General features: G+C 42.7%; 1 protein-coding gene and 1 non-coding gene across 8 annotated transcripts; both read right to left on the reverse strand.

Annotated features, from left to right (window-relative positions):
- Window positions 1-1,924: 1,924 nt before the first annotated feature.
- On the reverse strand, window positions 1,925-19,215 carry pfkpa (phosphofructokinase, platelet a). 6 transcript variants are annotated; one of them, XM_011488735.4, is made up of 22 exons: window positions 18,931-19,215; window positions 16,294-16,367; window positions 15,238-15,315; window positions 14,195-14,384; window positions 13,959-14,124; window positions 13,838-13,882; window positions 13,658-13,766; window positions 13,373-13,468; window positions 11,156-11,248; window positions 10,686-10,811; window positions 9,007-9,071; window positions 8,851-8,920; window positions 8,361-8,507; window positions 7,662-7,732; window positions 6,184-6,271; window positions 4,907-5,059; window positions 4,107-4,271; window positions 3,972-4,033; window positions 3,790-3,901; window positions 3,492-3,591; window positions 2,617-2,722; window positions 1,925-2,532 (listed from the first exon to the last, which is right to left on the reverse strand). In XM_011488735.4, the coding sequence occupies exons 1-22, from the start codon at window positions 19,022-19,024 to the stop codon at window positions 2,376-2,378; spliced, it is 2,367 nt and encodes a 788-aa protein (XP_011487037.2). In that variant the 5' UTR covers window positions 19,025-19,215; the 3' UTR covers window positions 1,925-2,375. The 6 variants fall into 6 exon arrangements, with proteins under 6 accessions (XP_011487037.2, XP_004080939.2, XP_004080941.2 ...); XM_004080891.4 differs by lacking the exon at window positions 13,373-13,468 and adding an exon at window positions 12,531-12,626 and having other exon boundaries at window positions 18,931-19,211; XM_004080893.5 differs by lacking the exons at window positions 4,907-5,059; window positions 13,373-13,468 and adding exons at window positions 5,501-5,653; window positions 12,531-12,626 and having other exon boundaries at window positions 18,931-19,211.
- Window positions 19,216-21,218: 2,003 nt separating this feature from the next.
- LOC110017327 (uncharacterized) lies at window positions 21,219-24,123 on the reverse strand. Of its 2 annotated transcripts, none has more exons than XR_013652267.1 (5): window positions 24,006-24,123; window positions 23,428-23,540; window positions 23,202-23,336; window positions 21,926-22,061; window positions 21,219-21,411 (listed from the first exon to the last, which is right to left on the reverse strand). It is a non-coding gene; the product is annotated as an uncharacterized LOC110017327 (transcript). The 2 variants fall into 2 exon arrangements; XR_013652266.1 differs by having other exon boundaries at window positions 23,935-24,104.
- Window positions 24,124-71,723: the final 47,600 nt, after the last annotated feature.

The following is a 71,723-nucleotide window of genomic DNA, read 5'->3' on the forward strand; positions in this document are numbered from 1 at the left end:
CTGGTGGCGACCCCCATGAAGGGATGTGCCGAAACCACATTTTGAGAAATCAAAGTTGATGATTCCTCCCATTTTTGGGGGCGTTACCACAGATCTATAACGCACTAGATGATGACTTCAGACTGATGATTTCTGTACAGAAAACATGAGGAGAAGTGGGAGGGGCACCAGTTTTTTTCGGAAACTGGACAAAGTTACGTTTTAATGGCGTTTACTTAGAGCTTTTCTGCTTTCACTCTGGCTCAAAGCGTTTTGAATGTCCGCTTACGTAAACTTTTCATTAGAAGTGGTAGCTTGACCGGCGTTGCCAAGGGCGACGTGCATGTAGCTTAATAGTTGACATTATGCGATCACCCAGAGAGGATCAGCTGTTGTTGCTCCTGATGTGCGATAGCGGTCTAGTTTAACAGGGCTGCCCCTCGCCAGTTATTACGGTTCCACAAATGGGCTTCATTAGGAGTGCAGGGGGTCCACGAGAGATACAGAATGTGCTTTTAATCTGGGAAAAAAGGTCAATGTGCAGCCCGTTTTAGAGATTCACGGCAATGCTATAATTGGAGCCTCGTCCAAAGACAGCGAGGAATTAAAGGAAGACAAAGTCGCAGGGCGGCCTTTGATGAGAATGGGTAAAGGGGGAGCCCTTCATTCGCAGCCTTTAATAAGTCCAGTGTTCGCATTCATGTGAAGGAAAAAAAGAAATGCAATGGTAATTAGTATTGATTACCTATGAGCGCATGACCCTATGCCCCCCTTTTGCATTCCTAAATCAGCCTAAATTATTGGGTTCTCTAATTTCATGCTCAAAGAGAAAGTACCCAACTCTGCAGAAATGCACCTACCATCAGTTGAGGCGAGCTTTTTGGTTGCTGTTTTTTTTGCAGCAGAGCTGTGGGTGTGAACCCGAATTAAGCAGACTTGTTTAAGTTAGGAATAATAATTACTCCTGGACAGTCTGGGGGGAGTAAAGGTGAATCAGGTAGCTTTTTCTTCAAATTACATTTCACGTCACTCCACTGTCGCTAAGCGATGGCCTCAGCCGGGCCATATATGCATGTAATTACTCATACTTACACAGGAGACAGAGGGGAAAAAAAGCCAATTTAGCCAGGAATCCCAATTACATGTACACACAATTAATACACCCATGGGAAATTGAAATTTTCTTTCAAATGATAAGATTAATTCCTAATTATGGCTACACACAGACACGGGCACAAGCTTCACAGCTAATCTACTCCGGTAATAAGACAGCAACCTCCTGCAGATGGAGTGGACACGCCACGCGACGGAGGGAATCCATGTCACAGTGGACCCGATGAACCAGCGAGGAGCGGATGGAGCTCGATGGAGCTCTGCCGCCCCCTGCTGGTCACGAGGGGAAACGCTCTGCAGAGAATCGATGCTGATTCAGCGGGATGGTTGAAACGGGTTTCAATTTGGGTTGTTTTTTTAAGCAATTCCACATTTAATAAAAATATAACTGAGGGTTGTGATATTGAAATGGTTTGTAAAGGAGGCAAAGATGATCAAATATGGTGAAATGAAGTCACCTCTGCCATCAGGCTGTAAAAACTTTAAAAGATGCTCAAGGATTTACAAAATTAAAAGCATTCAAAAAAAAATTATAAAGAAAAGTTTTTGAATTTGAAATTATTATATTTATTATTTATTCTGTTTGTCTTAATTTAATTTATTTATTTTTCCTTTCACATACAAGTCTCTAAAAACAAGGTTTCCTATTTACTGGTTTCTTTAAAAATGTGCTTTTTAAAAAAAAATAATTCATTTTCGCATGGTTTCCCTTATTTTATACCTTAAAGTCATTTTAGACCCAAATGTGAACACATAAAACTGTCTTTCTGTTTTCAGCCAGAGGACTTCAAACTGGTGGTGGCTCCACAAAGAGACACATTTTAGAAGGAGACACTTTTTCAAGTCGGACTTTATTCAATGGGAACAGTTTCAAACATCCGGTGCAAAGACAGACAGCTGCTTGGTAGCAGCAGCGCCAATGTATAATTATAATAGAACCATGTCTGTAAGCAAAATAAAGAAATCTAAAAAGATAAATATTAATTTTTTGAGTGCGAGCAGAGCTCGTCCGTCTCACGCGCTCTACGTTAGACTGCAGAGACAGTTTCTACTTCGTCCTTGTGCAGCTCCGTCTCCAGAGCTTCTCTACGCCACTCGAGACAGAGAAAGTGCAAAATGTTTATGTCAAACGACAACGACGACACTAAAACGACCCGGGACACACACACACACACACAGATGCATAGCGGGACAGCTGTGTGTGCGAGAAGCACTCTGGTAGGAGGAGATGACACACTGAAAGAAACGGGTTGCAGGAGAAGGAATGAGGCCTTTAGCCGCCTTCACATGGCCACGGAGGCGTCTGACTCCTTGGGCCGGGTGTGGATGACGTGCTCGATCTGTCCCGAGTCAGACACGTCGTAGCTGGTCTTGTATTTGGCCAAGATCTTCATGAGAGGACGCAGCTTCAGCCACCACTGCTCCTTGGGGATCCTGTGACTGTGGACGAGGAGGTGGACGGTCACGCCCTCGATGCCATGGCAACAACAACAACAAGTGCTGGCTGATCTGAGCGGCACTTACATAAAGTCGGTGTGGTCCTTGAGCGTGACGACGGGCTGGAAGACCAGCGTCCGGCCCAGCATCCCCAGCAGACAACAGGAGTCCTCAGAGTTAGCAAACACTCGACCTACGTTAAACAAAAAAAACCTGACGCAACTTCACTTCAATTTTGATACAATCTACGAACTTTTTACGTGCATAGATCAAGATCCCAACTAACAAGCGTCCTACACAGCAGACAGACAGCAGATGTTCGCTAATCCGTGCTGCTTCCAAGCCTTTAACATCGGAGACGTCGACTAAATGACACACGATCTTTAAACTACCATGACGGTTCTTCCGTTTATGCAATGGATTCTGACACAAAGACAGACAACGCTAAGGAAGAAAGTGTCCAGAGTAAATCCTAGTAGTAGGTTTAAAGGTTTTCATCTGGACTTGGTTTTTAAAGTTGAAGAGGTTTCACCTCATATCCAAAAGGTTCTGTCAATGATGGAATCTGCCTGGATAGATGAGAGTCCTCATAAAGCGAAGGCTTTTCTCCGAATCAGAATCCGTTGGAATTTCGTAACAGAGTTCCGATAATTCTGTCAAAGGGTTCGACTGGAAGCAGCACGCATGCAGACGCCCATAACGCCGCGTTTCTAGCGCCACACACAGGAGCTTCAGTGTCAACACTGAGACGGTCATGGAGCCAGCAGATAAGCAAAAGATTTACCTTCATCTTATGTTGTCCGTGTGTACAAAAGGACAAAAAGAACACACAAAGACATAGATTTGGACGATTATAATGAAGTCTTCCCACATTTCTTAAGGCTAAGTGACTCCATGCCGGGTTTCTGCAGGGAGGGAGGGGGGCGCTACTGCACCGCGGCCCTGCTGGGGCTCCAGCTCACCTCGTCGGTACGTCTCCAGCAGCTTCTTGGAGAGCCACTGCATGGCTTTGGCCGACATTTTCGTCCCGAAGTTGCGGTCAAACGGGGACGGGGCTCCTCCCTTTCGGAAAGGAAGAGAGACATTTTCAGTTTTTAGAGGTTTAGTTTTTTCCTGTATCATGAAAGCTTCCAGCAATCATTTCCAGACACCAAACCGAGGATTTTCTGTGTTTACGCAACAGTGCAGGGGATTTTTTTTTTCATGTTTCGGAATTCCAAAGCATAGAGATTTGTTTCCACTGATAAGCCGGCGTGAGACCTGCTGCATGTGTCCCAGCACGTTCTTCCTGCAGTCGAAAACCCCCTTCCCCTCCTCAGAATACAGCTGGTAGATGAAGTCTGTGGTGTAGTTGTCGTTGGAGTTCTCGTTCCTGGAAGCGGGAAAACACCGGGTCAGCGTGAGAGCAGAGCCGTGCTCCCTGCCGACAGACGTCTTCTCACCGGAGGACCAGTCCTCTTTGGATGCTCGTCTTCATCTTCTCCGTCAGATGCTCCACATTCGCCTGTCCCGAGGAGAAAAAGCAGCGTGAGAGCAGCCTCCAAAACAGCAGAGGGCGCTCTGCGCGTGCCAGTCACCTGCAGGTCCCTGATGTCAAACGGCTCCTCGTAGATGTAGGCGGCGTCGGCCCCGGCTGCCAGGCCCCCCACAGTGGCTAGGTATCCGCAGTAGCCCCCCATGGTTTCGATGATGAAGACCCGCCTCTTGGTGCCGCTGGCCGACTGCTTAATGCGGTCGCACGTCTGACGCGGCAATAAGAGCAAACGTTAATGTGGCAAAAAAAATGTGGCTTAGATCAAGCAAGTGAGGCGAGTGGCAGGTTGGACAGAAGGGGGGGGGGGGGGGGGGACTCCACACAGAGCATGCTGGTCTTTGAAGTCATTGATGGGGTCTGCCCTCACCAGACAGCAGGTCTGCAGAAAACAGTACTAAGAGAGGGTTACCTTCTATCATCAACATGTTTTCACCTTTGACTCCAAGACGCTGTAGTTGGAGTCTAGCCCAAACCATCACCACTCCACCCCCGTGCTTGAAAGTTTGTTTTGAGGATGTGACATGCAGGTTTTTTTTTTTGCCCGTGGAGCTTAAAAGTCATAAATTTTCTTCCGCCAGCAGGGGGCGCCCAATGGTCGTGAAAATACGGTACTTACTGTAAAGAGCTAATAAATATTTGTCACGATTGCCAACGCTGGCGTTATTGTCAACGTCTTAACAAATTTAAACCTAATAAAAAACTAAAAACAATGTACTACCTAACACCGTGTGGGTGTGCGTGTCACATGGTCTGTGTGAACGTAGCATCAGTGGTCATATCTGAGTGTGTGGCTGGAGGCTGTGTGTTTGTGGTCAGCGCTCGGAGCCCAGCTGGCTGCCTTACCTCCACGATAGCATTCAGGGCGGTGTCCGCCCCGATGCTCAGAGCCGTGCCCGGAACATTGTTACTTATGGTGGCGGGCAGCATACACATCGGGATGCAAAACTCCTCATAGGTAGTGCGGACCTCATACAGCTGCAGCAGACTTTCGAGCGCCTGAAGCGGCAGTCAATAGGAGAGCCGGGTTAGAGCCGTTGGGAACGGCGGCGGCCACTCAGAGAGAGACACGGAGGGGGAATCGGGAGCGTATCCTGCCTTTCCGGCTCTTTCCGTGTGATAGAAGCTGCGGCTTCCCTTTGGCAGACATAGAGTGGGAGGACGGTAGTGTAAAAAAAAAAAAAGAAATCGAGGAGAGGCGGTGTGACGACAAAGTGAGCGATGTAGCTGGACGGAGGTCTTAAAACAGGCACACAGGGGGGGGGGGAGATGTCAAATATGGGCGGGCAGAGCAAACACGGCGGCCGCAGTCGGGCCTCTCAGCATGACTCCTGCGTGCGTGGTCACCCGCTTACCTACCTGTCCGGAAGGAAGGGAGGGACTCAGAGACCGAGCAGCCCCTCCCTTCCTGCCGTGCGTGCGTGAGGATTCATCACTTACATCAGTGATGGCGTTCAGCGCCGTGTCGGCGCCGATGCTGAGGTCTGAGCCAGGCACATTGTTGGAGACCGTGGCTGGAACCACGACCATGGGCACGCAGAACTCCTCATACTTCTCGCGAGCCGCTAACAGTTCCAGCAGTGACAGGAAGGCCTGCGGGGAAGGGAGGGGGGGGCAGAACCCACGACTTTAGTGAGGGCTGCAACGCCGGCGGGCTTGGGGGAGGGAAGGAGGCGCTACTTGCCGCACAGAACAGAGGTGAGCGAGAGAAGGTGGAAGGATGCCAAGGGGAGGAGCCAGGTCTATCACAACGGGCAGCAGCGAAACAGACAGGTACCACTCCACATTCACCCCCTCCAAAAAAGATATATATATCTATATACTGTATACATGGGAGGAGACATTCATCGTACAGGAAAAATCAAAGCCGGTGAGCGTCTACATGGGAGAGCGTGAAATGGCTGCGGTGAAGCAAACAGTTGGGGATCTGAACTAGCATAGATATGGAGACGCGGTCCGTCTGCTGCCGTGAAGCCAAGCAGGACTGGTGGGAGCGTTACAGTCTGATGTCAGGAGGAAACGGGCTTCTCTATGCCTCATGATGTCATGGATGCTCACGAAGGAGAAGATTCTGTCATGAATTAAAAAAACAAGGTTTTGTATGGGGGGTGGCTGGTACGTACCTCGAATCCTCCAATCACCAGCAGAGCGTTTATATTGTATTTTCGCATCTGCTCGGCTATTTTGTCTGCGTGCTTCGCAGGAAGCGTTCTGAGGAGGGAGGAAGAGGAGTTAGAAGAGAAACGTCCGAAAACACAGAAACACAACAAGAGCAGAGGCAGATGTTGACTTCTGGACCGTTTTTTTTTTTCTTTAGGGGACCCATTTAATAATTATTCAAGTAATTAACCCTCCCATTAGTTTTTGAATAAATTCCAGGAAGTAGTTGGTGAATGTTGACTTAACTCATGCTTCTACCGTATTTTCCGGACTATAAGTCGCACCGGAGTATAAGTCGCACCAGCCCAAAAATGCATTATAAAGTAGAAAAAAACACAGATAAGTCGCACTGGACTATAAGTCGCATTTTAACTTTCACAACCTTATATGACACAATCATAGCAGACTGTTTATCTAATAATTTCACAGTAATTTTTTCTCAAACTTATTTATTTATTCCTTTCATGAAGCATCATTGGCCAACTAATACTCTGTTTTCATCCTGTATTTGTAGAAACAGTTTTCACTTTTATTGCATTTTTGAATCTATGAAATCATTGGAAAATAGAATATTATGTTGTTAGCCTTCAAGATCTTACTGTAAAAAAAAGTTTGCTGATTCTTTGAGTCACTTAACATACTCTTAACACTTAACATACCTCATACATCAAATTGACCCAGGAACATCATCTCTGTTCCTCACAAATGAACATAACAGGAGGGTTAACAATGTATTTATTTCAATTTATTTCTAATATAAGTCGCTGCGGAGTATAAGTCGCACCCCTTGCCAAACTATGAAAAAAAGGGCGACTTATAGTCCAGAAAATACGGTATTAAGAAATTGTTGCTTTATTTGGCCACTAGGGGTCACTGTTTTCTACACAGACTAAAGATTTTATCAAATATTTTTTTGATGAGACTCTGGAAGCTGATCACCCATAAACTTAGTTTTCTTTGACCGTTTGCTTTCTGGCCTTTTTCAAAATGCAATCAATTAGTCTTCTTCTACAGTGAAACTCTGCTAACGCTCCATCTAAACATCAGAATCATTGATCATTTTACATCTGCACTCTTATATTTAGTATATAACCGTAAATGTCCAAATAAGGGATTATGTTGGCCTAATCAGTCATTTCTTTCTTTAAAAATGTACTTAAACTTGGTGTTTGGAGGTTCTTTTCCCTCAGAGGTCTGATTAGTCACTGTGTAACAGTTTTAATAACAAAGGAGAGGATAAAGCATGTGTGTCGACACACACTGTCTACACTCGTTTGGGTTAAACCGGAAGGATTTGAACCAAACTGGTCAAAGAAATTCCACTTTAGATGTTTTTCATCGACTCAAACACCTAAAGACAGCCTTTGTTGTTACCTGCTGCTTCAAAACAAATGAATGGAATTAGAATTATAGAAATTCTGAGAAGATTTGTGCGTGTTACCTTTTAGTTCCCAACAGGGAGCCTCCCTGTCCCGTCCACCCTCCAACATCACTCCATTTCACCTCCTTAATCTGAGGGGAGATTTCAGAAAACAGATTAGTTCAATATTTGCTGCGTATCCAAAGGCAACTAAATCAGCTAAAGTTTCAACTTAAAATCTTTAAAAGACAGTTTTAACCCTGGAGAACCCAAGAAGAACAATTTTCTTCTGGGCTTTTCAGAGTTTCAAGTTCATTAGATCTTCTTTTTTTGTGTTCATTTGGGTGGCAGAAATTAACAGCAGCAAAAAATAAATAAAAGTGTTGAAACTTTTTTATTTATTATTTTTTTAATTAAATTGTGACCATGGTTTCACGGAGTTGGCTGTAAACCACCTCTCTGCTGCACCCAGTGGCTCCCTACGGAACTGCATCTGCTCAGCAGAGCAGACGGACAGCCAGTGTGGGAAATTGGTTTACATTAATCTGTTCAGATTATCCCCTGGGTTCCCATGATAATTCTTCAGTGAGGCAGCTAACAGCGGCTGCACGCCGCTCTCACTCTCACCGAGCTAAGCCTATTCTCTCCCACAGAGTGATAAGAAAAATTGGAATTCTTGCACAGAATCATTTTTTGAAGCTTCTCGGGTCAATTATGCATTTCAATCAAAACATGGGATCTCTTTGTGTGTTCCTCTTCAGATGGTGCTGTTCTGCTCACCTGTCCTTTGTAAAACCCCTCGAATCCGTCGTTGACGGCAAACATTTTGTGCCCCTCCGAGATCCCCACTCTGACGGCGGAGCGCACGGCGGCGTTCATGCCGGCGGCGGGGGCTCCTACATTCAGCACCGCCACGTTGAAGTTGCTCTGGGAGTTTCAAAACAAAATATTATTGAGGTGGGGGGTAACTGTGTTACATCTGCTGCTTTTCATAAGAATGGGTTTTTGATGGCTTTGGTCTGACTCCACATAGACTATCATTAGAAATGTGTGTGTGTGTGTGTGTGTGTGTGTGCGTGTGTTAGTCATCTCTCTGCAGGACAGCAGCATACAGACACCTGCAGGCCACTTAAGCAGGTGCAGTCCATCGTTTTTCATGGAGCGGATTCCAGTTTATTTCTATCCATGCACGCACACACATCAAGCCACGCCTTTACAGTGAGTCAGCGTTTGTAGGTGGACCTCAGGACGGTTCAGAGTGAGGACTCACGACTGGCAGCTCCGACTCCGGCTTACGATGAGCCAGCAGTTTGTACGTCCGCAGGTTGTTTTCGAAGCTCCTGCAAAAACCTCTTTGTCAGCTCAGATTTCGAACCACAACACTGCATTTAAGTGAGTTTTGGGCCGGTCGGCCGGTCAGCCATACCTGCCCCGCAGCTTGACGGCCTCCTCAAATCGTTTCTGGTCCATGGCCTTCTGCACCTCCTGGGTCTGAAGGAAATGGATTTATGTTTATTAAAAATGCTTCCAGAACAGCATCAGGAACTCTAGACGGCTGTTTTCTTACAAAATATTTAAGGTTTGCAGTTTTTTTCCTGTCATTTCTAACATAAAGGGAAGAAAAAGGTTTTGTCCTTCTTTGATTCTGACAACGGCCCCATTTAAAAAGACGAGTTTGCTCTGTAATGTTCATCAGTGACACTTTCAATCAAGGAAATCTTACTGCTTAATTTCTAAAGAATGTATTTGTATAATGTTGAAAAACATTTGTTTTTAGCTCCTATAAAGACGTAAAGCAATTTTTGTAGATCTTCACAAAGTTTCCGCAAACTGTTGCTGCGTTTTTGGTCCATTCTTCCATGCAGGTCTTCTCAAGAGCTGTTATGGTTTGAGCTGTTGCTAGGCAACACAACCCCCTTCACAGATTCCCTATTGGATTGTGGTCCAGAGACTAGCTAGACCACTACAGAACTTCCACTCCTTCGTTGCCGGGGCGATGTGTTTGGGATCACAGTCTTTCTCAATGCTCTCACTGATGGACTAAGGTTTTTTGCCCACAATCTCCATACATGGCCTCATTCCTCCTTTCCCTAATAAAGATCAGCTGTTTTGTCCCATTTGCAGAAAAGCAGCCCCAGAGCATGATGCTTCCACCTCCATGCTTCAAAGGGGGAAAGGTGATCTTGGGATGCAGCTCAGCATTCTTCCTCCTCCAAGCATGGTGAGTGGCGTTTCTACCAAAGAGATCCATTTAGGTTTTGTCTGACCTCGTGACATGGTCTCACTATCTAAGAAGAGTTCCTTTGTATTTTTTCTACAAGTTAGGAAGAATGAAATCGTTTGAACTATATCTGGACTTCTTTGACTCTTCATGCTCCTGGCTTTATCTCCCCAGGGAATCTGTAACAGATGGCTTACTTATTTAAATCATGATTTTTATATATATAGCAATTAGCTGTGTATAAGCTCTGTGATTTTTGAAGAGGCATTTTTTCTGGAGAAAACCAGTAAATACAAACCTAACCCTGTTTTTGTCTAATGGAGTCAATAAAGAAACAGATATCTTATTTATGAATAGAAAAAATAAAGGTGCCCACAAATGAGCCCTGTGGAACCCCAAATGTAATTTGGAAACTCTTTACCTCAGCATACTTTCATTTTCAGTAAAGAGACATTTTGTGTGTGTTACAGATTAAATACCGGTAGTTGTGTTTAAGTACTTTGGTCTTTAAAGAGCCCTATGTTTCTACGGCTTGTAAACAAAAACACAAGTTCGTTTGTGTTTACAGTCTGCAAGGATTCATCCATCAAAGCTCCTTCAGGATTCTTTTCACTCGTGACAAACCAGTTCAAGAATAAAGCATCTGTGTATGCTTCCATGGCAACCTGCCTATCATTACAAAATTGTGTACGAGTCATGACCAACTCTTCCAACTCCTCATCATCCCTACAGGCGCTCGCCACTCCAAACACGACAACGCTGCTCTCTCCTGAACATCAGAGACACTCTGATCACCCCTTAAGCTGCTCGGCCCCACAGGCTTTTCCTCCCCGCAGCTTCCGTAGACGTGCGCTTACAGTTTTTGGTCGGCGGCCAGCTCTTACCATCTGTACACACTCCATCAGGGGCAGACGCACCGACTGGTTCCCGCACAGAGACACCACGCAGGCCGGCGTGTCGGCCGTGGTCTCCAGCAGCGCCAGAACGGCTTCCACGCCCATGCGGCTGGCCTGCAGGAGCCGACACCAGGCGTTAACATGATTCTGCACCTTCGTCTCTTCCTGTGAGTCTGTAGTAGCCTGTGCATCTCTTCATGTGTTCAGCCACAAATCTGTTAATGTGCTTAAACTCACGCCTGAGGGCTTAGACAAGATGTTCTGGCTCACTACTATGCCTCAACAGAACAGTAAATAATGCATCCACCGCTGTTTAATGCATAATACATGTGAAACAGTCAGTAAACAGATCAGATTTAACATTTAAACTGTATTCAGCAGGGATTTGGATCCAAAAACTCCTTAAAATGAGAATTTCTGACAGTTTTCTACCAACTTCCGAGGCTAAATGAACCCACCAGGATGCGGTCGAAGGCGGACGGGGTTCCGCCCCTCTGGACGTGCCCTAAGATGGTCACGCGTGTGTCAAAGCCCAAGTGTTTCACGACGAGCTGCGAGGGCAGAAGACAGTTACCGCTGCAAAATAATTCAAATGTTCTTAAAAATACGGACAAAATGTGCAATTTTTGAAAACACACGAAGAACCACAAACACAGTATAGATGTATAAATATACATATATATACACATATATATATATAAAGGTGGAGAAGGGGAAACAGCAAAGCACAAGCAAGCCATTCTAAGTTTTCAGTCATGTTAGCCGGGAGCTCATAATGCAATCCCAGGCAGTAAGTGTTAGCTTAAAACCAATTTAAAACAAACAAATAAATAGTTCGATGAATGAACTACTAGTTAGTAGGAGGGGAATGAAAAATTAAAGATCCCTCAGTCCAAAAACTGTGTGTGAAGCTATGTACACACCGCCATCGGCAACGCCTATTCAAGCAGCCACTTCCAATGAAAAGTCTATGGAAACGCCCGTTTCGGGCCCCTGCGTTCACGTGTTTTTTATCCGTTTTAGGACTTCCGCGTTCAAATCTCTCGCATTCACAAGTAGCTACGCATGTTTTCATAACCTTTTTCAGGGTTTCTGTGTTGAAATTTCCCACGATAGAGCGTAGCAGCAACCATTTTTTTGGATCGTTTTAGGGCATTAGTGTTCAAAACTCTCACGATCACGTGTAGCTACGCAAGTTTTTAAGACTCTACGTCCAAAATGCGTTGCCAGTGAACGAACACGCGTTCCCAGCTAAACCTGGTGAAACTTTGACCAATCAGGGTCTTGGATATTGTAGTGACAAGGTACTGGTTTCTCTGGCACAGCGGCGAGGCTGACGACGTCTGCTTTTGTTTTTCAAATAACGATAAACCACGGCCACTATCCTGATGTGACGGTATTTTATATGTGCTATTGCTAGGACGCTAAACTGACTAGTTAGCATTTTGTGGTCAAATCATGAGATTTGAATCGCGTTAACATTTAGCATCAAGTCTCTTCAAACTGTAGGTGGCGGACAGTAGAAAAAGAAAAAGATAAAGAAGAAGAAGCCCCTGCCTGCTTGCCCAGTGTGAACATCTAAAAGCATGTGAGCGTGAGAAACGTGAGAATAGCATGTTCTAAAGGCCTGGTGTGTACACAGCTTCAGGGAGAGAAAATTTTTTTAATTCTTAGTGTTGTTGCGGTGCAGTCCCAAACCGTGAAAGCCATCTTACCAAACAAGCCAGTGTGCCTGATAGAGCATTCCAGAAACACAGCGACAGAGTGGAAGCCACACCGGGGTAGGAGGGCAGGAGTCGTATGGGAGGCTGGCCACCAAAGCTTTGTACTTACATTTTTTATGTATTCAGTGGTTATGGCTTTGTTGTTACGATCAATCGCCCCTTCGGCTACAATTATGATATTCAGCCGTTTCATTCCTGCACGGTTCTACAAGGGGGGGTGTGGTGGAGAGACATGACAGAAAAACTGAGAGGGCGGCTAATGACCTGGGCTTTCAGAAGCACGGCGGCCCTGCCGACAGTCTCGGCCAAGGTCAATTGCTGTCAAAGCGTCAGGATGCTTTTTTAAAGACCCACTCCAATGAAAAAAGTGTTTTTAATATGTTCTTTTAGCATTTTTCTAATGTTGGAAGACCTTTTTAAAGAAAATCAAGCTTCAAATGGCATTTCTGAGTATTTCTTTATTCAAATAATTGTGAATCAGGAGCAGATGAAAAAATGCTGCTTGAGAAAGGATCGTATTTGTGATGTGAAAACTACGCTGGGCCGGCCGCAAGCTTCATAAACTGTACAGCTGGATAGCTCCAACGTTTCTCGCCATTTTTGTTGCACCGGTAACGTTAAATTGAGGGTGTAAGGGGCTGTAAGCTAGAGGGAGGGCACATAAACACATGCATGATGGGAAATGGGGGCGGGTCAACAGGTCTGCTCTTAACTCAGAGGTGAATTTCCAATGGACTGCCGTTCTGCAGAAAGTATGTCCTAGAAAACCAATGTCTGCTTGATTTGGGCCAAAAAAGGCATCATGACAATGTTGTTTTTAAAACAGCTCAGATGATCGGAGTGGGTCTTTAAGACTGGAACTGTCGGGTCGCTTGTGTTTGGCCCCACATTAGGCGGGTTTCTCCGTGCTTCTGGCTTCCCCTTCGCCTCTTTTTGTCTTCGGGTACTCACATCCTTGACAAAACTAGAAGTTATAGGTTTCCCGTGCCTGTCAAGAGATCCCTCTGCAACTATGATAATGTTCAGCCTTGTGCCCCTGGAGCGGGTCTGAATCACATCGTTTCCCAAAGCAGAAAAAAAAAAAAACAGTCAAGTTAAGACACCAGGCCAGTAAATTCCCCTGACTGGACTGGACTTTCTGGACTGCGGAGAGATACAAATGTGTAAAAATCGAACGCTACACATTGAGGATGAGAAGATTTTGCCATCGTGTGGGAACAAACGACAGGCTGTTACCGCTGAGAGTTTCTGACACATTTTCTCCTCCCAGCCGTCCTCAGGAGGCATTTCAGGGATCAGGACCCAGTCCGCCCCGCAGGCCAGAGCGCTCACGAGCGCCAGGTATCTGAAACGCAACGCATGTGGGTGGAAACCGAGGAGATGAGAGTCTTTCTGTTGCGGTTGGTGCTTACTTACCCGCAGTGCCTGCCCATAACTTCCAGCACGAACGTCCTCTGGTGGCTGAAACAGGAGAAGAGATCGGGCTGAGAACTGGCCGGCTGGGTTCAGCAGCCCCCCTCTGGGGCGGCCCTCTTACCTCTGTGCAGTCGTCATGATGGCGTCCACCACCTCGATGATTCTGTGCAGAGCCGAATCGGTGCCGATGGTCATGTCCGTCCCGCAGAAGTCGTTGTCGATGGAGCCCACCATCCCGACGATGTGCAGGGCAGCGTACCTCTCCACGGCGTCGGCTTCGATCAGACCTGAGAAGGAGCGAGGCGTCAGACTTCTTTCTTTTGTCCTTTGCGTTGATGGTGGGGGCCTCTCCACCACCTTTCTCCACCAGCTCCTTTAGCAGTCCGCTCCACTCCTCCCTGAAGAGGTTGGCTCCCGTCAAGCTGCCGTCGCCGCCGATCACGCACAGGTTGGTGATGCCCCGCTGCACCAGGTTGTGAGCCGCCTGTAAGCGACCCTCGTGGGAGCGAAACTCTTTACAGCGGGCGCTGCCGATGACGGTCCCCCCCTGATGACAGAAACTGGTGTTTACAGCTGTTTGAACTAGAGATGCCCCATCCGGTTTCCTCGGCCCCGATCCAAATGGAGTCATTTGATTTCGAGGATCTTCTGATGTGACACTTTTGTTACATATTTATAATTTAACACTTAAACACAGCAGTTCTGTGAAGTAACTTCAACAATCGACTTAAAATCTTCAGGGCTGTTGAACACTTTGGATCATATTTGATTCATATTGCAATTACAAATCCCTAAAAATAAAAAAACAATAACTTTCTTCCCAAATTTTTGTAGCATAAATATGAGTATTCAATACTAGCTTAGATCATTTTTCCCCCTTAGAAATTGCACTTTGTTGACGGTCCCTTGGAAGCCGTCTCCATTTAATTCTCACGGAAAAGAAAGAGAAATATTTAATTTTTTGAATCTCCACCTCTATCATGGTAGGGATAACACGTCCATGTAAGGGTGGGGTCATCTGGACCCCATAAGATAGCACATAGGGTTTCGGCAATAGAATGTCGTGATTTGTTCATTATATGCAGACTTCAAATGGAGTTTTTATCTGTAACAATAAGCTTGAAATATATAGTGTTGATCATAACAAGAATAAAACAAAGACGGGATCCCTGATCGGGACGAAACATCCAATTCCCATCAGGGCCCAAACTACGTGATCAGGACCGATTTCCGATCAGCTGATCGGGTTGTGACATCCCTCGTTTTAACACTGAACTGAGAAAAAAAAATCCACTTCTGTGAGCTAACCTCTCCAGAGAATAATCCTCAATAAAAGTAGTAAAAAAAATAATAATCTGAAAACAGTAAAGAAAACCAGCAGGACTTGTATTGTGACTCACCACTTGCAGCATGCTGGAGACACTTTCCCATGAGGCCTCCTCTATGTTGTCCCCTCCATCCACCATACCCTGATATCCCTGATTTAAACAGACAAAAAAAGGGGGGTCAGAATCATTAGATGTACCACATTCCGTAAGGAAATGGAATTTAAAAAAGACATCTTCCGTGGTTTTTCATTATTGTGCTGACTGAGCACAAAGGGAGGTTCAGCGGAGACATCCGCTGAGGCCTCCAGTCAGTTACGTAACAGCCTGACAGAGGAGGACAGGCTGTGAAACAGACGACAAAGAGCACAGCTCTTGTTTATTGTGGAGCTTTCCCATGCTTGGTAAAAGGCGCACGCCGCCTTTCCTGTAAACCTATTACAACTGAGACTGTAGACTGCAGAGTTCACTCGTTTCCACCTCATGTTGGCAAATTTACGGTACATTTCAGAAATGGTGGAGTTTGTTGAAATTCTTCCAGTCGTCCAGATTGAACCACTGACTGTAAATGAGGACTGGATGCAGAAAAGGACTTCCTTAAGGCTCCAACAAATGAAGTCAACCCGGTCACCATTTTCTTTTGGCCAGGTGTTGTCAGTATGCAGTGATTGGTCCAAGGAGGTCCGAGTCAACGTTTCTATGGCAACCACTCTCACCAAATCAGGACAGAGCTTGTTGGAAGTCCATACCATTAGGAGGTGTCAAACATGTTAAATATTCGAGGAATCTGATTTGCCAGTTTATAACTCAACTTCCATTAAAGGAAAAATACCGTTAGAATTTGCAAGAACGTGTTAACAAAACAAAAAAAAAGGCATCAGAACAACAGGAATGATTCGGACAAACAGAAAGTTATAGTAATAGATGTTTATTTCTCTATAGAAGTCTACGAGATTTTGGCTTTTTAGAACCAGCAGGTACTTCCTGTTTGAAATGCGAGGTCACTTCCTGGTCACTAGTCCATCTCCCGGTTAACTGGCTGAACCCGTTGAAGCCTCAGCGGGCAGATAGTAGTTGGAGCTGATAGATGGATGTGTTTGTAGAGACACATTTTTAATCGTGTTGACTCACCTCATGAATAAAATAAACTTTGGCACCCACGTACAGCCCCATGCGCACCACCGCACGGACGGCAGCATTCATTCCTGCGAAACACACAATTGCCAGCGTTTTAGTTTCAAATTTCAAAAAGGAGCAGGCCGAAACGCTGCCATGTTGGGTCAAATGTTTCCCCATTTTACAGAGCAGAGCAGAGTTCATCACGTAAAACTGCCAAGACGAGTGAATGGCATTGGTGGAGGCTCGAACGCCAGCAGCACAGGTAATGGTTAATGCTTCAACCGCTGCCGGCCAAACGGGAACTTGGCTGGAGGAGCCCAAACCAACATTTTTCCCAGAAAGCCGTAGGCGTCTGCAGAGCTGTTACTAAGCAACTCGGAGGTTTAGACTGTGAGAGCGGCGGGAGAGAAAGACTTTGTATGAAAGCATCTGCTTTTGTTCTTTTACCAACAAGTGCGGCTAACAGCGCGGGCCAGCTCGTTACCAGCAGTCCTGTTATGTAATCATGCAAACATGTGCGTTTGTGTCCCTGAGCTAGAGTGAAGCTGTCGTTTTCTTCTTCTCCAGAGTTTGCAAGTCATCGCCAAAGCGGGCAGCCCCTCATTCTGCATGACTGAAACTCGCTCGGAGCACAGCGAGCCACAAAAGCAGCTGAATGAGAAGCTTTCTGACAAGTGCTGAATGACAGCTGCAGGAAAACAACATGACAATATGTGAAAATTGCCCCCTTACATGGTATTTTTGTGAAATGAAGATGTCCTTGTCATTCAGATTTTGAACATTTTATAGAGTAAACTGTCCTAATTCAATACATAAATTGTAATCCATGGATATTCTCAAAAGCCGGGCTGCACAATATGAGGAAAACTTGCAATGTTAAATTTTAGAGGTCAATGTTTTGATGATAAAATGACTTGCAATACACAAAAACCAAAACAAAAAACATCTAAAAACTTTATTTTCATTTTACTGCAACAGTTTTATTCAACACCAGAGCTGTCGCTAGCGACATCTAAATATAACACGCTTCTGACATACCGTAGATCCGTGACCGATCAATCATTCACCGCGAATCAGCCGTTAACTGCACCAGTGATTGAAGAGTTACAGTAGTTGAAAGAATCTAAACAATGGAGCTGAAGCTCCGCTGTAAAAGGGTTAAATAAAAGTAACTTAAATACTTTAAATGACCTATGTTCACACAGGAGGCAGGCATCTTTCATAAGAGGAGTCCATCCGATTGTCAAATGCATACATTTCATTCATTTTATGAACGAGTCAGATTGCTTTAGCATGTGTGTAAAGGTGTGTGTAGGCTGTTATTTATCGTACAGGTCTACCCAACAACTACTCAAGATTGTACAATAACAGCAAGCTAAACAATAGCAATGTCACATAATTTTCTCTGATAATTAGCTTACATGTATTTCATAGCTTTGTTGTGTGTTTTTTGTGTTCCATCTTTGTACATTTGTAATAAAGCGGTACAGTGATGACATATCGATCTGCTTTTGTTCACCGAGCTATAGAAAAACATGCAAAGAAACAAAGACAAAGGGTTTTTTATTAAATAGATTTGTGAGTATTTATATAAAGTTACAAATGGTCAATTATGAATTAAAAAAAACAACATTTCAAACTAAATATTTAAAGAAAAAACAGTTTGCAACCTATTAAACTACTTTTAAAATGCAGTAGGAACTGTAAGGTAAAAGAAAATGGGAAATTACTTCTATGTTATTGTTTTTTTTTTGGCATATTTTATTCAAACTAAAAGTAACAAAAATGTAAATAGGAAAAATACATTTAAAGAATCAAAAATAATGAGCAGTCCTTAATTTGTTATTATTATTAGTCAGGCATAGTGTTGGTCAAACCTGGGTTTTTGCTTTGGAAACACGCAACTCAGGAAGTCTTTTTATCTTTATTTCAAAATAATTATTTATTTAAACATTTGCAAGGGGAAACAATGTCAAACATATCGAGGAAAAACCTAAAAAGGTCATTTTACCTTATATGGGGACGAACAGAACGGTATCGCTATGAATTATGAGGGGAAACTGGATTGGTTCGTTGTATGGAATTCGTCGAGCTTCAGACACTATCAAAGAAGAGCCGGCTAACCACGTGACCAGGGTTTCCTCTGTGACGTAGAGGCCGGGTGCTGCTCATCACGTACACCGACAGAACGCATCAACCGCCGGCCCGCAGACTCTCATCCCCCTCGAAAACCCTTTTATTTTATGTTCTGCATTTTTCATAAGTCCAGCGGTCCAAAAAGACTCCTAAAAGCTCTAATGGTCACATTTTATCCGCGCTTTGTTTGAGACTGTCGCTACGCGAATAGTTTCCTGTGTGTGCAGGAAAGGCAGCCCGACCTTGAAAGATGCTGTCACGAAATGTCACGAGATCCGAATGTGACTGGTAAACTAGCGAAACGTGCTAGCTAATTGCATGCTTTTTGGTGGCGATCAAGTAAAATAATATCTAACCACTCCATGTTGCGTCATAGTTTAGATACATACTTTTAGACGTTAGGCCCCTCCACGTGACGTAGTAGCCTATTTTCTAGCATCTCACAGCTGGAATTGGGGGAATAACCTCCAACATCTTGTCCTTAAAATCCATCTTGTGGACGTGACACTTTACCTTGAGCATCACCTCCGCTGGTCAGGACCGCGATGGCTTTTCCCGCTCCGGACAGGTTCTCAAAAAAGATCTTCTTGCTGTCTGGCTGCGCCATTTCCACGGCTGTTCACGGTTTGTCCCGGTTCGGTTCGACAAAACTGACCAAATGGGCTTTCCGGCGGGAACAGTTTGTACTCAGTGTTGAAGGGCAGGAGTCCTCAGCTCCCTCTGTTGTGTGCCTGCTCTCCTACTTCTCCCTGTTCCGCATCTATACGGCTGTATCTCAGACTGAGCGCGATGGCGGTTATTGACAGGGCGGTGGACCAATCAGAGCCCTGCATGAGTCACCCTAGCTGCAGTCTCAACCAATGAAAAGAAAGATACCCCACATGAGCGGTTTAAACTGCAATGTTGCACGAAAGGCTGCAACCGTGAAAAGGAAAGTTTCTCAGAACCCAAACTACTATCAGACGTACTAGATATTTCTGTCAAAAAGAAATAAAAATTTCACAAAACTACAAAAAAAATTATACTTGATTACATATTTCCAACTTTCTATATACCAAACTGTATTTTGTTAATATTTATTTTTTTTTGCATTTTTTGCCTCTTTTCTCATCGTTTTTGTAAAAAAAAAAACATTAGAATTAAAAACAAGTTTCTATAAAAGATGATCAGGGCATAAGAGCTTCAATGTCGTACTCTGTTATATGACTCTCCTATCTCCAGTTTTTTTAATTTTACACACCTTCTTTTTTGTTCCTTACTTCTTATATGAGTTCCATTTTATTACTTTGGTTTTCCCTGGAAAAATCAATTAAATTGCCTCACCCTAAAATGTTTTTAAAGATTTATTCTTCTTTCATATTTGAAACAGGACCCAAATGCATTATATAAAAGTTTGCACATCATATCTGGGAATCTGAATGCAAATTTGTGCAAACAGAATCAGGATTTTTGAGTTTTTATTTTACCAAACAAGCTGGTGAATCAAGCCATGTCTTAGACTAATTTTCCCTTATCTACAGCCATTTTCCTTTATGTTGCATCGTAATAAAACATCCTTTTTATTCGGTTACTTTTGGGGAAATGGCTTCCTGAGAACCCATTAATTCCAGACTGTGGTTTCATTTTCTGTAAATGACGTCAGGCAGTGGCTGCAAGTGACCTCTGCCGCTCACAAGTCCTTTTAAGTTCTTGGTTTTCATTTTGAACATTTGCAGCTGCTTTAACGTAAAGTTACCCCAAATATGATGATGTGCAGTGAAGGAGGTAAACATATGGATGAACTCAATATCACCATCGTGTGGTTTTAACCCTAAAGTACAGTGTGTAGTATAGTGTTTGGTTTTTGCTACACATGAAAAAATGAAGTACAAATGAAAATGAAACCATGTCCTCAGTGATCATGCCAAGTAATCAGTAAACATTTCAAAGGCCTTATTTGAATAGAGCTTGCCTTTCTAATGCAACAATTTTTTGCAAGAAGTGATATTATCAGTCTAGTACTCAGACATATGATCACTGTCTCTCCAAAGCTCCGCCTTACCAGATTTCTAGAGTTTTCCTCTGCAGAACAGTGATTATTAAAGTGCATGTGCAGGACAGTGATCATGGAGTCTTAAGGGTGGGTGTGTCGCCTAAACTGACGCTATGACATCACTTCAGCCTTAATGTAAAAGAAAACCGGTAAGAATCAAGACCACTGTGTGTCCACCAAATGTGGCGCAATAAATCAAACCTGAACCAGCATTTTAATGCTTTGTGAATGGATTTTCTGTCCAATGTGGTGCATTTTCACCGTCTGGGCTGGAGGTTGCAGCCCGTGTCCTCACTCGCTCCGGCTCTGGTCGATAGGGCTCCAGTCTTGTTGTTCCTCTTGGGGCTCGACGACGGGATGTTGTATTCCCCATGGCGTGCGGAAGATTTGGGCGCCTTGCGAGTTTATCTTCGGTCTACTATTGACAGGCGTTGGAGTACATCTGTGTTTTCATACCTTCAGTTAGTAGTTCAGCAGTTTCCACTGTTAGCACTGCTCCATGGAGTTCAAGCCTCAGAATAATCATTTCTGGTTACGGAGCTGGTTTTGGTTTGCCAAACATAAATCGAAGCATATATTTGTCCTAGGAACCTGTAGCTAATGTGGAGGCATCCAACATGATGGAAATATTTTTTAAAACAAGTCTCCATCCAATTCGAAATACGATAGTCCCAGTTTTATCTGAGCTGAAGCTTTTTGAACCTCTTAAGCTTGGTCGAGTACTTTTAGTCAGTAGGTGTGTGTATGGAGAAACAAGCTCTTTAACATGTAGCAATAAAACAAACACATTTTTAATTTTTCATTGCATTCTGAAAAAACTCCCCATGTTGTTCTGGTGGAGGCTTTTTAGGACTCGGAGTTCCGCTGCCAGAGTCGTATTTTGCTGCTCCAGCTTGACCACGCGCTTTTCTAACGCTGCTATATATGCGTTCCTCCGTCGCCGATAGTCTCGTGCAGCCTCCCTGCGGGCAAAAACAACAGCAGATGCAGCTTGATATTAGGACATCCTCACAACTAATGCCAAAAAAAACCCATGTTGCAGTAAAAACAGTTTAGATTACAATAAGCAACACTTTTTTTGACTTAAACCTGTCAACTCAGCAAATAAACAGTATTTGAGGAGAAGAAGTATAAGATGACAAACTCTCAGTTATACTCACTAGCCACTTTATAAGACACACCTCTCCAACGGCTTGTTAATGCAAATTTCTAATTAGCCAATCACATGACAGCAGCTCAGAGCATTTAGACATGTAAACATGGTCAAGACGATCTGCTGAAGTTCAAAGGGAGCATCAGGATGGAGAAGAAAGGTGATTGCCAGAGGTCAGTTCTGAAGGCAAAAGGAGTCCAACCCGGTACTAAGGTGTGCCTGATAAAGTGGCCATGGTGAGCGTCGATCATGATGATGATGATGATGATGATGATGGTCAGATTCCCACGTTAACCGCAGCGAACAGAATCACTCCCTTTCACCTGTTCTTCCGCAAACGGAGCTGCCGTTTCTGAGTGTCTTCCAGTGGATCCTTCTGGTTGGCCTGAGCTCCATTCTCCACCTTTGGGAGGACGGCGGTTGGAATTTCTGGTTTCTGGTCACAAAGCCAGAAATTTGCTATTTAAAAATAAAAAAGGTCAAAGAAAAAGTTGATGCAAGTTCAAATGTTTAAGCAAAACAAAGAACCATGGTGCCACTCTTATCTGGGGAGGATTAAAGTCTTTTTGGATTTTTATTATTGTTATGCTGCTTCCTGACAGACGTATTTTCATATTGGAGATTTTGTCTTCAAATAATTTGATTTTTGGATGAAAATATTCCAAATTTATGAGGTTATTTTCTATGTTTTTTGCTGCCTTTAGTTGCATCACGAGATTTGTTTTCTGTTTTGTTTATTCAAGGTATTTAGAGGCATTTACTGTTGATACATTAATTTTCAACATGCATATTCATTAAACTAATATAACTTTCTAAAAGCAACATTTTAAGGGACATTGGCTTTTTTTAAGAGATTCTGAGCCAAATAAAACCAATTCCATCAAAAATATTTTAAGTTTAACATGTAACGAAAGAGCAATTGTAAGTGTTAGGGATTAAAATATTTTTTGTTTTTGATAAAAAAAAAGACATTATAAGGAATTACCTAAACATCAAAAGTAGAAAAATGTACTTCAAATTACCACTTATCTAAAATGCAAATTTTACCTATTGAATACAATGTAAAAGGCTATTTTTAGCAAATCGGCATGTTGTAAAATGTTGATTTAATGAATATTGCAAATGCACGCTACTGAAAATAAGCATATTGTAATGCTCATTTAAAAGAAATTAGCATATTAGTTTTAGCAGACTAGCATATTGTAAAATACTAGTGATGCTACCCAGCCTGTAACAGTTACCGGATCGGTCCCCGCATGCACAAACCTTCCTCTTTGTGACAAACATTGGAACAGTTAAGAATTTGAATGAGATCTGCTCCCCTAATTTTGGTACATTTGTTGTTCCTAGATTAAAAAACTTTTGGCCACCATGTTTAAACATTTGTTTAAACAAAAGAAATGAGAGATTTGTACAATGTTGCATGAAATAGTTTTGGATCCAGCAGTTCATATAACACATGGATTACAGAAAAATATTTTTAGATGTTTTTAGGACAGGTTGAGGAGAGATATATTGTAATTGCTGTTTCTGTCACAAAACCAAACAAAAAATCACATTTGACAACAAATACCTTCAAGAGTAAACAGCAGGGGTTACCTGTCTGAAGTGGACCAACTGGCGTGTTTGTGGCTCCTACAGTTAAAAATTGTGGGTTGTTTGTAAATGGCTGGTTATCTGTAACGCCCTGAAGATCCGAAGGGGAAAAGTCTGGATGGAAATCAAAACACAGCCCTGAAAGACCAAGGAGAACACAATATATGCCACAATATATACACAATATACATGTGGAGATGGTCATGTTAACCACTATCGACATGTTTACCAGCATAACTGTTGTTAGTTTGCAGGTAAGAAGGAATCAAACTGGGAGAAGCTGGAGCTTGTTGTGACTCATCACTCTTTTCTGTATTTAGCTGCATCATCCTTGAAGTCATTCTATGGAAAGCAAGACTGTATTTGTAAAAAAGAAATAATGCAGGTTTATATACAAGAGCATCTGACCCTCCTTTTTGGTAAAATGTCAAGCTCAAAAAAATTTGATTTGATTATTTTTGGTAAAAGCTACAAATAACTTGTCTTGGTCTAATATTTTCTTTTTTTCCCCAACAAAACAAAGCAAAAAAAATGCAAATTTATAGTTAAAAATGTTGTGATTAACAAAAATTTAGTCCAAAATGCATTAATTTTACCAGCAATGCTATATTTCTTCAAACAAGCGCTAAAACTTACTTTAGCTAAGTAAATAAACTGTTAGTTATAACTGTTATAAAAGTTATGTTAAGTTATGTGATGTTATAAAGTTATGTTAGTTATTTAAAATAATACTCACTGGAAATTAGCCTGAAATGGTATCCTCTTGTGTGTTTTCTTAAAATGTTATATTAATATATGTTACCATACCAAAAATACCGAGCTCAAGTCAAGAAGCGCAGGAATGTACCCTTAAATGATGTTCATAAAGTAACAGTCAACAAGTTCAACAGTTATTGGGGTGAATCTGATTTTTTTTGTTTTTTTTCCTCTAATGTTGCTAGGTGCCCAAAGGACCATAAGGACGTACCAATATTGAGGACGGGAGGGGCATATAAGAGTCATATTTTTGGGCTATTTGTAAAATTATTTTTTTCCAAAGCAGTCAATATCTGAAAAAGAAAAAAAAACTTTAAAAGCAAACCTTCAAATTCAACAACAGTGAAGCAAATGTGAAGTGTTTAGTTTTTTTTTTTTTTAAATAAAAAGATTCCCCCATTGACTGTTTTTTTCCAAAAGCCTCATTGTTACTGCAAAGGAGGTACAATGGGTACCAAACGAAAATATCAATGTACGCTGCTACAGATTTATAGGGAATGTATGACGATAAAAAAGTAAAATTCCAGGGATAAGAATAAATAAATAAAAGTACAAATTGGGTAAATAAAAATAGATCTGACAAAAACAAAAATTAGATTTCACCTTGTATTATATATAATTATATAATTAAATAATATTCAATATTTGGTTTCAAATTTCTTTCTTTCATTTTTTTTGTATATCTTTTGGAAATATTTCATATTTTCTTTTGCAGCTTAGAAAGTTTTGTGTGCAATGTGTTGGCATTAATATTATTCCATAAAAATTGAGCTCAATTGCATTTTATGTGTCCGTTTATTCAAATTGTTGTGAATCAGGGGCAGAGGAAAAAAGTTTTTAAAAAAAGAGCTTATTTGGGACGTAGAAAATATGCTGGGTGTGCCACACACTTCCTGCTCCGCTCCATTCTGATACATCCACTCGTAGACAAATAGATCCATGCACGTCTTTGTCTGAACTGGCATCTGGATCAGAACTGTACAGCTGGATAGCTCAGTTATTGCTTAACATTTTAGTTGTACCGCTAATGTAAAGGCCCGTACACACCGGGACGAATATCCGCCAGCCGTTATTCGCCAGCGTTTTTCGCCTCGTTTCTTGTGTTCACACCCAGGCGATTTTCGCTGACGATGAGCCGAGCGAACATGCAATTTCATTCCCTGACATTAGATGGCGCTTAATGTAAACAGAAATACTCCTGTACACAAGGTGGCGCTGCGCAACTTTACGCTTCTTAAAGTCTCTTTTCACTCAGAAGAAGAGAGCAAGTATTTACGCGCTTGTCAGAATAATACAAAGAAAACATGAATATTTCAAGCACCAGTTGCTCCAACTGGTGCTTGGTTCGGGGATGTTTTAGAATGTCCGTCATTATTTCTCCGCGGCAGTGTAGACGCTACTTGGCGTCTATCTTCTTCGCTGGTATGTATGCTCAGCAAGGCAGTTTTGTGTTTGAGCGCCCCCAAGTTGTGTTTTACTGTAACTTCAGAAGCTCCAGACACGTGTGCAAAAGCGCCATTCTCATTGGTCGAATAGATTTCGACGCGAGGCGTCAAAAAAAAAAAAAAAAAAACGAACCCGAGGCATTTTTTTTTTTGACGCGTGGCGTTTTTTCGCGTCGGTGTGCACACTCTCATTGGTGCCCTTTGTTTAGTCAAGAGGCGTTAAACGTCGGCGAAAATCGCCGGCGAATTTCGTCCCGGTGTGAACGGGCCTTTAGGTTGGAGGTGTGAGGGGCTGTAAGCCAGCAGGAGAGTGTAAATAGAGAGCTTTCAGGAGCTGGGAGGGAAAGGGGGGTGGGGTTGATCTGCACCGTCAGTCCCTCAGTCCCGCCCACAGCTCAATTTTTAGTGGGCCACTGCTGCTCTGCAGAAACTATGTCCTATAAAACCAGACAGTTTTTTGGATTTTGGCTAAAAATTGCAAAGCAAAAAAATTATAATCTGGGAACGCTTTAAAAATAGATGAAAAGATGATCAGAGGATATGAGGATACACGGTAAATATTTGGATGTTTCCACCTGTCATCCGCTTCGTCAATCCCCATTTGTGTCAAAAATAAGAACCTAAATAGAAACTGTGTACATTTATTTTGCACTAAAGATTAAGTTAAAATCTAACCTTATGATTTCAAAATGAACTCCTCCTAAAGCTAAAGTATTTTTGTCCATTTCTAAATATTTAACTGATTAGAGGTTTTTCTTTTCTGTTCACACATCATGAAATTGACTTTTTTTTAATGTTGCAATTTTGTAAAACTGCAGAAACATTTTCTTTTTAACATGTTTCTGCCATCCACTCATTGTACAGGTATCTCAACACACAGTTTATCAAGAAGAACAAACTGACAGAAGCAGACCTACAGTATGGTTACGGGGGCGTGGACATGAACGAGCCACTCATGGAGATTGGAGAGGAAGTCGTATGTCCTTGTATTGGTTTAAAAACAAAATGTTTCCTATCCTTTTAGCATCCTCCTTTTGGGGGAGGAGGACTTTTGTGTGTTCACTACAAGTCACAGAGAACGTTTGGAAGGAACTCTGCAAAGTGTTAAGGTTTCTGGAGGGAGTTCAGTCGCAGCATTGTCCATTTCTTTAGTTTACATTTAAGAAAAGGTTACAAAAGTCTTGATAAATACAAACAAAGTTGTGACTTTTGTCTCAAATGCTTCTCAAATTATTCTCAATTTAGTTTCTGTTTAAATGTAAAGAATCTGTAGTATGACGCTGTATCATTAGAGTTCTAAATCCAAACCAGACCTTCCAGAATCGTTTGTCACTTTTAGGTCATGTGATCTATTTGTTAGCATGGGCCATATTTTTAAGCCAGTTATTTTTTTCTTCTTCTTTTTTTTAACTTTTAGGTAGCATCGATCTTGCTTGAGTAAATTCATCCTTTCCTAAAACAAAGTGGGAAACATATTTATTTATCAGGTGTTGGAATAGACCATTTCAGCAACAACAGATGTAAATTTCAGACATAACTCTATCTGCCCTTTAAAATGTGTCACATCACACTCAAATTCTCATTCCTGCTTAATTTCTTAGGAGTCATCCTTTGGGAGAGGGTTTTTTTTTATTCCATGTTAACAGTCGTATCCCACTCAGGCATGTGTTGAATGCTTTCATTTCAGGCAGATGCTGAGAAGATTCTACAGAATCTGCAGGGAAACCAGCTGCCTGCGCTTCTTTTGCAGATTTAGCCTCCAGGTGGTTTTGCCTCATAACATGGAAGCTGTCAAGGGAAGCCATCTCCTGTTTAATGCAGTTTAGAACCAGTTTGAAAATAACCAGATGACACCAAAGGACTTGACAGAAAATGATAATAGCATGCAGACTGAATCCACTAAAAAGCCTTCTGTCGGCAGCCATTAACGTTTTAGGCAAACATTTTAAAAAGCTTTTAATTAAACTAAAGACTAAGCATGAAACACAGCAGTTTTGGAAGGTCCCCTTGTCGTACAATGTGGGTTCTTCAAAAGTGATAGAAGAGGTGGTGAATTGCATAAAAACAAAAGCAGATAAAAAAATATATCTAGTTTGAGACAATTGGGATCCCTGCTGGAAGACGAAGCAGAAAAAACAGTTCAGCTGTTTACCAAAAGCAGACCACAGAAGTGTTGAATCTTGACATTTCTTGGGAAGATATTTTAATACTTTGACTGTAATTTCTTTTGCTTAACAACACTTTTGAATCTTTTTTTAATTTTTTTTGCATCAAGATTTTATGCTGCTAGGTCAGATTATTATGAAAGCGTATTGCATTCAGTAAAAAAAAGGGGATCTTCGTTCTACTTTTTTTTTTTAAAAGGAAAAAAAAAACCACGGCTGATCTTCAAATAATTTCTCTGAATTTCTTTTCTACTAACTACAAAAGCAAAGAACTACAAACTGACCTGAACAATAAGATGATCCGCAATTAGAAGTTGAAAAGCCACAATGTGTCCGTGTCATCAGCTGTGTTTCTGTTCCCTATGAAGCTCTGCAAATTGGATTTGGGATGATCAATTTGCCTAATGGAAATACGACAATTTAAATTAAACTGTCACTTATCGGAAAAAAAAAAAGTTTTTGTGCTTCGGGGAGGTGGTTTTTGAGACGTATCGAAACCGACGTATTTCGCAAAACTGTGAAGGAAAGACTTTTTTAAACAAATGAGTCATGTGACCACGGGTAGCCAGTTGCTAAATAGTGACAGCAATGCACTTCTTGGTATAGGAACTGGCTGCCTTGGGCGCTGCACAGCGGGCGCCACAAGAGGTCCCACAGCATCACGCACCTCATCAAAAGTTGAGCGTGTCAGGCGGCAATGTTAGATCCACATTTCTTCTGTAAAATCCCCAACCATGATTTCCCAAAATCGCTTCATGTATTGCCATTCCCGCGTGTAATGAGCTCGCCGCTCCATGGCCGGAATAAGATGCAGACGTGTCCTTAGATATATGATGATGAGCGTTAGAGCCGTGGCAGAACCTTTGTATGTATCTGCTGGAAATCCAAGTATTGTTTACATCCGTGTTTTTGAATGACTCATCGCGTGAGTTGGTTTGTGTTCATTCACATAATTAGGATTTAATGGAAACGGTGTTAATGTAAAATAGTGTTTCTTTGAAATTTCTAGAATTTCGATAAAGTTTTGAGCATATATGTAATGGAAACGCAGCTATAGACATAACCCTTGTCCACTTTGTTTATGTACTCGTCACAATATCACCAGTCTGTTTTGTTTTTCCTACTTATTTCAGCCACAGACATTTCAGAGTAAAACAGAGTAGGTACTATGGGACATGGCTGATTGGATGATTACGGTTGTCCATTATTTTAAGTGAAAGTTATTTGGCTGGAAGCCGTACTAGATACTCCACCATACTAATCATAGAACTTTTATATAAGCATGCGAACATTTGAGATCATTGGAAAAAACGTAAAAGTCAAAAATCAAGCGCCATCATCCAATCAGCAATGTCCCATAGTACCTAGCTGGATTCTGCTGAGATTTTTAGCATTTTATTTTGATTTCTGAAAATTACTTTTGTTTTCTAAAACAATTCATTTTTATTAGGTATGGCCGGTTTGACCCGGACGCTCCAGAGCAGAGTAGTTCGGCACAATGTTTCGGGGCGTGTGTCAACTAGCGCAGATCATGTGGTTGATGACATATGAAGCCCCAAATGCAGCATTTGGTCGAATCACGGTTCAGATGTCCCTTTTCTTTTTACAGTTGGGCGCGCTAATATCTGTAAATAGTACAAATGAATCCCGAAAATTTCCCAACCAGTTCTATTATTTCCCTTGTTTTTGAATCAGTGTCAGTTCATTACACTTTACCATGGTTCCTGGTAAAAAACGTACTGCGGCTTGGGATGGTTTCAACTCGGTTTCTCGGAGCAGCTGGTTCATTCTAACAGCCACAGATCTTTTTACAAAGTGGGTTGTGGCAAAAATCTCTCTATAAACACTATAAAGAATAATGTTTGTCACAACCTACGAGGGAAAATAACTTTATATTATAAAAGGACACTTGAAATGAAAATATGTAGAGCCTGATCAGATCTGGGGGGTATTCCAGGAAGCAAGTTTAAACTAGCCTGACTTTAAGCCTGAACTCTGGCTGAAATCCGCCTGAACTTGCTTACTCGGGGTATGTCGGTTCCAAAAGACCGGATATGAGTTAGCGTAATTACGCTCGACTTGGTTACCCTGGGTTAATGCACGTGCACAGCAGGTACATAAAGACATTCTCAATGGATCGCCGATTTCCAGAGTCACCACTGAAATGCGTGGAGAAAAACAGAGAGCGCTATACTTCAGTGAGACGGAGTCTGAGATTAATGACGGCGTATGAAGATTATACGTCCATCAAAAAGTAACACGGCTGCATCATCAAAAGAAAGAGTTTCTGCTTGCAGTAGAAGAACAAAGTAATCGCACGAGTTTCTGATCTTATTTCCATTTTCATGTGACGCATGTATATATATGTATATATATCCAATTTTGCCAACTTAAATGAATTACTTCTATTGGTAACAAGTAATTGAGTTATATTTATTCAACCTAATTTCTTACGTCTATAAAACTCAATAATTGTTTATACAACTCAAATTTACATATTTAACTAAATGTCATATTACTCTAATTCAATTAATCTTTTTTCCATCGTAATGAATTATAATTCTTGAACTCTCATATGTCTAAGTGTGAGCCGGCAGATATACTCATTTTTATAACAATAAAAAGAACAAAACAGTATGTATTTGGTGCATACATTTAGGAATTTTCCAACATTGTCAATATATAATTGGACCATAGGGTTGCTATATAAACTCATCATCCTCTCCCTCCCTCTCCCTCATGGTGCAGAGACTTGAGCAAAGTAGGACAAATTAACTCGGCAAAACACGGTAAAACAGTAAAACAGCTAAACAACTAAACACATTTGGTCAAAAACTCACATTTAAACCCAAATCCGTCCAGACAGGCAAAGGGAATGGTATCCCACAATCCCTTGCGCTGCCAATCTAACAGCAGCACCAAAGTTACACCTACTTAATTGAATTAATTTGAATGAAAGGAAAATAACTGTCTGATAACTACGTGTTATTTTTAAACCGACTAAACAAAAAAATAATTTATCTTAACTAAAGCAAATAATTAAGTTAGATTGTAAAAATATTTATTTTTCCAACATCCATATGTGGTCTTATCAACCTCTCATGGTGGAAAAAGTATTATCTGAGCTTCTTCATCCACTAAATCATCTTCAAATGGACACGCCATGCTGCTTCACCTCTCTGTAAACAAAGTAACCTTCAACTAAACCTGCTCCGGACCAGGTTATGTTCAGAGCATGAGTTGCCATGGCAACTTGACATACCCTGAAACATACCTCCATTTCTGGAACTGAAAGCTGAGGTTATCAACTTCCTTAGCCTCAAACTTACCGTGGGAGCTAGCATAACCTGCTTTCTGGAACACCCCCTGGACGCTATGGTTTGTCTAAGTGGGGCTACCGTAGTGTGACGTTATCCTCAGTCAAAAGGACCCCGAACGGTTATTCCAGGCCGAATAGTTATTGTAGCTACAGTGGCCAAGGCCGTCACTTCCTGTTCAGGAGTTGGGTATGGGAAGTGGGAAGGATTTGGATTTCTTTGTATACCTTTTGGTTGTAACGATTTGAGTTGTTTATATATGTTTTCTTTGTTTACAGAACTTTAAGCTCTATCTTTTGTTGTATATTTTCTTTATTGTTTGGTTAAAGTGGCTTCCTTCCTGGGCGTGGCCAGCTAATTAACTCGAGCCCATAAGAGGGAAGGAGCTCAGTGTGAAGGCAGGATGAGTGTGAGCTGTGCAGCCAAGGTGTGCTAGCTATGAACAAAATAAATAAATAAACAAATAAGTAAATAAAATAAGATTAAAAAAAACAAAAATAAAAAAAACCCTGAACCTGTTCCTGAACTCTAAGGTCATCTGCCTCCTATGTTTACCCTTGTGCTATCTTAGATGACCCCACCCTTGCATTGATGTGTTCTCCCTACCATGACAAAGGTGGATAAAGGTGGAAAGTGTCATGGGGCCTGTTTCAGAAAGGAAGTTAAGTGTAAACTCTGAGTGGGTTAACCCTGAAATCAGGGAAACCCTGGGTTTTCCGTTTTAGAATGGGAGGTTTGTTAAACCAGAGTAAACAGAGTAAGTCAAACCTGTTTCTGAAAGAGAGGTAACTTATACTCAGAGTCAGTGTCCATGGTTACTTACGCTGTCAACCTAACCTGGTCGGGAGCAGGTTTTATTCTCTAAACTCAAGGTTTCTGCCGGTCCCCTCCCCTTTTTAAAGACGAAGCGGTATTTGTCGCTTTAACCTTCATTGCCCAAATTTCCGTCACACAGAGACAAGTGACAAGAATGGCTTATCCTTTTTTGGAGGACCCAATAGTCGAGGAGGCTGCATTAATTCGTAGAGAATTACATTTACGTCGTGCGAGAATTTTGAGACCTAGACTCGATTTTTGGTAATTTCCCCATATGTTTTTGTTTGAGCGTTACCGTTTTTCGTTGCAGTCAATTACATATATACAATGAAAACAACATTAGATCTGTATTGCTATGTAGATGTTTCATATGTCAAATATTGTCAACAAAGCCTACATCCATGACATACTCAAATTTGACCTGATTGATTATGTTTTTATACTTCATTTTTAGCTGCTGCCATGTTCTTTTATTTCCTGCATTGCATCTACATGAAAATGAAATCAGGGACATTGGATTAGATTAATGTAACAATTACTTTTAGGAAACACAATTTGCTAGTACTGCTTACTTTCTTAATCCCATATAAACCTATACCACTTGATCAATACAAGGGTAGACAAAAGTTCACTTTTAAAAACACAATTGAATGTATTAATATTAAACTGACCAACATTTGCAAGAGGGGAAGGTTAATAAAAAAAGTCCTCTAAACATTAGCGACGTTAAATGCATTTTTCCCCCAGATTGGTTCTGTACACTATGCAGCATTTCATGCATTAACACCAGGAATAACACCGCAAAAGTACACCTAAATATCGCCATTTTTTATTTCACACCTTACGCTATTTAAAAAGTTATTACAGTCAATATTTATAACAATGATTTAAATGCAAACTTGCGCATTAACTTGAGCAGCTATGTTTTCCCACGCTAACTGTCTCTGTTTTGCAGATGCAGCGGTGTTGCTTGTCTTCCGGAATATGTGCTCATATTCACTCTAACTCTGCAGCAGCACTTGACGTGCAGCTGGCGAAAAATATACAGACCTCTTTTTTTCCACGGTTGCCATGGTGACTCGTAATATCTGCGCTCCATTGATAATGGCTTCTTATAGTCGCGGTGCGCACGCTTAACTCTGAATCAGTCCACTCAGAATTGATTGACCTAACTCCGATCAGCTTCTCTGAAACAGAAAACTCAGAGTTGTTAATCTCTCGATTGACCAACTCAGAGTTCAAGTTTAACCTCAGAGTTGGTTGAACCTCCTTTCTGAAACAGGCCCATGGTGGCCTGTCAGACTCCTCCCCCTCCAGCTCTGCTGCTCATTCATCTCAGCTGTGACTACTCAACTCATCAAGACACCTGCTACTTAAGGAGACCCAGCTTCATCATTCTTCGCCAGTTTGTTAACCCTGATGGTGCCTAGTCTCCTGAAGCTCGCTACGGCTGGCCCCTTGTCTTGTCCTGTCCTGTCCTGTCCTGACCTAACTTTGTCTTGTCCTCTGCACTTCAGGTTTTACATCTCATGCCATGAGTGTCACCTGAGCCAATACCACTGCGAGCAGCAGAAGCCACAGCTCTCCATCGCTGACGCCACCTGCAATTGTGAGCCACAGTCTCTGTGCTCTTCAAGATTCCCAGCCATGCCACGCATCGAACAGAGCCACTGCTCTCCTCTAGATCTCCAGCCACGTCACGCACCACGAACACCAGCCACGGACTCTGTCTCGCCCCTCTCTCTCTCAGGGAGTTCGCCACGAACGGTACCGGAGCCTCCAGTCAAGAGCCGCAGCCACGTTACCCACAGCTCCGCCAGGAAACGACAAGAATTCAAATAAATATCTTACTACAAGGCACACCCTCAACTGACAATTTAAAAATAAAACTGCAAATATACAGTAATTCTTATTAAAGCTTCTTGAATGAGAATTAAAAAAGTATTTTATGTTCTTTCAAATTCTTGATAATGGTAACTGCTTTTTAGACTAATTAAATGAAACGACTGATTCTCTAACACTTCTGTGGTTGTAAAACACCGATCTGTGTGTTTCAAAAGTTTCCATTGCCCTTTGGTCTGGCATATTTCTACAGATTAACCTGACGGAAGCTGGAGTCTGTAAACACGTTTCAGATGCGTGTTTCACACTTTTACCTCTAGATGGTGCCCCTTGTACACTCAAAAAAAGGAAATTACCAGCCAATTAAGTTAACGAAAAAGTAACTTGTCATTTCAACCAGAAAATTTTATGTTTGTAAATCTTACGTGAATGAATCATGTCGATTGTACATAAAAATAATCCATTTAAAAGTTACTAATTTCAATCATGTTGATCCAACATGATACCATTAAATTGGATGCATTAGTAATCGCAAGGAATTGTGGGATACCATTTTCTTTGTCTATCTGGGCAGATTGGGGTCTAAGTGTGAGTTTTTGTCCATGGGTTTTATTGTCTAGCTGTTTTACTCTAGATCTGTTTTAACTAGTGATTTAAACTGTTATGTTTATTTTTTTTTTGCACCATGAGTTAAAGTTTGGTAGAGGATGAAGACCAACCCCCTTGTGTGGCAAACTGTTAATGTTCCAATACTTAACACAGAGTTCGCGGTAATTGAGCTCCTGTCTTGTGATGTGGGACTTTGCTGGGTAATTCATGTCTTTGATGTGAAAATTAAAAGACCCATTGGTTGTAACTTTGGATCAACATATCAATTACAGATGAATAAATAAAATTATAGAAATAAATAGAAATTCAAGTTAAATAAACTTAATTTACTTAGGTGTGACCAATTAAAGTGATTCAATTAAATTGGTTCAACGTTTTTCTTTTTAGAGTGAGCAACAATATCAATTTAAAATTGGGTGCAACTGCTCTATTTAAATTGAATCAACTTAAATTTATTAGTTTGAACCTAAATACATTAAGTTGACCCAACCTAAATTCATTAAGTTGAGCCAACCTAAATAAATTAAGTAGGACCAACATGATTCATTTTTGTTCAAGTAACGCAATCTAATCATGTGGAAATCCTTTCCATAATTTTTTTATGTTCATTCAAAGTGAACGTTTTTTGAGTGTATAGGTCAAACATCATGCACTCTTTTCCTATCTGGATATAAGGTTTTTTTTTGGTGAATTCAGTCCATTTTATAGGTTAAAGTGAAGATGATTGCTGTGGCAACATCACTGATGCAATCCTTGATGTTTTTTCCACCTGTATGAAAATATTCACAAAATATATTTGAACATTTCATATTTTTATGGAAAAAAACTAACCTAAATCCCTACAGTCTATTTGGCCTTTATATTTATATTTTTTCTACCACTGTTTATTTTCACAGTAATTTGGGAAAGACCATGACCTCTTCCGTCCAGCAGAGGTCACTCTTGACTTCAGCTTGAATAACAGCATCCCATCTGTCCATTAAGTCTGTCAAATCACATTTCCTGCTCGGCCATTTTGCTCCACAAAACCCCCCCTGTCACTTATTGCATTTTGTCATCCGACCCCCCCCCCCCCCCCCAGGGAAATCTTGAGCCAATTTGTGCAAGTTTCTGCAATACAGGTCCACATTGATTGTTAGCTTATTGGCTGCAGGTTGCCATTCTGATTGACTCCTTTTGTTAAGTTTAAGCAGATGCTGTCACCCCCCAAAGGGATGAAACTCAATTCTGGAGCTTCCTCACGCTTTTTTAACGAGAAAAAAACAAATCGAAGCCTGGGAAAAAGGTCCCCAAATGTTCCATGCTTTACGCCTAAGTTACAAAATAGGTTGTTATTTTTTAGGTAACATATATATATATATATATATATATATATATATATATATATATATATATATCTTCAATGCATCAGGAAGTGCAATAAGTAAATATTTGCCCCAAACTAAATTAATGAAAAGAAAAAAAAGTCCTGTTTGCTTTAAAATGCCTTTTATAAACTTGGATATAACAAATGTTTGAATCAATCCTGGGCTATGTCTGCATTGCCTCAAAACTCTGTAACCTAAAGACTATTTAGTTCAGAGCTGCTGTATTTGCCAAGAAGGTTGGAAGTCACAGGTTTACACTAACGTGGCTAACATGTAGCAGCGTTGGACTGTGGTTGTGTCTGAATCCCTTCACTATTTATTCTCTGCATACTTTACTATATATTGCGTTCACCATTTTGTAGTGGTGTCCGAATCTACCATTCCAAAATCCAGTGTAGAAATTTCCCAGAAGTGTCAGTGAAAAACCAGTGTGGATCGATGCTCATTAGATAGGCCAATATAGACCACAATGCATTGCATCGGAACAATTTTTGCCCAAAAAATGTATTTTTTTAAATAAACCATTAACGTTTTTATTTTCAGAAGACAGTGGATTCATAAATGACCGACCAAAACGATCATATCAGTTAGAATTTACCTTCGTGAAATCGATGAAATAGCAGTGAGCATGGTGTCCGAATTTCCCGAAAAGTCCGACTGACTGAAAGATTTACCTCTGTCTTTTATCTCGCTTGATTAGGATTTAAACCTGATTTTTACTCATGCTCACTATTTTCTTTTTTTTTTTTTTTATGAAAAATATGACGCCACCCATTTGTCAAAGTAAAAACCTCATAATCATGAATAAGTTACAAAGACTATTTATATATCCACTGCCTTCTGGTAATGAAATCTTGGAGGATTTATACAAATATGTTTTTTCAAATGACCACGTGTTTAAACACAATGCATTATGGTCTATATTCACCAGTCTAATGACCATTGATCCACACTAGTTTTTTGCAGAGGCTTCTGGGAAAGTTCTAGGGCACTAAAGTTTGGAATTGTAGCTTCATACACCCCGGCAAAACTGCAAACGCACTATAGTGCGATGAGAAGTGAGGGAATACGGACACTGTGTCCAAATTTCCGCCCCTTTCCTTAACTCCGGAAAAACTATAAAGTGTGGGACTATAGTGCCCTGGATTTTAAAAGCAGCTCATAGACACCATGCTCACTGCTTTTTTTTTTTTTTTTTAACGGGAGATTTGACGTCACCAATTTCACAACGATTATTTATGAATCCACTGAGTTCTGTAAAAGGAAAACATTGATGGTTTAATAAAAATTAAAAAAAATACAATTTTTTCAAAAAAAAATTGTTTTTATCGTGGTCTATATTCGCCAGTCTAGTGAGCATTGATGCACACTGGATTTTAGCAGAGACTTCTGGGAAATTTGCAGGGCACTAGATTTTTTAAATGTAGATTCGGACCGCACTGCAAAATGGCGAACGCACTATATAGTAAATAGTGAAGGAATTCGGACATATGTTGGTGTCCAAATGATCATTGTCGATTTAGTCTGATTGTTTCCAATAAAAAAAACAAACTGCAGCTTCTTGGCCGTGACCCAGAGCACAGAACAGACGTAGGGAGTCAGTGCAGCTCCTGTGCAAAGAAACCGTTGTGTTGCTCATCGTCCTCGATTCACAGGCTCGTCTCCTGTCTGCCTGCTTCAAAGTGGGACCCGGCGAGGCACACTCCGGACAGACGTTTGGAGCAAATGGTGTGGAAAAGGTGCAGAGCCATGAACAATACCCTCCGTGAAGGGAATATTATTGCTCCCGCCATCCGTGTCTCTTTGGCGCGTCGCATCATTTAGGCCGATACAAGAGACTGATTAAAACAAAGCGTGGAGATGTGGAATGTGAAGCTGCAGCACACAGTACGTTAGTCATTAGGAATAACTTCTCTCTCTTTTTTTTTTTTTGAGGGATTTAATTGAGGGTTTTGTTAGCACAAACCGGGGTTAATGGAGGTCATCTGGATGTATACTTGCAGGAGCAAATCAAAGCTGGGAGAAAATGCAAAGGAGAGAAACAAAGAAACACAAAGGCCCGGTTTATAATGTCAGGTAATGGCGTAAAGGTTGTGAACCCATTCCTTTTTTTTTTTCTCTCATCTCTGATTGCCACGCGGGAACAAATGAGCGAGCTGCCAATCTGCTCAACTGATTCGAGCCGGCCTCAGGTTGCTGATTAATGAAATGTGGGAGGACAAAAAAGACGGCGGTGAGCGGTGCAACAATCCCCTCGCTGCTTTTTCTGATTGGGCTAATCACCCCATTGTCCCCCCCCCCAAACCCCACACCTCCACCTGCTAGCACTTTGAGTTTGGGATTTTTTTTTCACCACAAAGAAGAGAGGCAGCAACGCCAGAAAGTGCAAAGAAAATAAAAACGCATTTCCTCTTTTCTTTTATCTTCCCATCTTCTCTCCTTTCAAATCCTGCACCATTAGTTCCAGTATTTCTCTCTTTTTTCCCCCCACAAGGCCTCGTGTGTCATCCATCTAGCTCACTTTAATGACAGCCTCATAATTATTTAGATGATTATGTGTTGCAAGTCATTTAGCATGCTCAATGACACATGTGTAATTTATTTGCAGCTCCTCGCAGGAAACCCAAGGCCAACGCCGGTGCTGCCGTCACCGCCACCGAAGCAATTCTGACCCAAAATGGTTTGATAAATTGCAGCTGTTGATATAATATGCTATGCCACATCAGAGAGCTAATGCGATACAAATAAGGTATGCTTTGTGTGGGCCTGCGACGCGGCGCTCTCTCAAGCTAATGGCGCGTGTCCCGGATGACCAGTGAACCCACATAGGAAGCCATTGAGCAAGCTATTAGGACATGATAATGGGCAGAGGGAGAAATGCTGCTGAATGCAGCGGCTTCAAGTTTCTTTCAAGTCCTGCTGGACACAAACAGAGAAAAAGTTGAGTGATTTGGTCTAATTTATGTCTCAATTTGATTTAAAAAAAATTGAAATTAATCATAGAGATAAAAAAAATTTGTAAAAGAAATCAGAGGAAACTGCAGTTACAGAAAGTAAATAAGTAATAAATAAATGAAAGATTATTTGAGGTGCATTTTTGTTGTTTTTGCAGTTATGCCAGATGTCCACTAGAGGGAAGCACAAGCTCAGTGAAATGCAAGAAGGTCCCCAAAATTTGGTGCAAAATGCCACATCAACTGAGGTTTGCTGTGTTTTTTGTGTTGTATGTTTTTGAACTTAAAATTAGGATTTTTTCCTTTCTTATGGTTTTTTATCAAGGTTGGATATAGGCAAGGAGGGGGCATTGCCCCCCCAAATGTGAGGTCCCTCAACAAGTCAAAACAAAATAATGAAAAGCACTACATAAACATTACAAAAAAAACACAAGCTTACAAAAACAATATAAATAATACATTAAATCAAATAAAAATAACCTAGGGATGGATGGACAAATAGGCAGACGTAGAAAAAGATAAATGCAGCCTTAACTGGCCACAAACCAGTGTCCTGCTTGTGCCTGTCCCTAGCTTGGTAAATGCAGAGGTTAGAACATTCTACATAACATTTATAAGACATATCAAATAGCTCAAATGAGAAGATAGATATGTGGATAGACAAACTGGTATGTTGATACAATTATTTTTGAGCATTTTCTACCTATATTCTACCTTCACCCCACAGTGGAGCTGTCTGAATCTGGGCCTGATCTGTTTCCTCTAATGCAGTTTTTCGGTTTGAAGAAATGGAACGTGTTTGTCCAATTTCCGACCTTTTCAAATAATTAAGGAGGGATATTTTCAGTTGTTCTCGTGGGACCTAAGCTGCTGCAGAGCCTCCTCGCAGAGCCCACGTCGGCTGCGTTGTGCTGCAGCTGGGTCTTGACGTGAGCTGAAGCCTGTCACTGCGCTCCAGGACGGCCCTGTCATCTCCGGCATCTGCCGTGACTACTTCCCCGGAGAAGCTTCTGGAACGATCACGGTTCTCTGCTTGTCAGCACCTGGTGTTGCTGTCTGCTTTTTCTGCAACGCGGCAGCAACCAACACACAGCCTTTAGTGTCTCTGACTCCACACTCTTTTCTCAGTGGAAGACCTTTTTGTTCGGTCCCAGTTTGCCGCTGAAACAGATCTGAGTACAGAAGAGGTTCCTTCAAAATAAAAGACTTGTAACTTTTATGTTTTTGGAGCTTTTACAACAATTTCAAAAAGTATGAGAAGCCTAGTGCATAAAAACACATTGATGTATGAAAATGATGCCTTTTGATATTTATTGTATTTACTGTTTCTTAATATGGTTTTTATCAAGAGCAGGTAGTTCTTCAAACTCCATAAATACACAAGATAGTTTGAAAAATGAGTTATGTAATGACTCCATTCTCTGCAATTTACACAAATAATGCAATTATAATGAACAAATAGCATTCTTGTAATTTTGTCAGTGTTTTAAAGACATTTGGGCACATTAAGCTTGGGAAAATGCTCTACTTTTGAGAGTGCTTTGACAGTAAACTCCGTAAGGTGATTAAGCTAGTTTTAAACCTGAAACAAAACACGACTATAAGGAAAAAACAGTATGCAAACTCACTAAAATATAACTCATGTGATTTCTAAAGTGGTTCAATGGCTTTGTTGCTCCTTTTTAAATGTCTAAGCAAAAAATAATGATAAAAATCGGACAGATTTCTGCCAAAATGCATGGCTGAACAGCGATACATTTTTCTGCATTGCCATGAAGTGGTTTGCACATTTGCCTAAATGGCTGTACAGTGAGAAGGCCAGTTTGGGCTCCTTTGTGAGGGTATTCCAAGTCCTCCCTGACCATGAGCAGCAGGCTTTTCTTTGGGGACCCCTCGCACAGTCCAAAAACATGCTTTCAAGGTCCTCCCTGTAAATGAGAAATGGTTCTCCGATACGGAAAAGTCCTTAGTTAAAAATACACCAAGATAGACTGTTTTTAACCCGACTTTGAGGTTAAAAAGGAAATGACTACTTTCTGGTTTATGTCAACTCACAAAAAAAAAAAAACTCTGGAAGATAAACATAAATTGGGTTAAAAGACGACAACACTATATTTGGAATTGCTCTAAAAAGTAACTCGAAATTAAAGCCGCAAGCGGCGTTGTATGGCCCGCAGACGCAACCCACCCTTCCACGCCCAACTCTACGCACCACCGCCTCCATGCCCAAATTTACGCACCACCGCCTCCCTCACCGCCCACTTTTGATAAAGGCTAATCAAAACGGCATTTGCTAATTATGCTAACTATGCTAACTATCCTAATGTGGCTAAAAGTGCAAGCATAGCGATCAGCATCATCAACTGACTCAGGAAAACACATTTTTAAAAATGCTAATTATGCTTACTATGCTAGTTATGCTAACACAGCTAAAAGTGCTAGCATAACGATCAGCATCATCAACTGACTCAGAAAAACACATTACCTAAAATGCTAATTATGCTAACTACGCTAGCTATGCTATTGTGGCTAAAAGTGCTAGCATAGCGATCAGCATCATCAACTGACTAGAAAAAACACATTCCTCCATTGGTGAGAGCTATATGTCATAAGTTGATTAAAAAACCCACTTTTTCCAAAATGGCAGCTTTTCTGTTGATTTTATCTCCATAGCAACCATTTTATGTTTTGGTCCCCTTGGGAGGACGAACAGGTTGACGTCAGTTTCGGACAAATCGGTAAAAGTAAACTTTTTGTTGTCCTTAGCAACAGTGGTTTTATGCTAGCCACGCCCACATTCCTTATATGTCCATATCCAGTGTTTTTCAATGTATTCTGTTTCAGGCATTAATGCATGCATTCAAATTTCACAGTAGTCCTTTGAAAAACATAGGAGTTATAACAGTGCGCCACTTTGCTAGTTCGCCACGCGCACGCCGTTCAAAATCTACAACTTCTAATTCCAACGTTTTTTCCACAGTAGCTTGCCATTGATGCCCAACGTTGGTTATTGGTTTCGTTAGTCAATTTTTTCCAGAGTAGCTGGCCGTTGGTGCCCGAAAAGTTACGAGACGATTGATGAAAATTCCAACGACGAGTTTTCGTTTGTATCTGGTGCTAAAGGTGCTTTTTTGAGAAAATTCCAGATGGCGGCCTTTTCCCAAGGTCAAAGGTCAACGACACTTCTGGGGTGTTTGTAGACTGGAGCTGGCAGCAAGTGTGTGCAATTGCGTGAAAATCCTTCAAACAAAAGTGTCTTTTCCCCATATTGTGGGAAAACACGAAAATCGCCAATTCTCAGAGTTCGCCACAAAATGGCCGCCAAGCCGTAGGTCGTGTGGCCGTCCCATAATGATTTCAAAACATCTTTGGGATATCCCCGACACGTGTGTATTGGTTTGGCGACTGTATTTTGAAGTACATTTTGTTCGGCCCCATACGCGATTTTCGGCCCATTCATTTTTTTGACGGGATCGCTGGCCGCGATGTCATCGTCTTCGGGGGGGTGACATTGACTATGTGGAAAATTCATTTGCAATTTATCCCAGGTGTGTGGACATTTTGGTGACTTTTCGAGCATGCGGCGGGGGTCAAATTCTCGCTGAAAGGCGGCGAAGTCGTCGTTCCAACTGCGAAAACAATATGGTCCTTGCAGTCAGTGACTGCTGCTGCGGGCCATAAATATACCCCAACATGAACAACCCAGAGTTGGGATGAAGAAATAACCCGTGTGCTAAGAATGCAACTGACTAACCTGGTAAAATAAAACTTTGATCCTGTGTAAACCAAACTTTCGAAGTGTTTGTCAGGCTTTAAATGCATCGCAGGTTTAACTCCTTGCCTGAATTTCTTTCCAGATAAGACAAATAAAATTTAAAAAAAAAATCACAGAATTAAGATTTTTTTGCATCAATAAAACCTGAGGAAAACTCAGAGGGAATTTCACAAACTGTACGTGTTCAAAGGGTTTTTCCTGTGTGGATCTAATGTTTTACTTTAATGAGTCAATGCATTTTGAAGAATTTGAACACAGAGGGTTATCACAATTGTGTATCATAGCTCTCTTATTTTTATTTTAAACTCCAATGTTTGCATGAAATTTGGAATAAAAACAAGGCTTGTTGGTGTGGGTGTGGGAGATTTTTGTCATTGTAAACAGATTGGCCATCTCACTGGTTCTATAATGAGGGTCAAGGTCTGAACCACTTCTAAGAAATGTAGGGCAACTTCCCTTTATCCTTTAACATTTTATTTCATGTTCATGTCAGGCAGGTTTAGGCAGCCTTAGTTAGCAAAACAATAACTAACATTTAGGTTATTTTTCAGCTCAATTCTTGGGTTATTCATGTTGTGATTTGGGTAACTATTTGAAACAATTCTGATTTTTGGGTACAAGAAATTTAGTTTTACCTCCCCCAGTTTTATTTTTTGTATTTTTTTCCTGAGTTTTTATTTTTATTTTTTCCTCAGTTAAAATAACCCAGAAAAATGTTAGTCAGCAGCCCAGCATGGGTTATTTTAGAAACTTTAGTTTTCAGTATGTTAATTTACTGTCGTCAGTTGTCTGATATGTTAAGTCATTAAAAAACAAAACAAAAGCCTTTGAGGATTTTCGGACAATCCAAAAAGTTGCACCAATGTGTTGCATAATCTGGATTATCTTCAAAATGATGATACATCAGCATTAGAATCCTTTTCTGTTGCTATTTTCAATTTAGTTTTTTTAAATAATATCTAAAACAGGTATAATCTATATATTTCTTTCACATTTTATTGCTTTTTTTCCTAATTTTATTGCAAAAAATTGCTTGAAATGAACCAAATCCATCAACGTCTGAACATCTCCTGCAACGTTTCAAAGTGTGTTCTCACCAGAGCCGCCAACAAAAAACAAAAAGAGAAGAAAAAGCTGCACGCGAGTCAAATATTGTTGCTGTGGATGAAACATTTTGAAACAATTGAAAGAGAAAATCTTTCTGTGTGCTTCAACTCCATAAACGCCATCCTCCTTTTCTATTCTGCAGAGCAGGAATGCTTAAAATAAATAGATAAATAAATTTAAAAAAAAAAGGAAAAGGGAGGAGTACGAGGAGCAGGAGGCAAAGATTCACCACCCATTCCATGGCTGCTTCCATTCATCCAAAGTGATTTTTCCGCTGCTAACAAAACATGCTCACCTCTTCCTTTTTGGAAGGTTTGACTCAGACGTGCTCACAGATCCAGACACTTATGAGAGGGAAAGAAAGGTAACTGAAAACCCCCACTCTGAGAATATTTTTAACTTGTAAAAACGCCTTTTTTTCTGCTCTTCTACCTCATGTTAGTCTCATCTCCTCCTCCTCACTATTAATTAATGCCTAAACGACTGAAAGCTCCCTCACCTGGCTGCTTCTGGGGGTGTATTTAGTGCTGATTGAAGCCTCTCAATCAGTCTGTAATCAACACCCTGATTGTGGCATGCAAACAGACTGTGTTCCCATTTCCCATTCTTTGTAACAACCTTGTCATCTTTTTTCTAAAAAAACTCTGCCTTTTTTATCCTTCAGGTTAAGGAGGAATTCGTCTTTAAGAGCAGACTTTTTTGCACACAGGTGGCACTTTTTACCTTGCACCTGTGTTTCCAGATGTGTATTTGGGAAAAAGGAAAATGTGCAAACACCTATACATATTTATCTGACTTTGTGACTTTCCTTCAGCATCTTGTATCTTTTATGCTGTTGAACATTCATGGATTAAAGTGCGGTTTTTTAGGGGGAGGAGTCTGTTTTTCTTTTTAATTCCACCTTTAATAAAACAAAGATTTTGCGCACGTGACGTTTTCAGAGACTTGATCAAGGGGTTAAAAAAAACAAATAAAACAGGGCCGCTCGATGCAAGGATTTTTGTCCTGAACTTCAGTTTATTTTCTTGACCCGCTGAGTGGCCCCAGACTGTCCTGGACGAAGGCAGCAGTCGTAGCAAACACTTATACGACATGGATGATAAGTAAATGTGAAATAGGTGAGGATTTCATTACAAGGACCCCGTGCTGTTTATTTGATAAGTGAGTGCTCCTTGCTTGACTGGAAATAAGTCAGTCAGAGTGTAGTTTGTATGGGAGTCCTCCAGGCACCTACGTTTCACCTGCACACCCTGGACGTGCAGCATTCACGTACGGTCAGTGAAGGGACTTAATAACGACCAGAGTGTGGCGTAAGGGCAAAGTACGACAGCATCACCCATATGTCATAAGTGTTTGCAGCTTTCATTAACCTTACAAAGACTTTATAGTACTCTGCATTTTATCTCAATATTGTCCTACTGGTGTTTTCTAACAATTAGGACTGTTTTGCTTAAGTTGACTGTATACAAGAACTGGACTGAGTGTGACGACACCCATAGAAAATGGCTCACTTCCGGTTCCAACCAAATGAAATCAATTCAGTCACCATTTTTTAGGACGTTTTGTGGGATGTTGCCATGTTGGTGTCTGTAAGCAGTAAATTGTTTCAAGTCAATCTGAGTTGTTGTTTCTACGACAACCACTCTTGTCAATCAGGCGTGAGCTTGTCGGAAGTTCACACACCCCTACCACTTAAAGGAAGTGATACTGCTTGACGAAGTGTCTATTACCACAAATTAACCAATGTTGTGGAGGCTCGAACATTTCCGCATTTCCAGACCTTCTTTTTCAGTGTAATACTGCACATCACTTTTTAATTCACACCCCACGGCCAATAAGAATCGAGTATTCACTCGGGCCACGGTTTAAAGACGGATACCGGTAATCTGTCAATCAGAGGTTTTGAACGCTCAACCACCTACTTTTATTGAGGCCTCTGATTAACCAGTTTATAACTTGAATAACTTGAAATGAAGAAATAAATATAATAAAAAAATTGGCTTATTCAAAACATGTTGAAAAAAGGGGGTTATTCTGAATAACAGAATGATTGAGTAATAGCTGTTTATATCTCAGTAGAAGTCTTTGGGATTTTGGCTTCTTGGAGCCAGCGGCTACTTCCTGTTTAGAACGCGGGGGGCTACTCAGTCCAGTTCTCATATTATGGATGTTACTTAAAGATGTAAAAATGGGTTTTTATGGTTTGTGGTTATGTGTGTTTATTTTTGTAGACACAATTACAATCAATTCGGTCAAAAGAAAAAAAGCCATGTTTCTTTTTTTTTGCTGAATTTGTGATGGTCATTAACAAAACTTGGTCATTAATTAAAGAAACCGGATTACATGAAAAAAGTTGCATTGCTGTTTAATTGACTTTATTGAAGGGAGTAAAAAAAGTTCTGTAAAAACATTTGGTGTGAAACCTGAGAAATATGTGAGGAAGAAAGGGATTTATTCGTCCACAGTGAGAGAACAGAGAAAATTCTTTTCCTGCATCGTTTAACATTTAAATCAAGGTTTTTAGGCTTTCCATCCTTTGTGATTTGCTGTTCCCAAAGTTCGCGTTCCATTCCAATTCCTAATTAAAGCCGCAAGCGGCGTTGTATGGCCCGCAGACGCAACCCGCCTTCCACGCCCAACTCTACGCACCACCGCCTCCATGCCCAAATTTACGCACCTCCGCCTCAATCACCGCCCACTTTTGATAAAGGCTAATCAAAACGGCATTTGCTAATTATGCTAACTATGCTAACTATCCTAATGTGGCTAAAAGTGCAAGCATAGCGATCAGCATCATCAACTGACTCAGGAAAACACATTTTTAAAAATGCTAATTATGCTTACTATGCTAGTTATGCTAACACAGCTAAAAGTGCTAGCATAGCGATCAGCATCATCAACTGACTCAGAAAAACACATTACCTAAAATGCTAATTATGCTAACTACGCTAGCTATGCTATTGTGGCTAAAAGTGCTAGCATAGCGATCAGCATCATCAACTGACTAGAAAAAACACATTCCTCCATTGGTGAGAGCTATATGTCATAAGTTGATTAAAAAACCCACTTTTTCCAAAATGGCAGCTTTTCTGTTGATTTTATCTCCATAGCAACCATTTTATGTTTTGGTCCCCTTGGGAGGACGAACAGGTTGACGTCAGTTTCGGACAAATCGGTAAAAGTAAACTTTTTGTTGTCCTTAGCAACAGTGGTTTTATGCTAACCACGCCCACATTCCTTATATGTCCATATCCAGTGTTTTTCAATGTATTCTGTTTCAGGCATTAATGCATGCATTCAAATTTCACAGTAGTCCTTTGAAAAACATAGGAGTTATAACAGTGCGCCACTTTGCTAGTTCGCCACGCGCACGCCGTTCAAAATCTACAACTTCTAATTCCAACGTTTTTTCCACAGTAGCTTGCCATTGATGCCCAACGTTGGTTATTGGTTTCGTTAGTCAAATTTTTCCAGAGTAGCTGGCCGTTGGTGCCCGAAAAGTTACGAGACGATTGATGAAAATTCCAACGACGAGTTTTCGTTTGTATCTGGTGCTAAAGGTGCTTTTTTGAGAAAATTCCAGATGGCGGCCTTTTCCCAAGGTCAAAGGTCAACGACACTTCTAGGGTGTTTGTAGACTGGAGCTGGCAGCAAGTGTGTGCAATTGCGTGAAAATCGTTCAAACAAAAGTGTCTTTTCCCCATATTGTGGGAAAACACGAAAATCGCCAATTCTCAGAGTTCGCCACAAAATGGCCGCCAAGCTGTAGGTCGTGTGGCCGTCCCATAATGATTTCAAAACATCTTTGGGATATCCCCGACACGTGTGTATTGGTTTGGCGACTGTATTTTGAAGTACATTTTGTTCGGCCCCATACGCGATTTTCGGCCCATTCATTTTTTTGACGGGATCGCTGGCCGTGATGTCATCGTCTTCGGGGGGGTGACGTTGACTTTGTGGAAAATTCATTTGCAATTTATCCCAGGTGTGTGCACATTTTGGTGACTTTTCGAGCATGCGGCGGGGGTCAAATTCTCGCTGAAAGGCGGCGAAGTCGTCGTTCCAACTGCGAAAACAATATGGTCCTTGCAGTCAGTGACTGCTGCTGCGGGCCATAATAAGGTATGAGGAATAGCAGTGCGCGACTTTGCGAGCTCGCCACGCGGACGCCGTTCAAAATCTACAACTTCTAATTGCAACGTTTTTTTCACAGTAGCTTGACGTTGATGCCCAAAAAGTTTCGAGACGATCGCGGAAAATTCCAACGACAAGTTTACGATTGAATCCAGGGGTAAAGGCGTTTTTTATAGAAAATTCAAGATGGCGGCCTTTTCCCGAGGTCAAAGGTGGACGAAACTCCAGAGGTAGTTGTGGACTTGCTCTAGCAACATGTGAGTCAAATTTCGTGAAAATCGCTCGAAAAAATGTTTATTTTTCCATATTGTGTAAAAACGCGAAAAACGCAAAACGACAGATTTTGGCACAAAATGGCCGCCAAACCGTAGGTCGTGTCACCATCCCGTAATGATTTCAAAATGTCCTTTGGATATCGCGGACAAGGGTATATTGGTTTCGTTAGTCGATTCTCAAAAAAAAAGTTCCGAATGTTTTCGTTTTTGCCGAGTCGGCACATTTTTTTGCGACGGTTTTTTGCTTACCACGCCCACATTCCTTTATCGATCTTGTCGTGCGTAGCATCGTTTTGTTCAGCGCGGGCCAAGGAATCGCATATTTCCTCTTCACGACGTTCCAATGAAAAATGTGCGAGCTAGCCAAGATGGCAACGGTTGCTAGCTCGCCACGCGCACGTCATTCAAAATCTACAACTTCTAATTCCAACATTTTTTCCAGAGTAGCTGGCCGTTGGTGCCCGAAAAGTTACGAGACGATTGATGAAAATTCCAACGACGAGTTTTCGTTTGTATCTGGTGCTAAAGGTGCTTTTTTGAGAAAATTCCAGATGGCGGCCTTTTCCCAAGGTCAAAGGTCAACGACACTTCTAGGGTGTTTGTAGACTGGAGCTGGCAGCAAGTGTGTGCAATTGCGTGAAAATCGTTCAAACAAAAGTGTCTTTTCCCCATATTGTGGGAAAACACGAAAATCGCCAATTCTCAGAGTTCGCCACAAAATGGCCGCCAAGCTGTAGGTCGTGTGGCCGTCCCATAATGATTTCAAAACATCTTTGGGATATCCCCGACACGTGTGTATTGGTTTGGCGACTGTATTTTGAAGTACATTTTGTTCGGCCCCATACGCGATTTTCGGCCCATTCATTTTTTTGACGGGATCGCTGGCCGTGATGTCATCGTCTTCGGGGGGGTGACGTTGACTTTGTGGAAAATTCATTTGCAATTTATCCCAGGTGTGTGCACATTTTGGTGACTTTTCGAGCATGCGGCGGGGGTCAAATTCTCGCTGAAAGGCGGCGAAGTCGTCGTTCCAACTGCGAAAACAATATGGTCCTTGCAGTCAGTGACTGCTGCTGCGGGCCATAATAAGGTATGAGGAATAGCAGTGCGCGACTTTGCGAGCTCGCCACGCGGACGCCGTTCAAAATCTACAACTTCTAATTGCAACGTTTTTTTCACAGTAGCTTGACGTTGATGCCCAAAAAGTTTCGAGACGATCGCGGAAAATTCCAACGACAAGTTTACGATTGAATCCAGGGGTAAAGGCGTTTTTTATAGAAAATTCAAGATGGCGGCCTTTTCCCGAGGTCAAAGGTGGACGAAACTCCAGAGGTAGTTGTGGACTTGCTCTAGCAACATGTGAGTCAAATTTCGTGAAAATCGCTCGAAAAAATGTTTATTTTTCCATATTGTGTAAAAACGCGAAAAACGCAAAACGACAGATTTTGGCACAAAATGGCCGCCAAACCGTAGGTCGTGTCACCATCCCGTAATGATTTCAAAATGTCCTTTGGATATCGCGGACAAGGGTATATTGGTTTCGTTAGTCGATTCTCAAAAAAAAAGTTCCGAATGTTTTCGTTTTTGCCGAGTCGGCACATTTTTTTGCGACGGTTTTTTGCTTACCACGCCCACATTCCTTTATCGATCTTGTCGTGCGTAGCATCGTTTTGTTCAGCGCGGGCCAAGGAATCGCATATTTCCTCTTCACGACGTTCCAATGAAAAATGTGCGAGCTAGCCAAGATGGCAACGGTTGCTAGCTCGCCACGCGCACGTCATTCAAAATCTACAACTTCTAATTCCAACATTTTTTCCAGAGTAGCTGGCCGTTGGTGCCCGAAAAGTTACGAGACGATTGATGAAAATTCCAACGACGAGTTTTCGTTTGTATCTGGTGCTAAAGGTGCTTTTTTGAGAAAATTCCAGATGGCGGCCTTTTCCCAAGGTCAAAGGTCAACGACACTTCTAGGGTGTTTGTAGACTGGAGCTGGCAGCAAGTGTGTGCAATTGCGTGAAAATCGTTCAAACAAAAGTGTCTTTTCCCCATATTGTGGGAAAACACGAAAATCGCCAATTCTCAGAGTTCGCCACAAAATGGCCGCCAAGCTGTAGGTCGTGTGGCCGTCCCATAATGATTTCAAAACATCTTTGGGATATCCCCGACACGTGTGTATTGGTTTGGCGACTGTATTTTGAAGTACATTTTGTTCGGCCCCATACGCGATTTTCGGCCCATTCATTTTTTTGACGGGATCGCTGGCCGTGATGTCATCGTCTTCGGGGGGGTGACGTTGACTTTGTGGAAAATTCATTTGCAATTTATCCCAGGTGTGTGCACATTTTGGTGACTTTTCGAGCATGCGGCGGGGGTCAAATTCTCGCTGAAAGGCGGCGAAGTCGTCGTTCCAACTGCGAAAACAATATGGTCCTTGCAGTCAGTGACTGCTGCTGCGGGCCATAATAAGGTATGAGGAATAGCAGTGCGCGACTTTGCGAGCTCGCCACGCGGACGCCGTTCAAAATCTACAACTTCTAATTGCAACGTTTTTTTCACAGTAGCTTGACGTTGATGCCCAAAAAGTTTCGAGACGATCGCGGAAAATTCCAACGACAAGTTTACGATTGAATCCAGGGGTAAAGGCGTTTTTTATAGAAAATTCAAGATGGCGGCCTTTTCCCGAGGTCAAAGGTGGACGAAACTCCAGAGGTAGTTGTGGACTTGCTCTAGCAACATGTGAGTCAAATTTCGTGAAAATCGCTCGAAAAAATGTTTATTTTTCCATATTGTGTAAAAACGCGAAAAACGCAAAACGACAGATTTTGGCACAAAATGGCCGCCAAACCGTAGGTCGTGTCACCATCCCGTAATGATTTCAAAATGTCCTTTGGATATCGCGGACAAGGGTATATTGGTTTCGTTAGTCGATTCTCAAAAAAAAAGTTCCGAATGTTTTCGTTTTTGCCGAGTCGGCACATTTTTTTGCGACGGTTTTTTGCTTACCACGCCCACATTCCTTTATCGATCTTGTCGTGCGTAGCATCGTTTTGTTCAGCGCGGGCCAAGGAATCGCATATTTCCTCTTCACGACGTTCCAATGAAAAATGTGCGAGCTAGCCAAGATGGCAACGGTTGCTAGCTCGCCACGCGCACGTCATTCAAAATCTACAACTTCTAATTCCAACATTTTTTCCAGAGTAGCTGGCCGTTGGTGCCCGAAAAGTTACGAGACGATTGATGAAAATTCCAACGACGAGTTTTCGTTTGTATCTGGTGCTAAAGGTGCTTTTTTGAGAAAATTCCAGATGGCGGCCTTTTCCCAAGGTCAAAGGTCAACGACACTTCTAGGGTGTTTGTAGACTGGAGCTGGCAGCAAGTGTGTGCAATTGCGTGAAAATCGTTCAAACAAAAGTGTCTTTTCCCCATATTGTGGGAAAACACGAAAATCGCCAATTCTCAGAGTTCGCCACAAAATGGCCGCCAAGCTGTAGGTCGTGTGGCCGTCCCATAATGATTTCAAAACATCTTTGGGATATCCCCGACACGTGTGTATTGGTTTGGCGACTGTATTTTGAAGTACATTTTGTTCGGCCCCATACGCGATTTTCGGCCCATTCATTTTTTTGACGGGATCGCTGGCCGTGATGTCATCGTCTTCGGGGGGGTGACGTTGACTTTGTGGAAAATTCATTTGCAATTTATCCCAGGTGTGTGCACATTTTGGTGACTTTTCGAGCATGCGGCGGGGGTCAAATTCTCGCTGAAAGGCGGCGAAGTCGTCGTTCCAACTGCGAAAACAATATGGTCCTTGCAGTCAGTGACTGCTGCTGCGGGCCATAATAAGGTATGAGGAATAGCAGTGCGCGACTTTGCGAGCTCGCCACGCGGACGCCGTTCAAAATCTACAACTTCTAATTGCAACGTTTTTTTCACAGTAGCTTGACGTTGATGCCCAAAAAGTTTCGAGACGATCGCGGAAAATTCCAACGACAAGTTTACGATTGAATCCAGGGGTAAAGGCGTTTTTTATAGAAAATTCAAGATGGCGGCCTTTTCCCGAGGTCAAAGGTGGACGAAACTCCAGAGGTAGTTGTGGACTTGCTCTAGCAACATGTGAGTCAAATTTCGTGAAAATCGCTCGAAAAAATGTTTATTTTTCCATATTGTGTAAAAACGCGAAAAACGCAAAACGACAGATTTTGGCACAAAATGGCCGCCAAACCGTAGGTCGTGTCACCATCCCGTAATGATTTCAAAATGTCCTTTGGATATCGCGGACAAGGGTATATTGGTTTCGTTAGTCGATTCTCAAAAAAAAAGTTCCGAATGTTTTCGTTTTTGCCGAGTCGGCACATTTTTTTGCGACGGTTTTTTGCTTACCACGCCCACATTCCTTTATCGATCTTGTCGTGCGTAGCATCGTTTTGTTCAGCGCGGGCCAAGGAATCGCATATTTCCTCTTCACGACGTTCCAATGAAAAATGTGCGAGCTAGCCAAGATGGCAACGGTTGCTAGCTCGCCACGCGCACGTCATTCAAAATCTACAACTTCTAATTCCAACATTTTTTCCAGAGTAGCTGGCCGTTGGTGCCCGAAAAGTTACGAGACGATTGATGAAAATTCCAACGACGAGTTTTCGTTTGTATCTGGTGCTAAAGGTGCTTTTTTGAGAAAATTCCAGATGGCGGCCTTTTCCCAAGGTCAAAGGTCAACGACACTTCTAGGGTGTTTGTAGACTGGAGCTGGCAGCAAGTGTGTGCAATTGCGTGAAAATCGTTCAAACAAAAGTGTCTTTTCCCCATATTGTGGGAAAACACGAAAATCGCCAATTCTCAGAGTTCGCCACAAAATGGCCGCCAAGCTGTAGGTCGTGTGGCCGTCCCATAATGATTTCAAAACATCTTTGGGATATCCCCGACACGTGTGTATTGGTTTGGCGACTGTATTTTGAAGTACATTTTGTTCGGCCCCATACGCGATTTTCGGCCCATTCATTTTTTTGACGGGATCGCTGGCCGTGATGTCATCGTCTTCGGGGGGGTGACGTTGACTTTGTGGAAAATTCATTTGCAATTTATCCCAGGTGTGTGCACATTTTGGTGACTTTTCGAGCATGCGGCGGGGGTCAAATTCTCGCTGAAAGGCGGCGAAGTCGTCGTTCCAACTGCGAAAACAATATGGTCCTTGCAGTCAGTGACTGCTGCTGCGGGCCATAATAAGGTATGAGGAATAGCAGTGCGCGACTTTGCGAGCTCGCCACGCGGACGCCGTTCAAAATCTACAACTTCTAATTGCAACGTTTTTTTCACAGTAGCTTGACGTTGATGCCCAAAAAGTTTCGAGACGATCGCGGAAAATTCCAACGACAAGTTTACGATTGAATCCAGGGGTAAAGGCGTTTTTTATAGAAAATTCAAGATGGCGGCCTTTTCCCGAGGTCAAAGGTGGACGAAACTCCAGAGGTAGTTGTGGACTTGCTCTAGCAACATGTGAGTCAAATTTCGTGAAAATCGCTCGAAAAAATGTTTATTTTTCCATATTGTGTAAAAACGCGAAAAACGCAAAACGACAGATTTTGGCACAAAATGGCCGCCAAACCGTAGGTCGTGTCACCATCCCGTAATGATTTCAAAATGTCCTTTGGATATCGCGGACAAGGGTATATTGGTTTCGTTAGTCGATTCTCAAAAAAAAAGTTCCGAATGTTTTCGTTTTTGCCGAGTCGGCACATTTTTTTGCGACGGTTTTTTGCTTACCACGCCCACATTCCTTTATCGATCTTGTCGTGCGTAGCATCGTTTTGTTCAGCGCGGGCCAAGGAATCGCATATTTCCTCTTCACGACGTTCCAATGAAAAATGTGCGAGCTAGCCAAGATGGCAACGGTTGCTAGCTCGCCACGCGCACGTCATTCAAAATCTACAACTTCTAATTCCAACATTTTTTCCAGAGTAGCTGGCCGTTGGTGCCCGAAAAGTTACGAGACGATTGATGAAAATTCCAACGACGAGTTTTCGTTTGTATCTGGTGCTAAAGGTGCTTTTTTGAGAAAATTCCAGATGGCGGCCTTTTCCCAAGGTCAAAGGTCAACGACACTTCTAGGGTGTTTGTAGACTGGAGCTGGCAGCAAGTGTGTGCAATTGCGTGAAAATCGTTCAAACAAAAGTGTCTTTTCCCCATATTGTGGGAAAACACGAAAATCGCCAATTCTCAGAGTTCGCCACAAAATGGCCGCCAAGCTGTAGGTCGTGTGGCCGTCCCATAATGATTTCAAAACATCTTTGGGATATCCCCGACACGTGTGTATTGGTTTGGCGACTGTATTTTGAAGTACATTTTGTTCGGCCCCATACGCGATTTTCGGCCCATTCATTTTTTTGACGGGATCGCTGGCCGTGATGTCATCGTCTTCGGGGGGGTGACGTTGACTTTGTGGAAAATTCATTTGCAATTTATCCCAGGTGTGTGCACATTTTGGTGACTTTTCGAGCATGCGGCGGGGGTCAAATTCTCGCTGAAAGGCGGCGAAGTCGTCGTTCCAACTGCGAAAACAATATGGTCCTTGCAGTCAGTGACTGCTGCTGCGGGCCATAATAAGGTATGAGGAATAGCAGTGCGCGACTTTGCGAGCTCGCCACGCGGACGCCGTTCAAAATCTACAACTTCTAATTGCAACGTTTTTTTCACAGTAGCTTGACGTTGATGCCCAAAAAGTTTCGAGACGATCGCGGAAAATTCCAACGACAAGTTTACGATTGAATCCAGGGGTAAAGGCGTTTTTTATAGAAAATTCAAGATGGCGGCCTTTTCCCGAGGTCAAAGGTGGACGAAACTCCAGAGGTAGTTGTGGACTTGCTCTAGCAACATGTGAGTCAAATTTCGTGAAAATCGCTCGAAAAAATGTTTATTTTTCCATATTGTGTAAAAACGCGAAAAACGCAAAACGACAGATTTTGGCACAAAATGGCCGCCAAACCGTAGGTCGTGTCACCATCCCGTAATGATTTCAAAATGTCCTTTGGATATCGCGGACAAGGGTATATTGGTTTCGTTAGTCGATTCTCAAAAAAAAAGTTCCGAATGTTTTCGTTTTTGCCGAGTCGGCACATTTTTTTGCGACGGTTTTTTGCTTACCACGCCCACATTCCTTTATCGATCTTGTCGTGCGTAGCATCGTTTTGTTCAGCGCGGGCCAAGGAATCGCATATTTCCTCTTCACGACGTTCCAATGAAAAATGTGCGAGCTAGCCAAGATGGCAACGGTTGCTAGCTCGCCACGCGCACGTCATTCAAAATCTACAACTTCTAATTCCAACATTTTTTCCAGAGTAGCTGGCCGTTGGTGCCCGAAAAGTTACGAGACGATTGATGAAAATTCCAACGACGAGTTTTCGTTTGTATCTGGTGCTAAAGATGCTTTTTTGAGAAAATTCCAGATGGCGGCCTTTTCCCAAGGTCAAAGGTCAACGACACTTCTAGGGTGTTTGTAGACTGGAGCTGGCAGCAAGTGTGTGCAATTGCGTGAAAATCGTTCAAACAAAAGTGTCTTTTCCCCATATTGTGGGAAAACACGAAAATCGCCAATTCTCAGAGTTCGCCACAAAATGGCCGCCAAGCTGTAGGTCGTGTGGCCGTCCCATAATGATTTCAAAACATCTTTGGGATATCCCCGACACGTGTGTATTGGTTTGGCGACTGTATTTTGAAGTACATTTTGTTCGGCCCCATACGCGATTTTCGGCCCATTCATTTTTTTGACGGGATCGCTGGCCGTGATGTCATCGTCTTCGGGGGGGTGACGTTGACTTTGTGGAAAATTCATTTGCAATTTATCCCAGGTGTGTGCACATTTTGGTGACTTTTCGAGCATGCGGCGGGGGTCAAATTCTCGCTGAAAGGCGGCGAAGTCGTCGTTCCAACTGCGAAAACAATATGGTCCTTGCAGTCAGTGACTGCTGCTGCGGGCCATAATAAGGTATGAGGAATAGCAGTGCGCGACTTTGCGAGCTCGCCACGCGGACGCCGTTCAAAATCTACAACTTCTAATTGCAACGTTTTTTTCACAGTAGCTTGACGTTGATGCCCAAAAAGTTTCGAGACGATCGCGGAAAATTCCAACGACAAGTTTACGATTGAATCCAGGGGTAAAGGCGTTTTTTATAGAAAATTCAAGATGGCGGCCTTTTCCCGAGGTCAAAGGTGGACGAAACTCCAGAGGTAGTTGTGGACTTGCTCTAGCAACATGTGAGTCAAATTTCGTGAAAATCGCTCGAAAAAATGTTTATTTTTCCATATTGTGTAAAAACGCGAAAAACGCAAAACGACAGATTTTGGCACAAAATGGCCGCCAAACCGTAGGTCGTGTCACCATCCCGTAATGATTTCAAAATGTCCTTTGGATATCGCGGACAAGGGTATATTGGTTTCGTTAGTCGATTCTCAAAAAAAAAGTTCCGAATGTTTTCGTTTTTGCCGAGTCGGCACATTTTTTTGCGACGGTTTTTTGCTTACCACGCCCACATTCCTTTATCGATCTTGTCGTGCGTAGCATCGTTTTGTTCAGCGCGGGCCAAGGAATCGCATATTTCCTCTTCACGACGTTCCAATGAAAAATGTGCGAGCTAGCCAAGATGGCAACGGTTGCTAGCTCGCCACGCGCACGTCATTCAAAATCTACAACTTCTAATTCCAACATTTTTTCCAGAGTAGCTGGCCGTTGGTGCCCGAAAAGTTACGAGACGATTGATGAAAATTCCAACGACGAGTTTTCGTTTGTATCTGGTGCTAAAGGTGCTTTTTTGAGAAAATTCCAGATGGCGGCCTTTTCCCAAGGTCAAAGGTCAACGACACTTCTAGGGTGTTTGTAGACTGGAGCTGGCAGCAAGTGTGTGCAATTGCGTGAAAATCGTTCAAACAAAAGTGTCTTTTCCCCATATTGTGGGAAAACACGAAAATCGCCAATTCTCAGAGTTCGCCACAAAATGGCCGCCAAGCTGTAGGTCGTGTGGCCGTCCCATAATGATTTCAAAACATCTTTGGGATATCCCCGACACGTGTGTATTGGTTTGGCGACTGTATTTTGAAGTACATTTTGTTCGGCCCCATACGCGATTTTCGGCCCATTCATTTTTTTGACGGGATCGCTGGCCGTGATGTCATCGTCTTCGGGGGGGTGACGTTGACTTTGTGGAAAATTCATTTGCAATTTATCCCAGGTGTGTGCACATTTTGGTGACTTTTCGAGCATGCGGCGGGGGTCAAATTCTCGCTGAAAGGCGGCGAAGTCGTCGTTCCAACTGCGAAAACAATATGGTCCTTGCAGTCAGTGACTGCTGCTGCGGGCCATAATAAGGTATGAGGAATAGCAGTGCGCGACTTTGCGAGCTCGCCACGCGGACGCCGTTCAAAATCTACAACTTCTAATTGCAACGTTTTTTTCACAGTAGCTTGACGTTGATGCCCAAAAAGTTTCGAGACGATCGCGGAAAATTCCAACGACAAGTTTACGATTGAATCCAGGGGTAAAGGCGTTTTTTATAGAAAATTCAAGATGGCGGCCTTTTCCCGAGGTCAAAGGTGGACGAAACTCCAGAGGTAGTTGTGGACTTGCTCTAGCAACATGTGAGTCAAATTTCGTGAAAATCGCTCGAAAAAATGTTTATTTTTCCATATTGTGTAAAAACGCGAAAAACGCAAAACGACAGATTTTGGCACAAAATGGCCGCCAAACCGTAGGTCGTGTCACCATCCCGTAATGATTTCAAAATGTCCTTTGGATATCGCGGACAAGGGTATATTGGTTTCGTTAGTCGATTCTCAAAAAAAAAGTTCCGAATGTTTTCGTTTTTGCCGAGTCGGCACATTTTTTTGCGACGGTTTTTTGCTTACCACGCCCACATTCCTTTATCGATCTTGTCGTGCGTAGCATCGTTTTGTTCAGCGCGGGCCAAGGAATCGCATATTTCCTCTTCACGACGTTCCAATGAAAAATGTGCGAGCTAGCCAAGATGGCAACGGTTGCTAGCTCGCCACGCGCACGTCATTCAAAATCTACAACTTCTAATTCCAACATTTTTTCCAGAGTAGCTGGCCGTTGGTGCCCGAAAAGTTACGAGACGATTGATGAAAATTCCAACGACGAGTTTTCGTTTGTATCTGGTGCTAAAGGTGCTTTTTTGAGAAAATTCCAGATGGCGGCCTTTTCCCAAGGTCAAAGGTCAACGACACTTCTAGGGTGTTTGTAGACTGGAGCTGGCAGCAAGTGTGTGCAATTGCGTGAAAATCGTTCAAACAAAAGTGTCTTTTCCCCATATTGTGGGAAAACACGAAAATCGCCAATTCTCAGAGTTCGCCACAAAATGGCCGCCAAGCTGTAGGTCGTGTGGCCGTCCCATAATGATTTCAAAACATCTTTGGGATATCCCCGACACGTGTGTATTGGTTTGGCGACTGTATTTTGAAGTACATTTTGTTCGGCCCCATACGCGATTTTCGGCCCATTCATTTTTTTGACGGGATCGCTGGCCGTGATGTCATCGTCTTCGGGGGGGTGACGTTGACTTTGTGGAAAATTCATTTGCAATTTATCCCAGGTGTGTGCACATTTTGGTGACTTTTCGAGCATGCGGCGGGGGTCAAATTCTCGCTGAAAGGCGGCGAAGTCGTCGTTCCAACTGCGAAAACAATATGGTCCTTGCAGTCAGTGACTGCTGCTGCGGGCCATAATAAGGTATGAGGAATAGCAGTGCGCGACTTTGCGAGCTCGCCACGCGGACGCCGTTCAAAATCTACAACTTCTAATTGCAACGTTTTTTTCACAGTAGCTTGACGTTGATGCCCAAAAAGTTTCGAGACGATCGCGGAAAATTCCAACGACAAGTTTACGATTGAATCCAGGGGTAAAGGCGTTTTTTATAGAAAATTCAAGATGGCGGCCTTTTCCCGAGGTCAAAGGTGGACGAAACTCCAGAGGTAGTTGTGGACTTGCTCTAGCAACATGTGAGTCAAATTTCGTGAAAATCGCTCGAAAAAATGTTTATTTTTCCATATTGTGTAAAAACGCGTAAAAACGCAAAACGACAGATTTTGGCACAAAATGGCCGCCAAACCGTAGGTCGTGTCACCATCCCGTAATGATTTCAAAATGTCCTTTGGATATCGCGGACAAGGGTATATTGGTTTCGTTAGTCGATTCTCAAAAAAAAAGTTCCGAATGTTTTCGTTTTTGCCGAGTCGGCACATTTTTTTGCGACGGTTTTTTGCTTACCACGCCCACATTCCTTTATCGATCTTGTCGTGCGTAGCATCGTTTTGTTCAGCGCGGGCCAAGGAATCGCATATTTCCTCTTCACGACGTTCCAATGAAAAATGTGCGAGCTAGCCAAGATGGCAACGGTTGCTAGCTCGCCACGCGCACGTCATTCAAAATCTACAACTTCTAATTCCAACATTTTTTCCAGAGTAGCTGGCCGTTGGTGCCCGAAAAGTTACGAGACGATTGATGAAAATTCCAACGACGAGTTTTCGTTTGTATCTGGTGCTAAAGGTGCTTTTTTGAGAAAATTCCAGATGGCGGCCTTTTCCCAAGGTCAAAGGTCAACGACACTTCTAGGGTGTTTGTAGACTGGAGCTGGCAGCAAGTGTGTGCAATTGCGTGAAAATCGTTCAAACAAAAGTGTCTTTTCCCCATATTGTGGGAAAACACGAAAATCGCCAATTCTCAGAGTTCGCCACAAAATGGCCGCCAAGCTGTAGGTCGTGTGGCCGTCCCATAATGATTTCAAAACATCTTTGGGATATCCCCGACACGTGTGTATTGGTTTGGCGACTGTATTTTGAAGTACATTTTGTTCGGCCCCATACGCGATTTTCGGCCCATTCATTTTTTTGACGGGATCGCTGGCCGTGATGTCATCGTCTTCGGGGGGGTGACGTTGACTTTGTGGAAAATTCATTTGCAATTTATCCCAGGTGTGTGCACATTTTGGTGACTTTTCGAGCATGCGGCGGGGGTCAAATTCTCGCTGAAAGGCGGCGAAGTCGTCGTTCCAACTGCGAAAACAATATGGTCCTTGCAGTCAGTGACTGCTGCTGCGGGCCATAATAAGGTATGAGGAATAGCAGTGCGCGACTTTGCGAGCTCGCCACGCGGACGCCGTTCAAAATCTACAACTTCTAATTGCAACGTTTTTTTCACAGTAGCTTGACGTTGATGCCCAAAAAGTTTCGAGACGATCGCGGAAAATTCCAACGACAAGTTTACGATTGAATCCAGGGGTAAAGGCGTTTTTTATAGAAAATTCAAGATGGCGGCCTTTTCCCGAGGTCAAAGGTGGACGAAACTCCAGAGGTAGTTGTGGACTTGCTCTAGCAACATGTGAGTCAAATTTCGTGAAAATCGCTCGAAAAAATGTTTATTTTTCCATATTGTGTAAAAACGCGAAAAACGCAAAACGACAGATTTTGGCACAAAATGGCCGCCAAACCGTAGGTCGTGTCACCATCCCGTAATGATTTCAAAATGTCCTTTGGATATCGCGGACAAGGGTATATTGGTTTCGTTAGTCGATTCTCAAAAAAAAAGTTCCGAATGTTTTCGTTTTTGCCGAGTCGGCACATTTTTTTGCGACGGTTTTTTGCTTACCACGCCCACATTCCTTTATCGATCTTGTCGTGCGTAGCATCGTTTTGTTCAGCGCGGGCCAAGGAATCGCATATTTCCTCTTCACGACGTTCCAATGAAAAATGTGCGAGCTAGCCAAGATGGCAACGGTTGCTAGCTCGCCACGCGCACGTCATTCAAAATCTACAACTTCTAATTCCAACATTTTTTCCAGAGTAGCTGGCCGTTGGTGCCCGAAAAGTTACGAGACGATTGATGAAAATTCCAACGACGAGTTTTCGTTTGTATCTGGTGCTAAAGGTGCTTTTTTGAGAAAATTCCAGATGGCGGCCTTTTCCCAAGGTCAAAGGTCAACGACACTTCTAGGGTGTTTGTAGACTGGAGCTGGCAGCAAGTGTGTGCAATTGCGTGAAAATCGTTCAAACAAAAGTGTCTTTTCCCCATATTGTGGGAAAACACGAAAATCGCCAATTCTCAGAGTTCGCCACAAAATGGCCGCCAAGCTGTAGGTCGTGTGGCCGTCCCATAATGATTTCAAAACATCTTTGGGATATCCCCGACACGTGTGTATTGGTTTGGCGACTGTATTTTGAAGTACATTTTGTTCGGCCCCATACGCGATTTTCGGCCCATTCATTTTTTTGACGGGATCGCTGGCCGTGATGTCATCGTCTTCGGGGGGGTGACGTTGACTTTGTGGAAAATTCATTTGCAATTTATCCCAGGTGTGTGCACATTTTGGTGACTTTTCGAGCATGCGGCGGGGGTCAAATTCTCGCTGAAAGGCGGCGAAGTCGTCGTTCCAACTGCGAAAACAATATGGTCCTTGCAGTCAGTGACTGCTGCTGCGGGCCATAATAAGGTATGAGGAATAGCAGTGCGCGACTTTGCGAGCTCGCCACGCGGACGCCGTTCAAAATCTACAACTTCTAATTGCAACGTTTTTTTCACAGTAGCTTGACGTTGATGCCCAAAAAGTTTCGAGACGATCGCGGAAAATTCCAACGACAAGTTTACGATTGAATCCAGGGGTAAAGGCGTTTTTTATAGAAAATTCAAGATGGCGGCCTTTTCCCGAGGTCAAAGGTGGACGAAACTCCAGAGGTAGTTGTGGACTTGCTCTAGCAACATGTGAGTCAAATTTCGTGAAAATCGCTCGAAAAAATGTTTATTTTTCCATATTGTGTAAAAACGCGAAAAACGCAAAACGACAGATTTTGGCACAAAATGGCCGCCAAACCGTAGGTCGTGTCACCATCCCGTAATGATTTCAAAATGTCCTTTGGATATCGCGGACAAGGGTATATTGGTTTCGTTAGTCGATTCTCAAAAAAAAAGTTCCGAATGTTTTCGTTTTTGCCGAGTCGGCACATTTTTTTGCGACGGTTTTTTGCTTACCACGCCCACATTCCTTTATCGATCTTGTCGTGCGTAGCATCGTTTTGTTCAGCGCGGGCCAAGGAATCGCATATTTCCTCTTCACGACGTTCCAATGAAAAATGTGCGAGCTAGCCAAGATGGCAACGGTTGCTAGCTCGCCACGCGCACGTCATTCAAAATCTACAACTTCTAATTCCAACATTTTTTCCAGAGTAGCTGGCCGTTGGTGCCCGAAAAGTTACGAGACGATTGATGAAAATTCCAACGACGAGTTTTCGTTTGTATCTGGTGCTAAAGGTGCTTTTTTGAGAAAATTCCAGATGGCGGCCTTTTCCCAAGGTCAAAGGTCAACGACACTTCTAGGGTGTTTGTAGACTGGAGCTGGCAGCAAGTGTGTGCAATTGCGTGAAAATCGTTCAAACAAAAGTGTCTTTTCCCCATATTGTGGGAAAACACGAAAATCGCCAATTCTCAGAGTTCGCCACAAAATGGCCGCCAAGCTGTAGGTCGTGTGGCCGTCCCATAATGATTTCAAAACATCTTTGGGATATCCCCGACACGTGTGTATTGGTTTGGCGACTGTATTTTGAAGTACATTTTGTTCGGCCCCATACGCGATTTTCGGCCCATTCATTTTTTTGACGGGATCGCTGGCCGTGATGTCATCGTCTTCGGGGGGGTGACGTTGACTTTGTGGAAAATTCATTTGCAATTTATCCCAGGTGTGTGCACATTTTGGTGACTTTTCGAGCATGCGGCGGGGGTCAAATTCTCGCTGAAAGGCGGCGAAGTCGTCGTTCCAACTGCGAAAACAATATGGTCCTTGCAGTCAGTGACTGCTGCTGCGGGCCATAATAAGGTATGAGGAATAGCAGTGCGCGACTTTGCGAGCTCGCCACGCAGACGCCGTTCAAAATCTACAACTTCTAATTGCAACGTTTTTTTCACAGTAGCTTGACGTTGATGCCCAAAAAGTTTCGAGACGATCGCGGAAAATTCCAACGACAAGTTTACGATTGAATCCAGGGGTAAAGGCGTTTTTTATAGAAAATTCAAGATGGCGGCCTTTTCCCGAGGTCAAAGGTGGACGAAACTCCAGAGGTAGTTGTGGACTTGCTCTAGCAACATGTGAGTCAAATTTCGTGAAAATCGCTCGAAAAAATGTTTATTTTTCCATATTGTGTAAAAACGCGAAAAACGCAAAACGACAGATTTTGGCACAAAATGGCCGCCAAACCGTAGGTCGTGTCACCATCCCGTAATGATTTCAAAATGTCCTTTGGATATCGCGGACAAGGGTATATTGGTTTCGTTAGTCGATTCTCAAAAAAAAAGTTCCGAATGTTTTCGTTTTTGCCGAGTCGGCACATTTTTTTGCGACGGTTTTTTGCTTACCACGCCCACATTCCTTTATCGATCTTGTCGTGCGTAGCATCGTTTTGTTCAGCGCGGGCCAAGGAATCGCATATTTCCTCTTCACGACGTTCCAATGAAAAATGTGCGAGCTAGCCAAGATGGCAACGGTTGCTAGCTCGCCACGCGCACGTCATTCAAAATCTACAACTTCTAATTCCAACATTTTTTCCAGAGTAGCTGGCCGTTGGTGCCCGAAAAGTTACGAGACGATTGATGAAAATTCCAACGACGAGTTTTCGTTTGTATCTGGTGCTAAAGGTGCTTTTTTGAGAAAATTCCAGATGGCGGCCTTTTCCCAAGGTCAAAGGTCAACGACACTTCTAGGGTGTTTGTAGACTGGAGCTGGCAGCAAGTGTGTGCAATTGCGTGAAAATCGTTCAAACAAAAGTGTCTTTTCCCCATATTGTGGGAAAACACGAAAATCGCCAATTCTCAGAGTTCGCCACAAAATGGCCGCCAAGCTGTAGGTCGTGTGGCCGTCCCATAATGATTTCAAAACATCTTTGGGATATCCCCGACACGTGTGTATTGGTTTGGCGACTGTATTTTGAAGTACATTTTGTTCGGCCCCATACGCGATTTTCGGCCCATTCATTTTTTTGACGGGATCGCTGGCCGTGATGTCATCGTCTTCGGGGGGGTGACGTTGACTTTGTGGAAAATTCATTTGCAATTTATCCCAGGTGTGTGCACATTTTGGTGACTTTTCGAGCATGCGGCGGGGGTCAAATTCTCGCTGAAAGGCGGCGAAGTCGTCGTTCCAACTGCGAAAACAATATGGTCCTTGCAGTCAGTGACTGCTGCTGCGGGCCATAATAAGGTATGAGGAATAGCAGTGCGCGACTTTGCGAGCTCGCCACGCGGACGCCGTTCAAAATCTACAACTTCTAATTGCAACGTTTTTTTCACAGTAGCTTGACGTTGATGCCCAAAAAGTTTCGAGACGATCGCGGAAAATTCCAACGACAAGTTTACGATTGAATCCAGGGGTAAAGGCGTTTTTTATAGAAAATTCAAGATGGCGGCCTTTTCCCGAGGTCAAAGGTGGACGAAACTCCAGAGGTAGTTGTGGACTTGCTCTAGCAACATGTGAGTCAAATTTCGTGAAAATCGCTCGAAAAAATGTTTATTTTTCCATATTGTGTAAAAACGCGAAAAACGCAAAACGACAGATTTTGGCACAAAATGGCCGCCAAACCGTAGGTCGTGTCACCATCCCGTAATGATTTCAAAATGTCCTTTGGATATCGCGGACAAGGGTATATTGGTTTCGTTAGTCGATTCTCAAAAAAAAAGTTCCGAATGTTTTCGTTTTTGCCGAGTCGGCACATTTTTTTGCGACGGTTTTTTGCTTACCACGCCCACATTCCTTTATCGATCTTGTCGTGCGTAGCATCGTTTTGTTCAGCGCGGGCCAAGGAATCGCATATTTCCTCTTCACGACGTTCCAATGAAAAATGTGCGAGCTAGCCAAGATGGCAACGGTTGCTAGCTCGCCACGCGCACGTCATTCAAAATCTACAACTTCTAATTCCAACATTTTTTCCAGAGTAGCTGGCCGTTGGTGCCCGAAAAGTTACGAGACGATTGATGAAAATTCCAACGACGAGTTTTCGTTTGTATCTGGTGCTAAAGGTGCTTTTTTGAGAAAATTCCAGATGGCGGCCTTTTCCCAAGGTCAAAGGTCAACGACACTTCTAGGGTGTTTGTAGACTGGAGCTGGCAGCAAGTGTGTGCAATTGCGTGAAAATCGTTCAAACAAAAGTGTCTTTTCCCCATATTGTGGGAAAACACGAAAATCGCCAATTCTCAGAGTTCGCCACAAAATGGCCGCCAAGCTGTAGGTCGTGTGGCCGTCCCATAATGATTTCAAAACATCTTTGGGATATCCCCGACACGTGTGTATTGGTTTGGCGACTGTATTTTGAAGTACATTTTGTTCGGCCCCATACGCGATTTTCGGCCCATTCATTTTTTTGACGGGATCGCTGGCCGTGATGTCATCGTCTTCGGGGGGGTGACGTTGACTTTGTGGAAAATTCATTTGCAATTTATCCCAGGTGTGTGCACATTTTGGTGACTTTTCGAGCATGCGGCGGGGGTCAAATTCTCGCTGAAAGGCGGCGAAGTCGTCGTTCCAACTGCGAAAACAATATGGTCCTTGCAGTCAGTGACTGCTGCTGCGGGCCATAATAAGGTATGAGGAATAGCAGTGCGCGACTTTGCGAGCTCGCCACGCGGACGCCGTTCAAAATCTACAACTTCTAATTGCAACGTTTTTTTCACAGTAGCTTGACGTTGATGCCCAAAAAGTTTCGAGACGATCGCGGAAAATTCCAACGACAAGTTTACGATTGAATCCAGGGGTAAAGGCGTTTTTTATAGAAAATTCAAGATGGCGGCCTTTTCCCGAGGTCAAAGGTGGACGAAACTCCAGAGGTAGTTGTGGACTTGCTCTAGCAACATGTGAGTCAAATTTCGTGAAAATCGCTCGAAAAAATGTTTATTTTTCCATATTGTGTAAAAACGCGAAAAACGCAAAACGACAGATTTTGGCACAAAATGGCCGCCAAACCGTAGGTCGTGTCACCATCCCGTAATGATTTCAAAATGTCCTTTGGATATCGCGGACAAGGGTATATTGGTTTCGTTAGTCGATTCTCAAAAAAAAAGTTCCGAATGTTTTCGTTTTTGCCGAGTCGGCACATTTTTTTGCGACGGTTTTTTGCTTACCACGCCCACATTCCTTTATCGATCTTGTCGTGCGTAGCATCGTTTTGTTCAGCGCGGGCCAAGGAATCGCATATTTCCTCTTCACGACGTTCCAATGAAAAATGTGCGAGCTAGCCAAGATGGCAACGGTTGCTAGCTCGCCACGCGCACGTCATTCAAAATCTACAACTTCTAATTCCAACATTTTTTCCAGAGTAGCTGGCCGTTGGTGCCCGAAAAGTTACGAGACGATTGATGAAAATTCCAACGACGAGTTTTCGTTTGTATCTGGTGCTAAAGGTGCTTTTTTGAGAAAATTCCAGATGGCGGCCTTTTCCCAAGGTCAAAGGTCAACGACACTTCTAGGGTGTTTGTAGACTGGAGCTGGCAGCAAGTGTGTGCAATTGCGTGAAAATCGTTCAAACAAAAGTGTCTTTTCCCCATATTGTGGGAAAACACGAAAATCGCCAATTCTCAGAGTTCGCCACAAAATGGCCGCCAAGCTGTAGGTCGTGTGGCCGTCCCATAATGATTTCAAAACATCTTTGGGATATCCCCGACACGTGTGTATTGGTTTGGCGACTGTATTTTGAAGTACATTTTGTTCGGCCCCATACGCGATTTTCGGCCCATTCATTTTTTTGACGGGATCGCTGGCCGTGATGTCATCGTCTTCGGGGGGGTGACGTTGACTTTGTGGAAAATTCATTTGCAATTTATCCCAGGTGTGTGCACATTTTGGTGACTTTTCGAGCATGCGGCGGGGGTCAAATTCTCGCTGAAAGGCGGCGAAGTCGTCGTTCCAACTGCGAAAACAATATGGTCCTTGCAGTCAGTGACTGCTGCTGCGGGCCATAATAAGGTATGAGGAATAGCAGTGCGCGACTTTGCGAGCTCGCCACGCGGACGCCGTTCAAAATCTACAACTTCTAATTGCAACGTTTTTTTCACAGTAGCTTGACGTTGATGCCCAAAAAGTTTCGAGACGATCGCGGAAAATTCCAACGACAAGTTTACGATTGAATCCAGGGGTAAAGGCGTTTTTTATAGAAAATTCAAGATGGCGGCCTTTTCCCGAGGTCAAAGGTGGACGAAACTCCAGAGGTAGTTGTGGACTTGCTCTAGCAACATGTGAGTCAAATTTCGTGAAAATCGCTCGAAAAAATGTTTATTTTTCCATATTGTGTAAAAACGCGAAAAACGCAAAACGACAGATTTTGGCACAAAATGGCCGCCAAACCGTAGGTCGTGTCACCATCCCGTAATGATTTCAAAATGTCCTTTGGATATCGCGGACAAGGGTATATTGGTTTCGTTAGTCGATTCTCAAAAAAAAAGTTCCGAATGTTTTCGTTTTTGCCGAGTCGGCACATTTTTTTGCGACGGTTTTTTGCTTACCACGCCCACATTCCTTTATCGATCTTGTCGTGCGTAGCATCGTTTTGTTCAGCGCGGGCCAAGGAATCGCATATTTCCTCTTCACGACGTTCCAATGAAAAATGTGCGAGCTAGCCAAGATGGCAACGGTTGCTAGCTCGCCACGCGCACGTCATTCAAAATCTACAACTTCTAATTCCAACATTTTTTCCAGAGTAGCTGGCCGTTGGTGCCCGAAAAGTTACGAGACGATTGATGAAAATTCCAACGACGAGTTTTCGTTTGTATCTGGTGCTAAAGGTGCTTTTTTGAGAAAATTCCAGATGGCGGCCTTTTCCCAAGGTCAAAGGTCAACGACACTTCTAGGGTGTTTGTAGACTGGAGCTGGCAGCAAGTGTGTGCAATTGCGTGAAAATCGTTCAAACAAAAGTGTCTTTTCCCCATATTGTGGGAAAACACGAAAATCGCCAATTCTCAGAGTTCGCCACAAAATGGCCGCCAAGCTGTAGGTCGTGTGGCCGTCCCATAATGATTTCAAAACATCTTTGGGATATCCCCGACACGTGTGTATTGGTTTGGCGACTGTATTTTGAAGTACATTTTGTTCGGCCCCATACGCGATTTTCGGCCCATTCATTTTTTTGACGGGATCGCTGGCCGTGATGTCATCGTCTTCGGGGGGGTGACGTTGACTTTGTGGAAAATTCATTTGCAATTTATCCCAGGTGTGTGCACATTTTGGTGACTTTTCGAGCATGCGGCGGGGGTCAAATTCTCGCTGAAAGGCGGCGAAGTCGTCGTTCCAACTGCGAAAACAATATGGTCCTTGCAGTCAGTGACTGCTGCTGCGGGCCATAATAAGGTATGAGGAATAGCAGTGCGCGACTTTGCGAGCTCGCCACGCGGACGCCGTTCAAAATCTACAACTTCTAATTGCAACGTTTTTTTCACAGTAGCTTGACGTTGATGCCCAAAAAGTTTCGAGACGATCGCGGAAAATTCCAACGACAAGTTTACGATTGAATCCAGGGGTAAAGGCGTTTTTTATAGAAAATTCAAGATGGCGGCCTTTTCCCGAGGTCAAAGGTGGACGAAACTCCAGAGGTAGTTGTGGACTTGCTCTAGCAACATGTGAGTCAAATTTCGTGAAAATCGCTCGAAAAAATGTTTATTTTTCCATATTGTGTAAAAACGCGTAAAAACGCAAAACGACAGATTTTGGCACAAAATGGCCGCCAAACCGTAGGTCGTGTCACCATCCCGTAATGATTTCAAAATGTCCTTTGGATATCGCGGACAAGGGTATATTGGTTTCGTTAGTCGATTCTCAAAAAAAAAGTTCCGAATGTTTTCGTTTTTGCCGAGTCGGCACATTTTTTTGCGACGGTTTTTTGCTTACCACGCCCACATTCCTTTATCGATCTTGTCGTGCGTAGCATCGTTTTGTTCAGCGCGGGCCAAGGAATCGCATATTTCCTCTTCACGACGTTCCAATGAAAAATGTGCGAGCTAGCCAAGATGGCAACGGTTGCTAGCTCGCCACGCGCACGTCATTCAAAATCTACAACTTCTAATTCCAACATTTTTTCCAGAGTAGCTGGCCGTTGGTGCCCGAAAAGTTACGAGACGATTGATGAAAATTCCAACGACGAGTTTTCGTTTGTATCTGGTGCTAAAGGTGCTTTTTTGAGAAAATTCCAGATGGCGGCCTTTTCCCAAGGTCAAAGGTCAACGACACTTCTAGGGTGTTTGTAGACTGGAGCTGGCAGCAAGTGTGTGCAATTGCGTGAAAATCGTTCAAACAAAAGTGTCTTTTCCCCATATTGTGGGAAAACACGAAAATCGCCAATTCTCAGAGTTCGCCACAAAATGGCCGCCAAGCTGTAGGTCGTGTGGCCGTCCCATAATGATTTCAAAACATCTTTGGGATATCCCCGACACGTGTGTATTGGTTTGGCGACTGTATTTTGAAGTACATTTTGTTCGGCCCCATACGCGATTTTCGGCCCATTCATTTTTTTGACGGGATCGCTGGCCGTGATGTCATCGTCTTCGGGGGGGTGACGTTGACTTTGTGGAAAATTCATTTGCAATTTATCCCAGGTGTGTGCACATTTTGGTGACTTTTCGAGCATGCGGCGGGGGTCAAATTCTCGCTGAAAGGCGGCGAAGTCGTCGTTCCAACTGCGAAAACAATATGGTCCTTGCAGTCAGTGACTGCTGCTGCGGGCCATAATAAGGTATGAGGAATAGCAGTGCGCGACTTTGCGAGCTCGCCACGCGGACGCCGTTCAAAATCTACAACTTCTAATTGCAACGTTTTTTTCACAGTAGCTTGACGTTGATGCCCAAAAAGTTTCGAGACGATCGCGGAAAATTCCAACGACAAGTTTACGATTGAATCCAGGGGTAAAGGCGTTTTTTATAGAAAATTCAAGATGGCGGCCTTTTCCCGAGGTCAAAGGTGGACGAAACTCCAGAGGTAGTTGTGGACTTGCTCTAGCAACATGTGAGTCAAATTTCGTGAAAATCGCTCGAAAAAATGTTTATTTTTCCATATTGTGTAAAAACGCGAAAAACGCAAAACGACAGATTTTGGCACAAAATGGCCGCCAAACCGTAGGTCGTGTCACCATCCCGTAATGATTTCAAAATGTCCTTTGGATATCGCGGACAAGGGTATATTGGTTTCGTTAGTCGATTCTCAAAAAAAAAGTTCCGAATGTTTTCGTTTTTGCCGAGTCGGCACATTTTTTTGCGACGGTTTTTTGCTTACCACGCCCACATTCCTTTATCGATCTTGTCGTGCGTAGCATCGTTTTGTTCAGCGCGGGCCAAGGAATCGCATATTTCCTCTTCACGACGTTCCAATGAAAAATGTGCGAGCTAGCCAAGATGGCAACGGTTGCTAGCTCGCCACGCGCACGTCATTCAAAATCTACAACTTCTAATTCCAACATTTTTTCCAGAGTAGCTGGCCGTTGGTGCCCGAAAAGTTACGAGACGATTGATGAAAATTCCAACGACGAGTTTTCGTTTGTATCTGGTGCTAAAGGTGCTTTTTTGAGAAAATTCCAGATGGCGGCCTTTTCCCAAGGTCAAAGGTCAACGACACTTCTAGGGTGTTTGTAGACTGGAGCTGGCAGCAAGTGTGTGCAATTGCGTGAAAATCGTTCAAACAAAAGTGTCTTTTCCCCATATTGTGGGAAAACACGAAAATCGCCAATTCTCAGAGTTCGCCACAAAATGGCCGCCAAGCTGTAGGTCGTGTGGCCGTCCCATAATGATTTCAAAACATCTTTGGGATATCCCCGACACGTGTGTATTGGTTTGGCGACTGTATTTTGAAGTACATTTTGTTCGGCCCCATACGCGATTTTCGGCCCATTCATTTTTTTGACGGGATCGCTGGCCGTGATGTCATCGTCTTCGGGGGGGTGACGTTGACTTTGTGGAAAATTCATTTGCAATTTATCCCAGGTGTGTGCACATTTTGGTGACTTTTCGAGCATGCGGCGGGGGTCAAATTCTCGCTGAAAGGCGGCGAAGTCGTCGTTCCAACTGCGAAAACAATATGGTCCTTGCAGTCAGTGACTGCTGCTGCGGGCCATAACAAGGAAGCACAAGTCACTGTGATTTGGTTCCTGTGGGGGATTATAGTGCGATACTGATTACCTGACAGAGGGAAATGAGAGCACGGCCAGTGCTGGTGGGTTTTTTCCAAATCTGAATTGACAGGGCGGAGGTGGGTGGTTAGGTTCAATCCACTATTGCTGATGAGCGGGCTGATTTCTATTAACCTGCAGCCTGCAGATCAAACACACTGTTCCGTGCTGCTGCTGCCAGGAGGCGGAGAGGGAAGGCAGTGCCACCAAACTTTTACGACACAGAACGTCTGCCTAATGGGCTGGAAGATTCTTCCCATTTGGTCTTATGTGGGAAAAAAAAAAAAAAGGTGGCTTGTGTTCGGGGGAAAAGAAAAAAGTCTTGGCACTCTTTAAGTTTTCAAGTGGATGGGAAATTAGGAAATTACAAGCCGAATGATCAGTCACCAAGCTCTGCACTCTGCTGCGAAATGCTGAGAACGTAAAGGAGGACGTGACCCGTCAAGTCTGAGTCTATTTAGCTGAGAAATCCGACCGGACAGAAAGTTTTTTACGCTGAAGCCATCTGATGGCGCAACTTACAGTGAGGCAAAAGTTGTGCAAGTTCTTCCATTTAAAAAGATGAAAGAGACCTGTAATTTTCATCTTAGCTATAAATTAACCATGAGAGACAAAATGATACAGAAAAATCCAGAAGATCACATTGTCTGAATTTTAAAGAGGTTTTTTGTAAATTATGGTGGAAAATGGTGTAATAATAGGAGTATTTGGTCAATTACAAACAAGATTTCTGGCTCTAATGGAAACCTCTTCTGTAAGAATATCCTCTGTCATCCACTTGTTCCCTATAT

The sequence above is a fragment of the Oryzias latipes genome, chromosome 20, assembly GCF_053564925.1.
Source record: "Oryzias latipes strain Hd-rR chromosome 20, Olatipes_Hd-rR_3.1".
Lineage (NCBI taxonomy): Eukaryota > Metazoa > Chordata > Actinopteri > Beloniformes > Adrianichthyidae > Oryzias > Oryzias latipes.

Coding starts and splice junctions, on each gene's coding strand:
- pfkpa (XM_011488735.4), bottom strand. CDS start 19,024: ATGGCGCAGCCAGACAGCAAGAAGATCTTTTTTGAGAACCTGTCCGGA. Junction 11,249..13,372: donor CTTCTAGTTTTGTCAAGGAT/GTGAGTACCCGA, acceptor CTGCCCTCGCAG/CTCGTCGTGAAACACTTGGG. Junction 8,508..8,850: donor CGGAGTCGGAGCTGCCAGTC/GTGAGTCCTCAC, acceptor TGAAACTCCCAG/AGCAACTTCAACGTGGCGGT.